This window comes from Nannobrachium achirus (genome assembly GCF_963921795.1).
Source record: "Nannobrachium achirus genome assembly, chromosome: 2".
NCBI lineage: Eukaryota > Metazoa > Chordata > Actinopteri > Myctophiformes > Myctophidae > Nannobrachium > Nannobrachium achirus.
The window spans coordinates 5,693,922-5,766,010 of record NC_137811.1 but is presented as its reverse complement, the minus strand read 5'-3'; the positions used below and the strand labels follow the sequence as shown (position 1 = coordinate 5,766,010).

The window sequence follows — 72,089 nt, the reverse complement described above, 5'->3', positions numbered from 1 at the left end:
GATTTATCGATGGAGGGAAGGAATATACTTATGGTTTGTTCAATAATCTGTCGTGACCCCTGGTAGGATTTAGCTTTTAATTGGCTGAAAAAACAAGGGGGTTTGATAGGTAGGTGGGCGGAGGCCTCATTCTCAGGCCTGCCTAGATTTTTGTAAGGGGAAGTGCTTGCTTTTTTTAAACCACGCATTGCCCGTGCATCAGCCTTCCAATTTCTTATCAAATCCAAGTCATTACGGCCCAATTACCTCCAAAATATCACAAAAACCCTATCCAATCAGGGTTGAGGCTCCTGAAAGGCGTAGAGAAGAAATGGTCAGCAAATTCTTCATCAGCTCGCTCCGCTGAAGAAGGGGGTATAAGTTTCGTCACCATCGCACTTACGGTTCTCTTAATTGGCTAGGGTTAGGGGTAGGCTTTATCGCTTTACTACTCAAAGACGTTAGACCTTGGTACTGAGATATGTTATAGAGCTCATTGAGACGAACACTTTGATATGTGTTTCATTTGTGAGCAACACTGCTGCGCGATCATCTCCAATTTGCCTGTCTAGGGGTTGTACACTAACGAAACACACATCCAGGAACTCTGCTCGCTAAGCCGATCAAGAATCTGTCCTCCGTTTTGCTCTACGGCCCTTAGAACCCCAAATAATCTGTTGTGACCCCTGGTAGGGTTTAGCTTTTAATTGGCTGAAAAAACAAGGGGGTTTGATAGGTAGGTGGGCGGAGGCCTCATTCTCAGGCCTGCCTAGATTTTTGTCAGGGGAAGTGCTTGCTTTTTTAAAACCACGCATTGCCCGTGCAAGCCACCGGCTCGAGGCTGATACCGACGGATTCGGCTCGGCCTTGCGAGTCAGAAAGTTTCCACGCCCTGCGAGAAGAACCCCCTTTTGGGAGTATATCAGCCTTCCAATTTCTTATCAAATCCAAGTCATTACGGCCCAATTACCTCCAAAATATAACAAAAACCATATCCTAACAGGGTTGAGGCTCCTGAAAGGCGTAGAGAAAAAATGGTCGGCAAATTCTTCATCAGCTCGCTCTGCTGAAGAAGGGGGTATAAGTTTCGTCACCATCGCACTTACGGTTCTCTTAATTGGCTAGGGTTAGGGGTAGGCTTTATCGCTTTACTACTCAAAGACGATAAGACGTTAGACCTTGGTTCTGAGATATGTTATAGAGCTCATTGAGACGAACACTTTGATATGTGTTTCATTTGTGAGCAACACTGCTGCGCGATCATCTCCAATTTGCCTGTGGTACATAGACTCTAAGACCTTAAGAGCATCTTTTAGGGCAAACTGCAATTCCAAAATCCTCGTAGGAGGGTCTGAGTGGGCCAAATCTTATATGGGGGTGTTCGGCTAGTCCAGACGGACGCGTTGATGTGTGTTTCATTTATGATAGACACTCCTGAGTGGAAATAGCTGCACTTATTGTTAGAAATTAGGGTTATGATTCTAGGGGTCGTACAGTAACGGAACACACATCCAGGAACTCTGCTCGCTAAGCCGATCAAGAATCTGTCCTCCGTTTTGCTCTACGGCCCTTAGAACCCCAAATAATCTGTTGTGACCCCTGGTAGGGTTTAGCTTTTAATTGGCTGAAAAAACAAGGGGGTTTGATAGGTAGGTGGGCGGAGGCCTCATTCTCAGGCCTGCCTAGATTTTTGTCAGGGGAAGTGCTTGCTTTTTTAAAACCACGCATTGCCCGTGCAAGCCACCGGCTCGAGGCTGATACCGACGGATTCGGCTCGGCCTTGCGAGTCAGAAAGTTTCCGCGCCCTGCGAGAAGAACCCCCTTTTGGGAGTATATCAGCCTTCCAATTTCTTATCAAATCCAAGTCATTACGGCCCAATTACTAGAGTTCTCAAATTCGGCCCGAACCCGACCCTACCCGACCCGACCCGACGTTATCGGGCCGAGCCAGGCCCAAAAATTATAATAATTAGTCGGGCCGGGCCGGGCTCCGGGCTCCGTCACTCAAGCAACAGAGAACAGGCGCATATCACTGTCTGCCTGTCTTCAGCGCAGCACTGAAACCTGCCTAAGTTCCTAACCAATGGACCAAGGATAATCGGTGACGCATACAGAAGTATAGTCTATCAGTCTCATAGAGCAGTCTGGTTGTTGTGATGACGTCACAATCGAAACCTTTGGATATACGGAAGTCTGTCACAGGCAGCGAGTCAGCGTTAGCTCTGTGTGATCGAGCGGCTACGATGAAAGTTTGGAGCTGCATGTTAAATTAAAAGGCAGCAGGCAGTTTTACAAGTTTGTAATAAATTATAAATCCAAGAAAAGTACATTCAAAGCGGAACCAACCTGGATATTATTGACAAGGACTTAAGAGGATTGTATTAACAACAACATCAACATGACCAACCTAAAGCACCATACGTTGACATCCTCTTACCTTAGAGACGATCATCTCGGCTGGTAAGATATTATTAATTCCATTATGCTTTCTGGTTAATCAAGTGTCCTTTGCTGCTGCTGTGTGCATTTATATTAAAGGGTTTACAGCCGCAGCGCGCCGCTTATTACGTGCCTAAGTTGTATATGTTTAAGCATGGTGATCAGGTGGTGTCGCGCACTAAACAACAGATCTGCAAGCCCAGAATGCAAGCCAGATGAACACGTTTTGGGTTTATAGATCTGCCGAGCCTGCGTTTGATGCGTGACCATTGAAAGGACGAAACATAAATCACGCAGGCAGCGACAACGGCAGGGAGAGGGAGGATGAGAGCTGTATGATTGAGATTGACTGTTGACAACAACAGGGATTTAACGTTAGCACATTTTGTGCAGAACCTTGCATGTTTCATGAACAATTTAACATGTGAAGTTGCCATTTCGCCAACTATTATATGTCCGTTCTCTCACTGTTGTAATTTGAGGCACTGGCGCTGCCAGCTGCCTACTGGCGACGTTTTTTCTCTCTCTCTCTCTCTCGGGCTTTCGGGTTTTCGGGCCGAAAATGATGATAATTGTTAGGGTCGGGCCGGGCTTCGGGTCGGCCCACTCGGGCCCAGTTAGGGCCGGGCCTTAATTTTCAGGCCCGTTGAGAACTCTACCAATTACCTAAAAAATATAACAAAAACCATATCCTAACAGGGTTGAGGCTCCTGAAAGGCGTAGAGAAAAAATGGTCTGCAAATTCTTCATCAGCTCGCTCCGCTGAAGAAGGGGGTAAAAGTTTCGTCACCATCGCACTTACGGTTCTCTTAATTGGCTAGGGTTAGGGGTAGGCTTTATCGCTTTACTACTCAAAGACGATAAGACGTTAGACCTTGGTTCTGAGATATGTTATAGAGCTCATTGAGACGAACACTTTGATATGTGTTTCATTTGTGAGCGACACTGCTGCGTGATCATCTCCAATTTGCCTGTGGTACATAGACTCTAAGACCTTAAGAGCATCTTTTAGGGCAAACTGCAATTCCAAAATCCTCGTAGGAGGGTCTGAGTGGGCCAAATCTTATATGGGGGTGTTCGGCTAGTCCAGACGGACGCGTTGATGTGTGTTTCATTTATGATAGACACTCCTGAGTGGAAATAGCTGCACTTATTGTTAGAAATTAGGGTTATGATTCTAGGGGTCGTACAGTAACGAAACACACATCCAGGAACTCTGCTCGCTAAGCCGATCAAGAATCTGTCCTCCGTTTTGCTCTACGGCCCTTAGAACCCCAAATAATCTGTTGTGACCCCTGGTAGGGTTTAGCTTTTAATTGGCTGAAAAAACAAGGGGGTTTGATAGGTAGGTGGGCGGAGGCCTCATTCTCAGGCCTGCCTAGATTTTTTGTCAGGGGAAGTGCTTGCTTTTTTAAAACCACGCATTGCCCGTGATACCGACGGATTCGGCTCGGCCTTGCGGATCAAAAAGTATCCGCCCCCTGCGAAAAGAACCCCCTTTTTGGAATACATCGGCCTTCCAATTTCTTATCAAATCCAAATTATTACCTTAACCCAATGGCCTATCAAAATATTACTTCCGGGGGAGGGAACTAATCAAGCTGGAGCAGATGTCAGTCGTTGAGGCTAATGACACTCTCATAAGATTGGACTCAGCATGCCTTTCAGACAGTATCAAACTTCGAAAGCCAAGACCAGCCATCCAGACCAGCAAAACTAAGAGGTTTGTTTTTTTTTTGTTTAATATTGTTGAAGTTCTGCATCAATCATCTTCTTTTGAAAATGTCGTACCAAGAGTGTTGATTTTCAATCTGAAATCTTTCTCTTTATGATAACTTTGCAGAATGGAACAAACAAACACACAAGAGGAGCCCCCGACACCCTCTGAACAAAATTCACCAGTTGAAGAGGTAAGTACATCCTAAAAAGTGATTGGAAGTGTTTGGAAACAAATACTTTTAGAGCGACTTAAATAATTCATGATGGAATCGCAGTTAAATCACGTTTTTGTCAAGTGATTAACTTAAGTTAGGTGGTTGATAATTCATTGGATGAGAAATGAATGGAATTTATAAGGTGTTGGGTCTCCAAATCTCATATCAAATCCAGAGTTAGGTTTACCCAAGTAATATTTAGAACATCGTGATGAGCTGGTCAAGCATATAAGAATGTCTTTCACTTATTAGCTGCTTTTTTTGCCATAGCCAAACTGTAATCCTGAAATCCTGAAAACATTTCTCTTCCGGTGGGCCTTTTCATGTTGAACTGGTTTTGATGCTTTGTGCTTGATTTCTTGTATATAGAGACATGATGACCAAGAAGGAGATACTGGGGAGGAGGAGGCAGATGAGATGTCCTCATCTCAGTATGTGGTTCCACCTACTTCCCCGGAACCTAATCCACCAGTTGAAGATGTAAGTAGATCCTAAAAAGATGTTTGGAAACAAGATATTTTTAGAGCGACTTAAATAATTCATGATGGAATCGCAGTTAAATCACGTTTTTGTCAAGTGATTAACTTAAGTTAGGTGGTTGATAATTCATTGGATGAGAAATGAATGGAATTTATAAGGTGTTGGGTCTCCAAATCTCATCAAATCCAGAGTTAGGTTTACCCAATTAATATTTAGATAATTGTGATGAGCTGGTCAAGCATATAAGAATGTCTTTCACTTATTATTTAGTTGCAGGGAGCTGCTTTTTTGCCAGAGCCAAACTGTAATCCTGAAATCCTGAAAACATTTCTCTTCCGGTGGGCCTTTTCATGTTGAACTGGTCTTGTGCTTGATTTCTTGTATATAGAGACATGATGACCAAGGAGATAATGAGGAGGAAGATGAGATGTCCTCATCTCAGTATGTGGTTCCACCTACTTCCCCGGAACCTAATCCACCAATTGAAGATGTAAGTAGATCCTAAAAAGATGTTTGGAAACAAGATATTTTTAGAGCAACTTAAATAATTCATGATGGAACTGCCACCTATTGGACTTGAGACTGCCGCAAGTTGTGGAGTCCTTTAAAATAGGCCTGAAAACATTTCTGTTTTGGAACAGCTTTTCATCGAGGAGGCACTAGAGATGTCCTCATCATCGGACAACGATGAAGAATTTGAACTGGAGGTCAGAGGCCGGAGGAGGTATGAGATACTGCACAGGTACCTCCGGCTTCTGGAGTCTCTAAGAAGATACCGACGCCGTCACAGACGAGCCCAGGGAGGATCCGAAGCAGCCTCCGGTGGTTCTGGAGCAGCATAAATAAAATAAATGTTTTTGTTTCCCTTTACACTGAGATCTGAGTCATCATTGTGGGATTTTACGATGGAGGAGGGGAGTATACTTACGGTTATTTTAAAGTTGTATTAGGGTTAGGGACAATTAATACACATTGGGGGTTGGTCATCGGTGGGTAATGGGTTGGGGGTTTAGTTAGGGTTAAGGGACAATAAATATGCAATGTGGGGGATGGGATTATCAAAAATTTGGTGTTCATTTGTGGGTTACAGGGATCTTTTGTAGGTATCTGGGCCCTAATAAAATTCATTTTGATAAGTAATTGAAAAGGAGATATCTCCTCGAAACGGGGTCTTTTTCGCAGAGGCCGGAGAGTTCCTGAACCGCAATGCCGAGCCGATTCCGTTGGTATCAGCCTTGAGTCTGTGGCGTGCAAGGCCGCTGAGTGGATTCAAAAAAGAAATCACTGCCCCTAAACTAGGCTACTGCTGTCTAAAGGCTCAGAAGTCTGGAAAAGACGGTCTGGAGGGTCTCTCCTTCGAACTGCATGTCCCCTCTGCCTCAGCGAACACGGTTGTTGAGGCTGGGGCGCAGGGAATGATCCTAATTTGAATGGTTTTAGAAAAGGTGTAGACCCAATAACTAAAAAACGACCCTAACAAAGGTTCACATGCGACAGGCTCAAGTCGCATAGGCAGGACTCTGTGCTTCGTGCTCGGATCACAGTAAAGACAAGGGACCTGTGTATTCCTGGTCCGAAGAACAGACCTCACAGACCTTCCAAGGCCATACTAAGGCCCAGTGAAATTCATGTATTGACAAGCCGAATTCTTATCAAAAGCAATTCAAGTCCCTGTCTCCATTTGATAACGTGACCTTTTACTGAATATCAGTCACATAAAGGGGGGCGGCAGATGTCCAATCACTATCAGTTCTTTTTCAGGATGGCCTGCTGAACACCTAGACGTGTCCATTATTATGATAACATCTACGGTTCACGAGAGGTCACTCAATATACTTCATATCACGGAAATCTAGCCAGGCTGAGAATGAGGCCTCCGCCCAACTTATTATCAAACCCCCTTGTTTTTTCACCCGATTAACATTGACACTCTAACCTACATTTATAGGGCCATGATCCTAGCATTTATGGTTCACGAGAGGTCATTAGATATGGTTGGCATAACCAGATCTCTATCAAACCCCTAGTTTAATTTCACCAAATAACATGTTAAACCCTAACCCAGGGTTCAAAGCAGATTTGTTGGGGTTCTAGGGGCTCTAGGGCAAAACAGTAAAATGATTCTTGTTCGGCTCGGCGGGAGGGTGGCTCAACAGTCTACTGGTCAAGACGTCCGCCTAGAGAACCGTTGGTCACGGGTTCAAGTCCGGCTCGGAGCAGGAGTAACATTCTCACCGTAAGGTTCCCCTACCTGTTTAAGTGGACTACTGAGTAATATTTTGTATTCATCAGTGATATAAGATTTGGAGGAGGGGGAGGAGAAGCGAGGAGGGGAATGGTAATGTTAGGGTCCTTTATGCTAATTTGGCCTTTTACTAATGGTCTTTGATAAGTTATTGGTTTAATTGGCATTAATGGCATCTCCTCAGCCACAGACAAAGGTCTCCACAGTATATCTTGGTCAGATCCCCCTCAATGATTTTTCTATCGGGGGAGGGGAATTGTAAGGTTAGGGGTTTTTCATTGTAATTGGAACTTTTACTAATGGTGTTTGATAGGTTATTGGTTTAATTGGCATTAATGGCATCTAACCACCTGGTGTTGATCAAGCCGGAGCAGGTGTTGGTTATTCCAGCTAATGACAAACTCATATATTTGGCCTCAGTAGAGTGACTCTGCCAGACACTAAAATACACTACAGGAGACAGCATGGCTGTAAGTAATACACATACTCTGTTCTGGAATAAAAGTTATGCTATGAATATTCTATATTCACAGTTTTTGCAACTCTTAAAATCTGAAATTGATGGCAGTCAATTGTGATATTTAAAGCCGTGGCTATTATAGCATATCACCCCTATCTCACGTCTTTAGACAATCTGCCAAATACTTAACCAGTTTTTATAGAATCATTTGTTGAAAACTCCTCTCTTTCTCTCTATCTTATTCCACTTTTCTAACAATTTAAAGGAGAGAGATAGAGTCCGTTGCCCACTGTGCGGAAACACTTTACCTATAAACACCCACCTCAGGTTCGCGCACAGAGTGAGCAACCACCAGGAACGAATCCTATTGAAGACCTTGGCTGTTGAAAGGTGAAGTTAAATCACATTTTTGTCAAGTGATTAACTTAAGTTAGGTGGTTGATAATTAATTGGATGAGAAATGAATGGATTTGATAAGGTGTTGGGTCTCCAAATCTCATATCAAATCCAGAGTTAGGTTTACCCAATTAATATTTAGAAAATTGTGATGAGCTGGTCAAGCATATAAGAATGTCTTTGCTTATTATTTAGTTGCAGGGAGCTGCTTTTTTGCCCAGAGCCAAACTGTAAAGAACGGAATGAACCAATGGACAACAAACACCTGGTGCGCGACCATGGCATCCTGTTGAATGTACGTTATTGAGAGAAACAAATAGAGCTATTTCTAGACATTTGTGTATTTTGCAATTTTTAGTCAACTGACACAAGAGACATTTTGTTTTTTTGGGGGAAATACATTAAGTTTAACATTTGGCGATATGACTTTAAAATTGATCAGGCTTTTTATTTATTTTCAACAGAGCACTGCCCACAGATCAGTTGTAAGAAGGGCAAAAAGGCTCAAATGCCTCATAAACCTGGCCACACTGAGGGCCAGCAACCCGTCAACAGCCATGGTCAGCAACCTGGACATTGTAGAAGGCAAGTAAAATTATTTTTTCAATTCTAAGAACTCATGTTTGACAGCAGGGACGACAAGATCACTAATATTTGTTGTTTGCAATCCGTTCCAGGTGTTGTTCCACGCCTTTTTCAAAGTCCTCAGGTAGCCGATCGGCAGCTGACCACCCCTTCGGGTTCCCAGGCCCAGCGCCCCTCAAGCCCGTCAAGCCCCTCGGGCAGCTCAAGCCCAGCGCCTGTTGAGGCTGACCAGCAGCCCCCTCCCCAGCAGCCCACTCCTCCGGATGCCCAGGCCCAGCGCCCCTCCAGCCCCTCCAGCCACTCAGGCTCCCCTATCCCAGTACCTCTTGAATTCGAATAAAGTTTTTTTTTCACAAAATTAAATCTGAATAGTCATTCTAGGATGTATAATGGGAATGTTCTTAAGCTTCTTGATAGGTTTTGGGTAGGGGTCTAGCTCAGGGTTCAGGAATAATGTTAATGTTAGGTTCCTTTATGCTAAAGTGGTGTCCATTTGTCTCTAGACTTTTCAGCAACCTCAAGAGCCTTCGGTTAGGGTTTTAGGGATCTGGGCCGTAATAAAATACATTTTGATATGTAATTGAAACGGAGATAATTAAAGCTTTTTTTATGTGGAGAAAGCTATTTTTTGATCAACATGTGATATATAATGGTATTTAAGTTAAATCTGATCTTTGTAACCCTAAGCCCGGGTAGCTCAGTCGGTAGAGCTCTCGCCTTTGCAAGGTCATGGGTTTGATTCCGGGCACCGCCAACTCAGCGTATGAGTAGCACGGCTTGGCAAGTTGTGCGGCAAGTACTGGGAGCTGATGGTAGGTGTGGCGCTCAGCCTCAGCAGTCCATCTCCCAGGGGTCTAGCGCATTGTAACGGGGACAGACTCCCGCGTGTTACCGGCTGATACCGACAATAAGCCACTCCCGACCTACTTTTAAGTTAAATCTAACTATAACACAGATTAATTATATCGGATATCCATATCGGCCAAAATGTAATTAATAATCAAGTCCATGTTAAATCACCCAATATTCCCTCAAGGGGCCCTAACCTTATATCCAATATCATATCAACAAGTTAGGTTAGGCCCATCATTCATCAAATACCGTTCCTAACTCCACCCACATCCAATCAATTGCACCTGCTTGCAGGTTATAAAAGGGAGGAGAAGAAGTCCATTTTCCTTTTCCACTCACTGTCACAGAGAGAACCAGAGAGACACTGAGAGACACAGAGAGAACACCAACAACTAGAAGTAAATCTGATCAACATGTCTGTGAGACTAAATCTGATCAACATGTCTGTGAGTTACTATCATATCATTTTGTTGGATATTGTTTAACCCTAACCCTTTTTTTACTTTGTTACAAGTAGAATTGATTTATAATGAACATGTGTGTACATTTTGGGAGCAGAGACTTATTCTATCGTAAATGGTTGAAAAAAAAAAACGTATTGAGCCAATCCAACGTATTGGTTCTCCTAAATCTTAATGTCACTAAAAACTAAAGCTAGACCTTGAAAAACAAACTGTTAACTTATACTTCTCTGCCTTAAGCCCAATTCCAACACTTTGCTAGTTTAGGACGGCTCAGGGTAGAAGAGGGGTTTAAGCTAGTCAAAGGGACATTGCCCTCAATAACCTCATACATTTCTACTGGATTGGTATTTAAGCTAGTCAAAGGGACAGTGCCCTCAATAACCTCATACATTTCTACTGGATTGGTATTTAAGCTAGTCAAAGGGACAGTGCCCTCAATAACCTCATACATTTCTACTGGATTGGTATTTAAGCTAGTCAAAGGGACAGTGCCCTCAATAACCTCATACATTTCTACTGGATTGGTATTTAAGCTAGTCAAAGGGACAGTGCCCTCAATAACCTCATACATTTCTACTGGATTGGTATTTAAGCTAGTCAAAGGGACAGTGCCCTCAATAACCTCATACATTTCTGACTAAAAGGCCTGTCCATAGTATCTCCCAAATGTTGAGTGAGTTGGTCTTTCCAACATGCAAATGTCCTTACCCGAATTCGGTGTAATGCTTTTCAGAAGTCGTGAGTTCAGTTTCTGTCAAAGTATGGACTTTGACTGTACTTGACTTGTGTTCAATAAAACAATAAATATTGTAACAACCACTTGAATCCTACCATCCCTATACTATACATTAGCCAAAATGGCTGATCCACAAGGCTCACATGTATATCACTGCTCATAACCACTAAACATATCATGGATCTTTCCAGGTGCTACGGGACGACAAATGCCCCTCATGTTTCAACCGTCTCCGGATCGGCAAGTCGGCAGTGGAATGCAGAAACTGCAAGGAGCGGCGATGCCTACAGTGCGTGTGACTCTGGAAGTTTTCTATTAAAAAAGTTTTAACCAGTAAAATTTGTTATTAAAGTTGCAGCCAAACATTTTGAGTTGTTTCATTTCCTGAGGAAGGTTTAGCTGATGCATTTGTGTGCGAGTGCATATCCAGCACCGGATTTGACCACAAGCTCTATACTTGACCTGAGTACTTTGTCTGCACTCTGATTTCTTTCTACACCAGGGTTTCTCAAAGTGGGTGCTGCCAGAATACTTGGATACTATTTGGACTGTGTCACCAATTTTTGGTGCCTGCCGCCCCTCCTTCAGAATGTGGTTCAAGTGGGTTAGACATAAAGTATGAAGTTATTCTCAACCTGTCCAAATGAATATTCTGAATTCTATCTTGGGTTTACATATTTCTGTAATGCAATAACATAAATCAATGTAATTCAGGGGTAATGTGGATGTGTTATTTACAAATAAATGCAATTTGAGTTATAAAGGAAAAACTACATTTTTGGACAGAAATCTTGGATTTCGGGGGCCGCCCTCTTGGAATTTTGCGTGGCCAGCGCTATTTTTGAAACGAGTGAGATTCGAAGAGTTTATGTACCAAGTTTCATGCTTGCATCACAAAGTGAACGATTCCCTCATTAATCTGCTTAGCTAGTTCTGATCATGGAGATTTGAAGAGCCCTGATGATTCATGTAAGTAGAAATGTAATTTTCCTAGAGGCTCGGCCAGTATATATATGTGTGTGTGTGTGTGCGTGCGTGCGTGCGTACGTGCGTGCGCCAAATCCCGAAAGACAGTTCAAGATGGAGCACATGGTGGCTGGACTCAATGCCAGAGGAGATCCTCATCTGCATACCATCGACGACAACGGCTGTAATAGCAAAGCCTACTTCGCAATAGGTCAGTCCAATGTCTCTCTTAAAGGTGATACACCATGCATTTAAAAAGTATTTATGTCATATTGTTTATGTCCCAAAAACGTTTTTCAAAAGGTTTGAGGCTAAATTACCACTCCTGAATAGAGAGCCTCTCTCATTTTTGAATGGCTCTCAGAGCATTTCAGCTGCAGTACCACCTTTGGCCTGAACTGCGCCTTTTTGAAAAAAAAATGTTTTTTGAAAAAAGATTTTTTTTTTTTTTTTTTTTTTTTTTATGATGACGTCACAATCGGCAATGACGTCACAATCGGCAGCAAATCTGGATAGCCTGTTTTGAGAACCCGTGGGATACTTTTAACCTTCGCCTTCTCAAAACCAGAGAAAGACACAACGGTCAGAAATGGGACTTTGTGAGGATAGAAGGTGCTAGTGGGACCCCAAAAAAAGGTTTTAAAATAGGAAAAGTGAAATTTCATGGTGTATCACCTTTAACTCTCCTACTGCCAGATTATTTATTTATTTATTGGGTCTGGTGCCATCAAAAAGCGGCTTACCTTTGCGACGTTATAGTAGATAGTTAGACTTTTTTTTTTTTTTTTTTTTTTTTTTTTGATTGTGCAATAGTGCACTTTGGTCTGCCAGGCAGCAGAGGGCGGTGTCATGCGAGAATGAATGTGAATTTGCCTGTTATGTGTTGCCGTACATTCAGACCAGTCACTGGCCACAGAGGCTACAGTCAGACAGTCGGCTCTTCGGCTCGTTGAGATCTCGTACTCGCGCCTGGTGTAATTCCATATCCTATCATCCTCGGCTGTTCCTGTGAGCCCCGAGCTGCATTATGGGAGAGTCAACATGGCGCTGGTCAGAAGGACGTGTAGTTCTTTTGACTAGCGCGATTTGCAGAAGGACAGATCAAAGAATACCCTACAGTACTCAACATGAGAACAATAATCATGGGCGTTTCAATGGGGTGCCAACATTTGCATTTCTATGGGAGAAAGGTGTGAAAATCGATCGTCCAGGTAGCAGGAATGTGCATGAGTGTGATGACTCGGATGAGGGAGAACTGTATAAATGGGTGCTATTAATAGCCCTCACACACAAGTTTATATCAATGCCCATAAACATGCATGTGCAATAACAATATCATGAATTCCACAGTAGGCCTATCCAGCAAATATAAACATTAGTGCACAACCTGAAACTATAGACCATGTCTCCTATTTCAATGTATTACTATTATTTATTTTTTCCCCTGCTTTTTTATTTGTCCCCTTTTGTTACTGACAATTCACTATGCAAAGTAGGCTACTGTGTTCGTTTCGTCTCTTTCAATGTTATATGAGATACATAAAGTGGTTCATGTGTAAATTAGCCTAAAAGCTTACAATGGTGTCCTTTTAGTTGGCCTTGTACCAGTGATTTGTACTGTCATGAACTGTACTGCTTTCTATGCAACCTTCTAATAAATTCTTCAACAAAAGCTTACAATGATATCCTTTTAGTTGGCCTTGTACCAGTGATTTGTACTGTCATGAACTGTACTGTTTCCTATGCAACCTTCTAATACATTCTTCAATCAATCAATCAAACCAAATATGAACCCCAGCTATGCATATTCTGGGGGGGAATAAGCAAAAATAGCCAATCTACAAGCTCACAACGTGTCGCTCTGCGTTGCGTTGTGAGCTTGTAGATTGGCTATTTTTTGTAAAGATTTATATAAACAAAGCAGGCAAAGACATGTGGGTGATTATGTGTAACTGGAGACAGAGTTAATAAAAATATATATTTGTATATCATTCTGCTGTTCTTCCTAATATGCTCACATAAGCTATTTGGTGTGGTAAATTGGTCTGGCAATTCAACAACAATAAGGATGTTTACATTTATTGAAACACTCATGCATGTGTCTGGCCGTTTGTTTTGAGTTATATTCCATACATTCCCTCTGTATTTGGAGAGCTGGGTGACCGAAAGAAAACTACAAGGTAAAAACCAGCCTCACAGGACGTTCTGTCCCATTGGATAGTGTGTATCACTGCCGGGTGATAGTAGAGCAGTGCTGAACCATGAACCCCCGGCGCGTGGCCGGAAACGACCGACGGGAAACGCCGTTCGGGCGTCCCCGGTGGAGCGCGATACGTCATGTCCTTTTTTCTCCTTAACATGGGGCTGGATGGGGGTTAGGAGCCGAAGAGCCGACTGTGTGACCGTACCCAGAGCCTCCGGGCCAGAGGAAATCAACAAGGAAGTGAATTGGTCTCCGTTGATGTTAACGCATAATGGATTTTTTACACCATCACCGCGGAAAATGTGTTTACAGTACACGGCGCCGCGACCCCTCATCAGCTTACAGTCATCAGACGAGGTAAACGAACGAACGCGAACGAGCGCCGTATTGGCGCGGAGGTCTCTTGAGAATTGGGGCGAACAGGAACGTCCAAAGCAGTATAAGAGTTAAAGCCCCTTGTTGTTGAACCGGCTCTTTTATCCGAGGACATCTATCCTCTGTCAGCCCTCCTCCCTTCCTGAATCCCCTCCCTCCACCTCTCTCTCCCCCCCCCCTGTGCGTGTGTGCGTGTGCGCGTGTGCGTGTGTGCGTGTGTGCGTGTGTGTGTAGCACTGCTGGCACAGGATGGACAGAAAGGTTACAGGCTCAAAGGTCCCGAAAGACGGTTCAAAATGGAGCACATGGTGGCTGGACTCAATGCCGAACGACAATGGCTGTAATAGCAAAGCCTGCTTTGCAATAGGTCAGTCCAATGTCTCTCCTAAAGCCCATTTTAGTTGAACCTGCTCTTTTCTCTTTTGTCAGCCCTCCTTCCTTCCTGAATCCCCTCCCTCCACCTCTCTCTCCCCCCCTGCCAAAATGTACCCATGGTCATTGTTCCTAGTTATTATGTGTCTTCTGGACTGCCCCATGCGAAGGCCCAAACAATCGGGGGCGCCTTTCAGGAGTACATATGTATACACGGAAAAGATTCTTGGAGGGTGTTTCTGTTTGACCACGAGGGGGAAGAAGCGTGGACAATGGCCTGGACTCCCGCGCATGATTTTGGATGGCCCTCACATAGCGGAACAAGCTGCCTATCGGCGAAATGCTCTCTGCCAAAACCTTGGCTGACCTTTTTCCTAAACGGAGATATGGTTATTTTGGTTCCAGTCCCTACAGGAGATGTCTTTTCTTTCCCCCATTGGGGTTCCATGCCACTGTTGCAATGAAATCTCTCTCAAATTGTTATCAGGTTAGGGTTAGGGGTCTCTACAACTCTTCAACGCAGATTTAGAAAAAAAACTAAATGAGAATGGATCATATCACTCCAGTTCTTTACACCGTCTGCCAAATAATTGATTTCCATCAAAACATGCTGGTGGTTGTTTTATGAAGCATTGAATGGTTTAAATCCATGTATGATCTTGTGCTACATCATGAAGCAGCCAGAGCTCTCAGGTCATCTGGGACAGGTCTGCTTTCTGTTCCCAGAGTCACAACTAAACATGGAGAAGCAATGTTTTATGGAACAAACTCCCACTAAACTGCAGCTCTGCTACAACTCTCTCAGAAGATGATGATCTTTCTGTTTGCTGCTGCCTTTTAATGAGTTTATTCACGCAGTTATTGTTGTTATAATTTCTTCTACTGTAATTGTACTCTCTTATTGTTTTGGTTTCATTTTAACCTAGTTAAATTGTATTCAAATGTACATTGTAATTTATTTTGCATTCTTAATTTTCTCAATTTTCTGTGTTTGTGTGATGTCTCCATGCTTAATGTAATATATATTTTATAAAGCAGATTCAACTGCCTTGTTGTTGTTGAAATGTGTCATTTAAATGAACCTGCCTCACCCACAATTAGTTAGTAGTTACTTTGCCAATTTAGATTACTAGAAGCTCGGCCGCCAACTCGGGAACAATGTAAATAGGGGATGAATGCCCCGCCCTTTAATGCAAACCCCATTATACCTGTTGTCATAGGATCTGTTTTGACCATCTGTTTGTGTGTGTCCATTTATGCCCATATATGGGGATATCTATCTTTCTACGTCCATTTCATGTCCATATATGGAGATCTCTGTAGGACCCGTTTTGACCATCTGTTTGCCTGTGTCCATTTATGCCCATATATGGAGTTATCTGTCTGTGTCCATTTTATGCCCATATATGGAGATCTCTGTAGGACCTGTATTGACCATCTGTTTGCCTGTATCCATTTATGCTCATATATGGAGATATCTGTATCTGTCTGTCTGCATCCATTTCATGCCCATATATGGAGATCTCTGTATCTGTTTGTCTGTGTCCCTTTATGCCCATTATGGAGATCTCTGTATCTGTCTGTGCCTCCGACTGTGTTGCAGACACAGTGCTGGTTCCCCCTTTAATGCAAACCCCATTATACCTGTTGTCATAGGACCCGTTTTGACCATCTGTTTGCCTGTGTCCATTTATGCCCATATATGGAGATATCTGTATCTGTCGTTTTGCGTCCATTTTATGCCCATATATGGAGATCTTTGACCATCTGTTTGCCTGTGTCCATTTATGCTCATATATGGAGATATCCGTATCTGTCCGTCTGCATCCATTTTATGCCCATAAATGGAGATCTATGCAGACACAGTGCCGGTTCCGGAAAACCCTGATGTCAGACATCAGAATCCGAACCTTTCGTGCTGGTTCCAGAAAATCGTGTATCGGATCGGGTCGAGGCCGGGCACTGCACTACCTGCTGCGGTGGGGAACGCGCGTGCCGAATTTGAAATAGGGAATGAATGCCCCACCCTTTAATGCAAACCCCATTATACCTGTTGTCATAAGAGCCGTTTTGACCATATGTTTGCCTGTGTCCTTTTATGCCCATATAGGAACATCAGAATACGTAACCATGGCATTTTTTGTTGACTCATGTGGCGTACGTGATCTCAGAGCCTTTTATGATGTGATGTCACAATGAGTCAGCGCTTGCGTCGATTTCCTCCGTAACAGCCTGATGTCAACAATCAGCCCCGCATAAGGAGATTCCGAACGTTTCGCGCCGGTTCGGGAAAACCGCACGTCGTGTCGGGTCGAGGCCCGACACTGCACTCCGCGGCGGGGAACGCGCGTGCCGAATCTGAAGCCGGTGGGATGAACGGTTCTCGAGATACGCGGATTACAGACAGACAGACACGCAGACACGCAGAGACTTCTCGCATTTATAGATAGATAGAATCTTTTGTATGTTCCTAATTGGCATCAACATTTGTATTCCATTTTGTGCAATAAATGGTTAAATCTAAAATACAACGACAAACATAAGGTATGTCAAACTGATTGCGACCGTAGGACAAGACCCGAGCATCCAAGCGGATCCGAACCGCAGGCGGAGATTCTGATGATGATGACGTTAGTACCGATATACTAGCCTGACTTAGCCGTACTATATGATCTACTATATCAATATGCAAACGCATATATCGTACCGTTTTGGCTTTGTATCATATCGGTATCATTTTACAATGCATTTGTCATCGCCCTCCGTTTCCTCCCATCCTCCTTCCTCGAACTTGTCTACCACTTCCTCCAAGGCCTCCTCCCCGGCTTTGCCCTCGGCCTCCTCCTCCTAAAAATACAAGGTTGTGATTTCACTGCTCACCCAGGTAGTTAATCAGTCAAAGATCATTGGAAACAAACAATTGCAACTTCAGGATATATACAACCGCACCATAACCAAAAAGGCAATTCAGATTTATGACGACTCTACACACCCTGTTCGCCCCTCATTTGAGCTGTTACCATCGGGCAGGAGGCTTAAGAAGGGTTACACAACATAATTTATGCCAACTGCAGTGGAGATTTTATAAATAAGAAAATGATTGAATAGTTCCAACCCCCACAGCCCTTGATCACTGTTGCACTGTTGTTATGTTATGGGATGCATTTTATATAGTTTTAATGCATTGTGTATTTTATGTATGTATGTTTTATTGTTGTATACTGACTGACTGACTGACTGACTGACTGACTGCCTGACTGCCTATGTGCCAAAGACAAATTTACATTTTATGCAAAATTTGATCGGCAACAAAGTTTTCTTATATTATCTTATCTGTTTAAACCTAAAATGATTCTGATTATTATTTTTATCAAAGGTGTCACATTTTGGATTGAAACCACAATGTTGTATCTTCTACTAAACTATTGTAGCATTTACTACTGAACTACTGTAGATACTATAGTAGATGTTTAAATAGAGGATCCTGGCTATGGCCAATTTGTAATAAAGTTTTTTGCATGTGTTTTGAAGTAGGCCTACATTCAATTATAAAATAGTTTCATGTTTAACACATTTGTTGCTATGAAACAAATCTCTTTGAAGTTCCACGCTGCCAAGTCTCCTAGACTTCCATGCAATTCATAGTGCACGCATCATGCACACCCATGCTTTGATCATGCACCGCATGTATGCACGCTGTTCACAGCTTTAAAAAAAAAATCTATCTATATGCTTGTAGATCGGCTATTTTTTTTGAACCGTGTTACACGAAGTTGCAATTGTTTGTTTCCAATGATCTTTGTCCACCAGACTCCACACCAAGCCTGCTGGGCTTGCTGCAGCAGCAGAGCCAAGTCCTGCTGAAACTAACACACAACACTTGGAATTCAAGCTGTAGGATACAATGATGACACTGAGAAACCACACTCAACCCACTAGGTAGGAGTAGGAAAGAGCAGTGGACCCAAAGACTACTTTCAACAGACTGACAAAGAAGCCCTGCACATGGGGGAGTAGCCTATAAATAGACAATAATTAACTAGACACAGGTGAACTAAACTGACAATCAACACAGGGATAGGCTACCACTCAAAGGACACAGGTGCAAAACATTGGCTAATCACAGGACTGGTGAGACAAGACAGGTAACAGCAGCAACAGAGGAAACCAGTACACTGAAATATTACAAAATAAAGGTATTCCAGTGCAACACAAAACCTAACGAAGAAACAAGGAATACAGCATTACTATAATATCAACAGAACACAACTGAAAAGTAAAACTCTAACTAAAACTAGGAAACAAGGAACAAATGAAAACAGAACAGTAGGCCTACAGAAAAGAGAGTGTGACAATAAGTAAATACTCAGGAATACAAAAGTAGGCCTACAAAAAAGGGGGAAAATAAAGAGTCTGAGAATATTTAAACTAGTAGGAATTTATTTCACAAGTGTTGTAACCACTTGTAGGAGAGTCAAGTCAAGTACAGCATATTTGTAAAATATGTGTCATAGTCGCAACTCAATGTGCTTTGGATATAGCCTACTCAAGAAGGTTATCTTAAATCTTATGATACGTAAAAAATGTCATAAACACTATGACTTTTACATGCATACCTGTAGGCCTATGCCTTTATAATGCATACACAATAACACATAGGCCTACTGCAAGTAGCCTATAGCAGAGAATCCCCCCCACACGTGCAATACAGCATGTATAAGTTGAGAGACAGACAGACAGGCCGAGTTAAAGGTAGGGTAAGTGATTTTTGTTTTGAGTTAAAGGGATATTTCACTTAAAAAAAACGAAAGAAAGAAAAAAGGTCATTTTATTGTCTAATCAGGCTTTTATGAACACACTGGACATATTTTAATTTGCTTGATTAATATTTAGATATTTGATGTAAATGTTACCAGGCCCTCCAGGCCCAGGACTTCTGGAGTTTGAAGTTACAATGGGTGTGTGTGGGGACACACCCATTGTAACTTCAAACTCCATTTTAACCATGATAGATTCATTAAAAACACACATTATTGTTTTCTGGTGACTCATACTACCCTCCTAATACGTGAGCAGCCGTGTTTTTTCAATAGCGTTTTTCATTTATTTTTAATATTCTTTTATTGTATTAAAAACCCATTGCCAGCCAACTTAAAATATGAATGTGCGCTAATAATGCCAGGAAAGTTTGTTTAGACTTACTGTTTTTTCTTTTGTTGATTTCATTTTATTTTTCTTTACATATCTACTGCATAGTACTGTGTTCTATTCGTCTGTCATTCAATGTTATATGAGATACTTTAATGGTTTCCTGTGGAAATAATCAGTCAAAGATCATTGGAAACAAACAATTGCAACTTCAGGATATATACAACCGCACCATAACCAAAAAGGCAATTCAGATTTATGACGACTCTACACACCCTGTTCGCCCCTCATTTGAGCCGTTACCATCGGGCAGGAGGCTTAAGAAGGGTTACACAACATCATTTATGCCAACTGCAGTGGAGATTTTATGATTGAATAGTTCCAACCCCCACAGCCCTTGATCACTGTTGCACTGTTATGTTATGGGATGCATTTTATATAGTTTTAATGCATTGTGTATTTTATGTATGTATGTTTTATTGTTGTATACTGACTGACTGACTGACTGACTGACTGCCTGACTGCCTGACTGCCTATGTGCCAAAGACAAATTTACATTGTATGCAAAATTTGATCGACAACAAAGTTTTCTTATCTTATCTTATCTGTTTAAACCTAAAATGATTCTGATTATTATTTTTATCAAAGGTGTCACATTTTGGATTGAAACCACAATGTTGTATCTTCTACTAAACTATTGTAGCATTTACTACTGAACTACTGTAGATACTATAGTAGATGTTTAAATAGAGGATCCTGGCTATGGCCAATTTGTAATAAAGTTTTTTGCATGTGTTTTGAAGGGGAAGCGCTCACTATCCCGACTATCCGCTGTTCCGACATGGTCGGCAGGTTAGTTACTTAGCGTCGGCAGGTTAGTTACTTAGCGTAAGGCAGGTTAGTTACTTAGCGTAAGGCAGGTTAGTTACTTAGCGTCGGCAGGTTAGTTACTGAGGTAAGGTTTACTGAGGTTAGGTTTAGGGTTGGGGGTAGAGTTAGGGTTATAGTTTTAGTGTCGGAATACCGGACCGTCGGAACTCTGATGCGGACCCGTTTTGAAGTAGGCCTACATTCAATTATAAAATAGGTTTCATGTTTAACACATTTGTTGCTATGAAACAAATCTCTTTGAAGTTCCACGCTGCCAAGTCTCCTAGACTTCCATGCAATTCATAGTGCACGCATCATGCACACCCATGCTTTGATCATGCACCGCATGTATGCACGCTGTTCACAGCTTAAAAAAAAAAAATCTATCTATATGCTTGTAGATCGGCTATTTTTTTTTAACCGTGTTACACGGAGTTGCAATTGTTTGTTTCCAATGATCTTTGTCCACCAGACTCCACACCAAGCCTGCTGGGCTTGCTGCAGCAGCAGAGCCAAGTCCTGCTGAAACTAACACACCACACTTGGAATTCAAGCTGTAGGATACAATGATGACACTGAGAAACCACACTCAACCCACTAGGTAGGAGTAGGAAAGAGCAGTGGACCCAAAGACTACTTTCAACAGACTGACAAAGAAGCCCTGCACATGGTGGAGTAGCCTATAAATAGACAATAATTAACTAGACACAGGTGAACTAAACTGACAATCAACACAGGGATAGGCTACCACTCAAAGGACACAGGTGCAAAACATTGGCTAATCACAGGACTGGTGAGACAAGACAGGTAACAGCAGCAACAGAGGAAACCAGTACACTGAAATATTACAAAATAAAGGTATTCCAGTGCAACACAAAACCTAACGAAGAAACAAGGAATACAGCATTACTATAATATCAACAGAACACAACTGAAAAGTAAAACTCTAACTAAAACTAGGAAACAAGGAACAAATGAAAACAGAACAGTAGGCCTACAGAAAAGAGAGTGTGACAATAAGTAAATACTCAGGAATACAAAAGTAGGCCTACAAAAAAGGGGGAAAATAAAGAGTCTGAGAATATTTAAACTAGTAGGAATTTATTTCACAAGTGTTGTAACCACTTGTAGGAGAGTCAAGTCAAGTACAGCATATTTGTAAAATATGTGTCATAGTCGCAACTCAATGTGCTTTGGATATAGCCTACTCAAGAAGGTTATCTTAAATCTTATGATACGTAAAAAATGTCATAAACACTATGACTTTTACATGCATACCTGTAGGCCTATGCCTTTATAATGCATACACACTAACACATAGGCCTACTGCAAGTAGCCTATAGCAGAGAATCCCCCCCACACGTGCAATACAGCATGTATAAGTTGAGAGACAGACTGACAGACAGACAGACAGGCCGAGTTAAAGGTAGGGTAAGTGATTTTTGTTTTGAATTAAAGGGATATTTCACTTAAAAAAAACGAAAGAAAGAAAAAAGGTCATTTTATTGTCTAATCAGGCTTTTATGAACACACTGGACATATTTTAATTTGCTTGATTAATATTTAGATATTTGATGTAAATGTTACCAGGCCCTCCAGGCCCAGGACTTCTGGAGTTTGAAGTTACAATGGGTGTGTGTGGGGACACACCCATTGTAACTTCAAACTCCATTTTAACCATGATAGATTCATTAAAAACACACATTATTGTTTTCTGGTGACTCATACTACCCTCCTAATACGTGAGCAGCCGTGTTTTTTCGATAGCGTTTTTCATTTATTTTTAATATTCTTTTATTGTATTAAAAACCCATTGCCAGCCAACTTAAAATATGAATGTGCGCTAATAATGCCAGGAAAGTTTGTTTAGACTTACTGTTTTTTCTTTTGTTCATTTCATTTTATTTTTCTTTACATATCTACTGCATAGTACTGTGTTCTATTCGTCTGTCATTCAATGTTATATGAGATACTTTAATGGTTTCCTGTGGAAATAAGCTTAGTCTTTTCTAGGATCTCTTTTTAGTAGACCTTGTACCAGTGAACTTCCCAATGTATGAATGAATGAACCATTGTAAAGCGCTTTGAGCACTTGGAAAAGCGCTATAAAAATGCAATTCATAAAAATGCAATTCATTATGAACTGTACCGTCATGAAACTGTACCTTTTCCTATGCAAACTGACAATAAAGTCTTCAATCAATCAATCAAAGCTTTGGCATGAGGGAGGAAAAACAAAAACATGATCTTAGATTACTGGTTCTCAACATGCGTTCCAGGGACTAGCAGGGGTCCAGATGGACCCATACGGGACGGGTCTGGAACTCTAGACCAACAAGGTCAGCAAACCCGTGGCTCTAGAGCCGCATGCGGCTCTTTAGCGCCACCCTAGTGGCACCCTGGAGCTTTTTAAAAAAATGTATGAAAAAAATGTTTGAACGATTTTTTTTATCGTCACTGTCGGGCAGAAACCTTGTATCTCCAAGTTTCATTTTTTTTTCCGCAAAGTAAAGCCCTGCTTCATCAAGACTGACGCACAAAAGTAGTGAAAACAGCAGATCTACAAGCACACAACGCCTACTGCGTTGTGTGCTTGTAGATCGGCTGTTTTCACTAGTTTAGTTCATTTTTTAAATGATAAATACAACGAAGTTTTGGACATACAAGGTTTCCACCTGACAACGACGATATATAAGGCTTTTATAATTGTTTGCGGCTCCAGACAGATTTGTTTTGGGTTTTGTTGGTCCAATATGGCTCTTTCAACATTTTGGGTTGCCGACCCCTGCTCTAGACTGTACAAATGGAACCAAATGGGTTCCATTTGTACACGCACAGACACACAGTAGACTGGGGTCCATTTCAGTTACTGGAGTAAGAGAGGAAATGACCATTTTGTCTACCCAGGACGGAGATGCGAGAGACTAGGAAAGTCTTTTGTACCGGCTGCTCTCAAGCTGTACAACGAGACACACAACGGTCGATTGACAAGGACTACCTTCCTAACGTAGGAAGACGGTAGCCTGAGCTACAACGGATACTACTTATTAACATTGAGCTAGATCCAAAACTCTTCTTATTAGGCCTGTACCCGATCGGCCATAGGATAAAAAACAACGAGATAAAATTTCTGGATCTTGGGTTCCTACAAGCCAAAAGGGTTATCGCCCTTTCATGGAAAAAGACAGGGAAACCTAGCATCGCTCAGTGGTTTAAGGAACTGTCTTTGTGCCTTCCATTAGAAAGAATCACATACACTCTCAAAAACAAACAAGAGCTGTTTGAGAAAATATGGGGGAACTTTATTCAGTATATAAAGGGCAATGACCTTTCTCACTTGATGGAGGAATCGGAAGTGGGGTAATTGCACTCTCTGCAGGCACTTGTTCGGCCTTGTGGCTTGGGACTCTGTGGGTGTTAATGGTATATGTGCTCATTTTTGTTTGTTTTTATTTTTGTAAGTTGGTGTTTTTTTAGTTTTTGTTTCTCGTTTGTAGTGTCATTCAAGTTATTTTATTGCAGTTTGTATTTTCATTTTCATTGTCATGTATTTGTATTTGTTGTGTGTCTCTAAAAAAAACTAAAAGAAAATAAACATATTGTTAAAAAAAAAAAAGGAAGACGGTAGCCTTTTTTTTCTTTTCTGGAACTATATCTGCACTGACTTTGACCTCTAAGGACCTTCCAGGGAGGGTGCTCTTGTGCGTCTTGCGGCATCACCCTTTCTTGTTTTGTTTTCTTTTGTATTTCTGCTTGTGTTTGACATAGCATTGACTGTTATGGTCACTTTGATCTGGGCACTGTATTATATTGATAGTCTTGCTTTAGGACACTTTATGTATATTATTCGTTCCCTTTCCTGTTGTACCTTGCTCTTACTGTACTTACTGTACTCTTTTCTCTGTTCTTGTTTTTTTCTTTTTCATACTTCTCTGTAACTTTGTAAATAATCTTATACTGCTGTGCTGCCTCTGGGCAACTGATTTCCCCCCTTGGGATAACAAAGGTACCTATCTATCTATTTGGTTCCATTTGTACACTGTCAGAGTTAAGGGGAGACCTTGAAATGTGAAGGTTTGAGAAACACTGATCTTCTTAGTACAGGGTTCCCACACATTTTTTACCAATTAATTTCCAAAACTTTTCCAGAATATTTAACCCAATTTCCAGGACTATATAACAATAATTCAGCTCAATAACAGGTCACTTACTCCTATGTGCAATGCCCAAAGACAGGTAGTGTATGCCAGTGGTTCTCAACCTTTTCAGGCTGTGACCCCGGAAATAATCATATTTGAAGAGAGTTGAGGAATTTTGTATACCACGGTTTTATTGTGAAAATAGCTGATCTACATGTAGATCTGCTATTTTCACAATTTCTGCCTCTAATATTTGACAATTTGGCCAATGTTTAATTTGTCATTTCAGAGGTATTAACAAAATCAATAACCAAAGACAATGCATAGCTATTTTTTCCAGGACCTTCCAGGACCCCTTGGTGAATTCCAAAACTTTTCCAGTAACTGGAATTCTTTTTTTTCCTAATTTCAAAACATCTCCAGTAATTTCATGACCGTGGGAACCCTTGTTCTCAGTAGATGCCCAGCTTGTCCCAGAAGTCGCAGATGTGGTCCCGGGTGCCCGCCTGGGCGTGCGAGCGCACCGTGAGGTTCATCGCCAGCCAGCTGCTGGTGTCGGAGTAGCGCGGCCAGGCGGGCGCGCGCTGCTGCCGGCAGAAGGCCGTCTGCTGGAGCCGCGACGAGGGGTCGCCGGCGTGGGCGAAGGCGCCCCAGAAGCACAGCATGCGGTTGGACAGCAGCCTCTCGGGCGGCGACAGCGTGAAGTTGGCCACGGCGGCGCTGGCGAACAGGAAGGGCAGCTCGGCGCCGTGGCAGGCGTGCCGGTAGCAGAAGGTGAGGCCCGACCAGACGCGGGGGTCCGACGCCACGTGGTCGAACACGTACATCCACACGGCGCTGCCCGCCGCCGTGCCCGCGCGGGCCGCCTTGCGGGACGGACACAGGAAGACGTAGTCTGTGACGATCTGGGGAAGAAGAGCACAGGAGATGGCAGAGGACTCAAATCAGGGTTCCCACGCATTTTTACCAATTAATTTCCAAAACCTTTCCAAAACCTTTCCAAAACCTTTCCGGAATATTTAACCCAATTTCCAGGACTATAACAATAATTCAGCTCAATAACAGGTCGCTTACTCCTATGTGCAATGCCTAAAGACAGGTAGTGTATGCCAGTGGTTCTCAACCTTTTCAGGCCGTGACCTCCGAAATAATCATATTTTAACTGGGGACCCCCACCCTGACGAGCACTAAGAGTTTCGGGCCCTATTATGATCCAGGTCTTATGCCCTATGCCTTAACTTCTTTGCCTTTTTTTACTATTTTGTTTTTGTTTTTTAAATATTTCAAATAGCTGATCTGCAAGTTCACAACGTGCAGATGTAGATCAGCATTTGAAGTATTTAAAAATGTTTTTCAAAATAGTGAAAAAAAGTTAAAGAAGTTAAGGCATAAGGCATAAGACCTGGATCATAATAGGGCCCAGGAGTTTTGTATAACACGGTTCTATTGTGAAAATAGCAGATCTACATGCTCACAAACGCAAGGCGTTGTGAGCATGTAGATCGGCTATTTTCACAATTTCTGCCTCTAATATTTGACAATTTGGCCAATGCTTAATTTGTCATTTCAGAGGTGTATTGACAAAATCAATAACCAAAGACAATGCATAGCTATTTTTTTTTCAGGACCTTCCAGGACCCTTGGTGAATTCCAAAACTTTTCCAGTAAATGGAAAAATATTTTTCTAATTTCAAAATATTTCCAGGAATTTCATGACCGTGGGAACCCTGACTCTCCTTCCAGGTCCATGTCTCACCTGAGCCAGCATGTCCCTACGAAGGGGCGTCACAAGGGGTAGGAAAGTGGGACTGAGTTACCAGGGCCCAAGGTGGAGGGGCCCTAGTAACTTTAGCTATTGAAAAATAGCAGATATACAAGCTCACAGCGCGGCACCGAGTGCCGCGCTGCGATCTTGTAGATCTGCTATTTTTTTAAAGGCGTGAAAATGTGTGCAAATCTTTGAATATATGTATTTTTTTTAAGCGGACATTTGTAACTCAAATTGTGCTTCCGGGGAGGTCCCTGGAACTAAATATTTTGAGATGGGGGTCCGTGGCCAAATTCATATCATTTTGGGGGTCCTTCACATGAAAAAGTTTGAGCATCACTGACATGGAAACATGCACACATTTTCTCAAAAATAGCAGATCTACAAGCTTGCAGCGCGGCACTCGGTGCCAAGCTGTGAGCTTGGATATCTGCTATTTTTCAATAGTTAACATTCATGGGGGGCCCGCAGTGAATCCTTGTATCCAGGGCCCAGAATTTGGTGTGACGCCCCTGTCCCTACGGTCAGCGTCCATGTCTCACCTGAGCCAGCATGTCCCTACGGTCAGCCTCCAGGTACATGGGCAGGTACTTGTGCAGGACGCGGAGGGCGTGTTGTTTGAAGATGGCCGTGGTGTACACCGTGCACTCCACCGCCGACACGGGTTTGGTGAAGACGCCGTACACGAAGATCACCCCTTCTTCCGAGGTCGTGCCTGAAAGCGATGAGAACGTCTGCCTCACTCCAGAGAACCAAGAGGATTTCTGCACTAAATATCTTGGGAACGATCCAAGTTTCAAGGCTTAGGGCCTAGAATTATTGAATGATTAACTATTGAAAAATAGCAGATATACAAGCTCACACCGCGCTGCGAGCTTGTAGATCTGCTATTTTTGAAAAAGTTGTGAAAATGTGTGCAAATCTTTGGACATATGTATTTTTAAAGCAAACGTTTGTATCTCAAATTTTGCTTCTGGGTGGTCCCTGGAACTAAATACTTTGAGATGGGGGTCCGTGGCCAAATAAATATAATTTTGGGGGTCCGTCACACGAAAAAGTTTGAGCACCACTGACATAGTAGTCCCTCAAGAACAGACTAACTGAGCTCCAGTTAAGTGAAAAGGACCTTTTCTTTGACGATGGCTGGCCAGATTGCTGACATAGAAACATAGGTTTTTCAAAAACTCTTAGAAGGATTCAAAAGACACTTATAGAATCGGGTCAAAATTCAAATTTTCACGTTTTTTCAAAAATAGCAGATCTACAAGCTTGCAGCGTGGCACTCGGTGCCGCTGTGAGCTTGTATATCTGCTATTTTTCAATAGTTAAAGCATAAAATAATGATACACCATAATGTGTACCCGTTCTAAATGGGTTAACCAGTTGAACGCTAGTGTCCCAATGCCGGGGCAGACGTTCATAGAAAGAAAATGGCGGATATAAAAGCTCACAACGTGTTGCAACAAAACTAGTTTGTAAATCGGCTATTTTCGGTGAAGATATTTGGTGTCGAGCAGTGTTTCTGAAGCCTTTTCATGTCAAGGTCCCCCAAATTGACAATTATTAGCCTGCGGACCCCCAAAGATACACCAGGCTCTAGCAGTGATTCTCAACCATCAAGGACCCCCAGTTTGACATGGATTAGGGCTACGGACCCCATTTAATGGAATCTCTATCTCTGGGATCCCAATTTATGTTGTAAAATCAATGTTAATTTAACTCTGAGAGTGTATAAATGGGTCCATTTGGTTCCATTTGTACACTCTCTGGGTTACAGACCCACAAGTGTCCATTTGGTTCCAACTATCGTTTAGCTGGGGAGTGGTGACCCCCTGGAAAGCCCTCAAGGACCCCTGGTCCTTTGAAAACCACTGGTGTAGAACAGGGGTTCCCAAACCTTTTTGTCTCAGGGCACCCTATAAATATTGTTTTAATCCGAGGCACCTTATAGTTTTCACTCCCAGCACCCAGCATATTTATAGAATATCATTGTTGTCGGGTGGAAACCTTGTATGTCCAAAACCTTTCTTTTTGCATTTATCATCTATAAAATGTACAAAACTAGTGAAAACAGCAGATCTACAAGCACACAAGGTTGTGTGCTTGTAGATCGGCTGTTTTCACTAGTTTTGTGCGACAGAGGTTTCTGCCTGACAGTGACGATATTTTAGTGATTATGTTGTGAGGAAAAAGTTGAGATAACAGCCATTTTGGTTAGAACTGACTGAAAATAACTTTGTACTTCAAGTTTAAAATGATACTAAATATTTCTTCAAGTGTCCAAATGAATTCCAAATGTTATCAAAAGATCTCGCGGCAGCCCTGGACTGGCGTCGCGGTCACCCACTTTGAAAAGCACTGGTGTAGAGTGTGTATATGTGTGTGTCAACCCCCTAGAACTCCCTCAAGGACCCCTGGGGGTCCCCGGACCCCACAGTGTGTATATGTGTGTGTCATACCAAGGAGTACAGCTTTCTCCTTCTGCCAGTGACCCTTCTGGAAGGCAGTAACAGCCTGTTCTTTGATCAGCTCTCCATCGATGTACGGCCCCCACGTCTCAAAGATCTCCAGGAACCTGAATGGGTTAATGATCTTAGAACCTGAGAGACAGAGAGGGGAGAGGGGGGAGGGGGGAGGTGCATGGGAGACAAACCTTTTGAATCAGTTTATTACTTATACCAGTGTCTTCAACGTTTTCAGGCCAAGGACCCCTTAGTTGAGAGAGAGAGAGAGAGATGAAGCAGGGACCCCCACAACCTATTCATAGATTCCATAAAGTTTCATTGTTTGACAGCAACCAGTGTATTTTCAAATATCTCAAGTGTTTTCAGATATTTAACCACTTGAACCGTCAATACTTAATACATTTGACCTTTCACTCTGTACTTAGTCTGCTCTTTGCCAAAAATAGCCGCTGCGAGGCGTTGTGAGCTTGTAGATCTGCTATTTTTGGCTAAAGTTCTCAGAATAAGGACACTAGGGTTCAAGTGGATTCAAGCAAAGATTTTGAGGACCCCCTGTAGTAACTCTGAGGACCCCCTAGGGGTCCCGGACCCCCTGTTGAAGACCACTGACTTATACAGAAACGTAACCACATGAACCCTCACGTCCATATTCACAGAAAATAGCCGATCTACAAGTGCGCAATAGCAAGTGTGTTGTGGGCTTGTAGATTGGATATTTTCAGTAATGAGATTGGGGGTAGAGGGGGAAAAAAGGAGTGGACCTAGAATAATCCTGGGGGGACTCCGGTCAACTATGTACTGTCAGATAAGAATAACGAATATATTGAAAATAATCAATTTCAAAAACTTTGATTTGATTAAAGTTTCTATTTGAGAACATTTAACTTACATATAAGGAAACACATACCGTAAACACAAATAAACATACCTTTCATAGATCAAAAAAATAACACAACCCGAATTGTATTTGCCACTTCAGATCTATTTGCAACGCATTGTGAGCTTGTAGATCAGCTATATTTGACATCAGTAGGGAAGGCTCCTTTAAATAGGGCTTGCTTTCTCTACCAATGCTTGGTTTCCGAAGCTTCGGAATCATCTGCTGCTTGCTGCCTCCTCCACCCCAGCCTCCACCTTTGCACGATCAGTCTGGCTAAGCTCAAATACTTGTGATTGTCTGATTAAGTTACATGTCAACGTGGTTAAGCTCAAATACTGTGATTTTGACTAAGTTACACGTCAATGTATTGCTATTATTCTGCTATTGTATCTCTATGGGGGGTATTGCTTGCGTTCCCTGATTTTGCGTAGCATGCTCAGAAAAGCTTGCACAAAATTTCAGGGAGCATCTCCTATCGCGGAGCCCTTTAACACAACGGAAGCCAAGGTTTCTAACATTTCTAGCTGTTGCTGGTGCCGCCGTTTACTTACGCTTTATTTTGAAAAGCCTCGGATGCTTCGTGCGTGTGCATGTGAGTGTCCGCTGACGATTGGGGAAGATAATCCATTTGTTTACAAACGCTCGCGAAACTAAAATCCAAACCGGGGCCGACCATCGCGGTAAAGTGTCGCCGTGAAAACAATCAGATCTCTGCTTCCCTGGCGTTCTTTGCACCTTATTCAGAGATAAAGCCCTTTTTATGTTTCAGCATAGAATGGAAGTCTATGCAGCCTAGATGCTCCATTTTGTTTCTGTGCGAGCCACGTTATGACATATGCACCAGAGTCTTTCACAGGGAACACAACATGCGCGCAGCTGCACGCTGCACAGTTAACCCCTTGTCTCATTTCTCAACGAGACAACTTAGTTTTGGCACAGCGACCTCCAGTGGCCGTATCTCGTTACTGAACGAGTTTGGCTCCATGGGTGTTAAACACCAAGATTAACTGTATTCCAATTATGCAATAAATGGTTAAATGACTTGACGTGAATGTTCCTGACTAAACAGTGAGTTTTATGTTTCTATTAGAAGGTGGTGTCCTACTAGTTTTATGTTTCTATTAGAAGGGTGGTGTCCTAATAGTTTTATGTTTCTATTAGAAGGTGGTGTCCTACTAGTTTTATGTTTCTATTGGAAGGGTGGTGTCCTACTAGTTTTATGTTTCTATTAGAAGGGTGGTGTCCTACTAGTTTTATGTTTCTATTAGAAGGTGGTGTCCTACTAGTTTTATGTTTCTATTAGAAGGGTGGTGTCCTACTAGTTTTATGTTTCTATTAGAAGGGTGGTGTCCTACTAGTTTTATATTTCTATTAGAAGGTGGTGTCCTACTAGTTTTATGTTTCTATTAGAAGGGTGGTGTCCTACTAGTTTTATGTTTCTATTAGAAGGTGGTGTCCTACTAGTTTTATGTTTCTATTAGAAGGGTGGTGTCCTACTAGTTTTTTGTTTCTATTAGAAGGGTGGTGTCCTACTAGTTTTATGTTTCTATTAGAAGGGTGGTGTCCTACTAGTTTTATGTTTCTATTAGAAGGGTGGTGTCCTGTAGTTTTATGTTTCTATTAGAAGGTGGTGTCCTACTAGTTTTATGTTTCTATTAGAAGGTGGTGTCCTACTAGTTTTATGTTTCTATTAGAAGGTGGTGTCCTACTAGTTTTATGTTTCTATTAGAAGGTGGTGTCCTACTAGTTTTATGTTTCTATTAGAAGGTGGTGTCCTACTAGTTTTATGTTTCTATTAGAAGGTGGTGTCCTACTAGTTTTATGTTTCTATTAGAAGGTGGTGTCCTACTAGTTTTATGTTTCTATTAGAAGGGTGGTGTCCTACTAGTTTTATGTTTCTATTAGAAGGTGGTGTCCTGCTAGTTTTATGTTTCTATTAGAAGGTGGTGTCCTACTAGTTTTATGTTTCTATTAGAAGGGTGGTGTCCTACTAGTTTTATGTTTCTATTAGAAGGGTGGTGTCCTATAGTTTTATGTTTCTATTAGAAGGTGGTGTCCTACTAGTTTTGTTTCTATTAGAAGGTGGTGTCCTGCTAGTTTTATGTTTCTATTAGAAGGTGGTGTCCTACTAGTTTTATGTTTCTATTAGAAGGTGGTGTCCTGCTAGTTTTATGTTTCTATTAGAAGGTGGTGTCCTACTAGTTTTATGTTTCTATTAGAAGGTGGTGTCCTACTAGTTTTATGTTTCTATTAGAAGGGTGGTGTCCTACTAGTTTTATGTTTCTATTAGAAGGTGGTGTCCTACTAGTTTTATGTTTCTATTAGAAGGTGGTGTCCTACTAGTTTTATGTTTCTATTAGAAGGTGGTGTCCTACTAGTTTTATGTTTCTATTAGAAGGTGGTGTCCTACTAGTTTTATGTTTCTATTAGAAGGGTTTTGTCCTACTAGTTTTATGTTTCTATTAGAAGGGTGGTGTCCTACTAGTTTTATGTTTCTATTAGAAGGTGGTGTCCTACTAGTTTTATGTTTCTATTAGAAGGGTGGTGTCCTACTAGTTTTATGTTTCTATTAGAATGTGGTGTCCTACTAGTTTTATGTTTCTATTAGAAGGGTGGTGTCCTACTAGTTTTATGTTTCTATTAGAAGGTGGTGTCCTACTAGTTTTATGTTTCTATTAGAAGGTGGTGTCCTACTAGTTTTATGTTTCTATTAGAAGGGTTTTGTCCTACTAGTTTTATGTTTCTATTAGAAGGTGGTGTCCTACTAGTTTTATGTTTCTATTAGAAGGGTGGTGTCCTAATAGTTTTATGTTTCTATTAGAAGGTGGTGTCCTACTAGTTTTATGTTTCTATTGGAAGGGTGGTGTCCTACTAGTTTTATGTTTCTATTAGAAGGGTGGTGTCCTACTAGTTTTATGTTTCTATTAGAAGGTGGTGTCCTACTAGTTTTATGTTTCTATTAGAAGGGTGGTGTCCTACTAGTTTTATGTTTCTATTAGAAGGGTGGTGTCCTACTAGTTTTATATTTCTATTAGAAGGTGGTGTCCTACTAGTTTTATGTTTCTATTAGAAGGGTGGTGTCCTACTAGTTTTATGTTTCTATTAGAAGGTGGTGTCCTACTAGTTTTATGTTTCTATTAGAAGGGTGGTGTCCTACTAGTTTTTTGTTTCTATTAGAAGGGTGGTGTCCTACTAGTTTTATGTTTCTATTAGAAGGGTGGTGTCCTACTAGTTTTATGTTTCTATTAGAAGGGTGGTGTCCTGTAGTTTTATGTTTCTATTAGAAGGTGGTGTCCTACTAGTTTTATGTTTCTATTAGAAGGTGGTGTCCTACTAGTTTTATGTTTCTATTAGAAGGTGGTGTCCTACTAGTTTTATGTTTCTATTAGAAGGTGGTGTCCTACTAGTTTTATGTTTCTATTAGAAGGTGGTGTCCTACTAGTTTTATGTTTCTATTAGAAGGTGGTGTCCTACTAGTTTTATGTTTCTATTAGAAGGTGGTGTCCTACTAGTTTTATGTTTCTATTAGAAGGGTGGTGTCCTACTAGTTTTATGTTTCTATTAGAAGGTGGTGTCCTGCTAGTTTTATGTTTCTATTAGAAGGTGGTGTCCTACTAGTTTTATGTTTCTATTAGAAGGGTGGTGTCCTACTAGTTTTATGTTTCTATTAGAAGGGTGGTGTCCTATAGTTTTATGTTTCTATTAGAAGGTGGTGTCCTACTAGTTTTGTTTCTATTAGAAGGTGGTGTCCTGCTAGTTTTATGTTTCTATTAGAAGGTGGTGTCCTACTAGTTTTATGTTTCTATTAGAAGGTGGTGTCCTGCTAGTTTTATGTTTCTATTAGAAGGTGGTGTCCTACTAGTTTTATGTTTCTATTAGAAGGTGGTGTCCTACTAGTTTTATGTTTCTATTAGAAGGGTGGTGTCCTACTAGTTTTATGTTTCTATTAGAAGGTGGTGTCCTACTAGTTTTATGTTTCTATTAGAAGGTGGTGTCCTACTAGTTTTATGTTTCTATTAGAAGGTGGTGTCCTACTAGTTTTATGTTTCTATTAGAAGGTGGTGTCCTACTAGTTTTATGTTTCTATTAGAAGGGTTTTGTCCTACTAGTTTTATGTTTCTATTAGAAGGGTGGTGTCCTACTAGTTTTATGTTTCTATTAGAAGGTGGTGTCCTACTAGTTTTATGTTTCTATTAGAAGGGTGGTGTCCTACTAGTTTTATGTTTCTATTAGAATGTGGTGTCCTACTAGTTTTATGTTTCTATTAGAAGGGTGGTGTCCTACTAGTTTTATGTTTCTATTAGAAGGTGGTGTCCTACTAGTTTTATGTTTCTATTAGAAGGTGGTGTCCTACTAGTTTTATGTTTCTATTAGAAGGGTGGTGTCCTACTAGTTTTATGTTTCTATTAGAAGGTGGTGTCCTACTAGTTTTATGTTTCTATTAGAAGGGTGGTGTCCTACTAGTTTTATGTTTCTATTAGAAGGGTTTTGTCCTACTAGTTTTATGTTTCTATTAGAAAGGTGGTGTCCTACTAGTTTTATGTTTCTATTAGAAGGGTTTTGTCCTACTAGTTTTATGTTTCTATTAGAAGGGTGGTGTCCTAATAGTTTTATGTTTCTATTAGAAGGGTGGTGTCCTATAGTTTTATGTTTCTATTAGAAGGGTGGTGTCCTGCTAGTTTTATGTTTCTATTAGAAGGTGGTGTCCTACTAGTTTTATGTTTCTATTAGAAGGTGGTGTCCTACTAGTTTTATGTTTCTATTAGAAGGGTGGTGTCCTACTAGTTTTATGTTTCTATTAGAAGGTGGTGTCCTACTAGTTTTATGTTTCTATTAGAAGGGTGGTGTCCTACTAGTTTTATGTTTCTATTAGAAGGTGGTTTCCTACTAGTTTTATGTTTCTATTAGAAGGGTGGTGTCCTACTAGTTTTATGTTTCTATTAGAAGGTGGTGTCCTACTAGTTTTATGTTTCTATTAGAAGGGTGGTGTCCTACTAGTTTTATGTTTCTATTAGAAGGTGGTGTCCTACTAGTTTTATGTTTCTATTACAAGGTGGTGTCCTACTAGTTTTATGTTTCTATTAGAAGGTGGTGTCCTACTAGTTTTATGTTTCTATTAGAAGGTGGTGTCCTACTAGTTTTATGTTTCTATTAGAAGGTGGTGTCCTACTAGTTTTATGTTTCTATTAGAAGGGTGGTGTCCTACTAGTTTTATGTTTCTATTAGAAGGGTGGTGTCCTACTAGTTTTATGTTTCTATTAGAAGGTGGTGTCCTACTAGTTTTATGTTTCTATTAGAAGGGTGGTGTCCTACTAGTTTTATGTTTCTATTAGAAGGTGGTGTCCTACTAGTTTTATGTTTCTATTAGAAGGGTGGTGTCCTACTAGTTTTATGTTTCTATTAGAAGGTGGTGTCCTACTAGTTTTATGTTTCTATTAGAAGGTGGTGTCCTACTAGTTTTATGTTTCTATTAGAAGGGTGGTGTCCTACTAGTTTTATGTTTCTATTAGAAGGGTGGTGTCCTACTAGTTTTATGTTTCTATTAGAAGGGTGGTGTCCTATAGTTTTATGTTTCTATTAGAAGGTGGTGTCCTACTAGTTTTGTTTCTATTAGAAGGTGGTGTCCTGCTAGTTTTATGTTTCTATTAGAAGGTGGTGTCCTACTAGTTTTATGTTTCTATTAGAAGGTGGTGTCCTGCTAGTTTTATGTTTCTATTAGAAGGTGGTGTCCTACTAGTTTTATGTTTCTATTAGAAGGTGGTGTCCTACTCGTTTTATGTTTCTATTAGAAGGGTGGTGTCCTACTAGTTTTATGTTTCTATTAGAAGGTGGTGTCCTACTAGTTTTATGTTTCTATTAGAAGGTGGTGTCCTACTAGTTTTATGTTTCTATTAGAAGGTGGTGTCCTACTAGTTTTATGTTTCTATTAGAAGGTGGTGTCCTACTAGTTTTATGTTTCTATTAGAAGGGTTTTGTCCTACTAGTTTTATGTTTCTATTAGAAGGGTGGTGTCCTACTAGTTTTATGTTTCTATTAGAAGGTGGTGTCCTACTAGTTTTATGTTTCTATTAGAAGGGTGGTGTCCTACTAGTTTTATGTTTCTATTAGAATGTGGTGTCCTACTAGTTTTATGTTTCTATTAGAAGGGTGGTGTCCTACTAGTTTTATGTTTCTATTAGAAGGGTTTTGTCCTACTAGTTTTATGTTTCTATTAGAAGGGTGGTGTCCTACTAGTTTTATGTTTCTATTAGAAGGTGGTGTCCTACTAGTTTTATGTTTCTATTAGAAGGGTGGTGTCCTACTAGTTTTATGTTTCTATTAGAAGGGTTTTGTCCTACTAGTTTTATGTTTCTATTAGAAAGGTGGTGTCCTACTAGTTTTATGTTTCTATTAGAAGGGTTTTGTCCTACTAGTTTTATGTTTCTATTAGAAGGGTGGTGTCCTAATAGTTTTATGTTTCTATTAGAAGGGTGGTGTCCTATAGTTTTATGTTTCTATTAGAAGGGTGGTGTCCTGCTAGTTTTATGTTTCTATTAGAAGGTGGTGTCCTACTAGTTTTATGTTTCTATTAGAAGGTGGTGTCCTACTAGTTTTATATTTCTATTAGAAGGGTGGTGTCCTACTAGTTTTATGTTTCTATTAGAAGGTGGTGTCCTACTAGTTTTATGTTTCTATTAGAAGGGTGGTGTCCTACTAGTTTTATGTTTCTATTAGAAGGTGGTGTCCTACTAGTTTTATGTTTCTATTAGAAGGGTGGTGTCCTACTAGTTTTATGTTTCTATTAGAAGGTGGTGTCCTACTAGTTTTATGTTTCTATTAGAAGGGTGGTGTCCTACTAGTTTTATGTTTCTATTAGAAGGTGGTGTCCTACTAGTTTTATGTTTCTATTACAAGGTGGTGTCCTACTAGTTTTATGTTTCTATTAGAAGGTGGTGTCCTACTAGTTTTATGTTTCTATTAGAAGGTGGTGTCCTACTAGTTTTATGTTTCTATTAGAAGGTGGTGTCCTACTAGTTTTATGTTTCTATTAGAAGGGTGGTGTCCTACTAGTTTTATGTTTCTATTAGAAGGGTGGTGTCCTACTAGTTTTATGTTTCTATTAGAAGGTGGTGTCCTACTAGTTTTATGTTTCTATTAGAAGGGTGGTGTCCTACTAGTTTTATGTTTCTATTAGAAGGTGGTGTCCTACTAGTTTTATGTTTCTATTAGAAGGGTGGTGTCCTACTAGTTTTATGTTTCTATTAGAAGGTGGTGTCCTACTAGTTTTATGTTTCTATTAGAAGGTGGTGTCCTACTAGTTTTATGTTTCTATTAGAAGGGTGGTGTCCTACTAGTTTTATGTTTCTATTAGAAGGGTGGTGTCCTACTAGTTTTATGTTTCTATTAGAAGGGTGGTGTCCTACTAGTTTTATGTTTCTATTAGAAGGGTGGTGTCCTACTAGTTTTATGTTTCTATTAGAAGGGTGGTGTCCTACTAGTTTTATGTTTCTATTAGAAGGGTGGTGTCCTACTAGTTTTATGTTTCTATTAGAAGGTGGTGTCCTACTAGTTTTATGTTTCTATTAGAAGGGTGGTGTCCTACTAGTTTTATGTTTCTATTAGAAGGGTGGTGTCCTACTAGTTTTATGTTTCTATTAGAAGGTGGTGTCCTACTAGTTTTATGTTTCTATTAGAAGGTGGTGTCCTACTAGTTTTATGTTTCTATTAGAAGGTGGTGTCCTACTAGTTTTATGTTTCTATTAGAAGGGTGGTGTCCTACTAGTTTTATGTTTCTATTAGAAGGTGGTGTCCTAGTAGTTTTATGTTTCTATTAGAAGGGTGGTGTCCTACTAGTTTTATGTTTCTATTAGAAGGTGGTGTCCTACTAGTTTTATGTTTCTATTAGAAGGTGGTGTCCTACTAGTTTTATGTTTCTATTAGAAGGGTGGTGTCCTACTAGTTTTATGTTTCTATTAGAAGGTGGTGTCCTACTAGTTTTATGTTTCTATTAGAAGGGTGGTGTCCTACTAGTTTTATGTTTCTATTAGAAGGTGGTGTCCTACTAGTTTTATGTTTCTATTAGAAGGTGGTGTCCTACTAGTTTTATGTTTCTATTAGAAGGGTGGTGTCCTACTAGTTTTATGTTTCTATTAGAAGGGTGGTGTCCTACTAGTTTTATGTTTCTATTAGAAGGGTGGTGTCCTACTAGTTTTATGTTTCTATTAGAAGGGTGGTGTCCTACTAGTTTTATGTTTCTATTAGAAGGTGGTGTCCTACTAGTTTTATGTTTCTATTAGAAGGGTGGTGTCCTACTAGTTTTATGTTTCTATTAGAAGGGTGGTGTCCTATAGTTTTATGTTTCTATTAGAAGGTGGTGTCCTACTAGTTTTATGTGTCTATTAGAAGGGTGGTGTCCTACTAGTTTTATGTTTCTATTAGAAGGTGGTGTCCTACTAGTTTTATGTTTCTATTAGAAGGGTGGTGTCCTACTAGTTTTAGGTTTCTATTAGAAGGTGGTGTCCTGCTAGTTTTATGTTTCTATTAGAAGGTGGTGTCCTACTAGTTTTATGTTTCTATTAGAAGGGTGGTGTCCTACTAGTACTATGTTTCTATTAGAAGGTGGTGTCCTATAGTTTTATGTTTCTATTAGAAGGGTGGTGTCCTACTAGTTTTATGTTTCTATTAGAAGGGTGGTGTCCTACTAGTTTTATGTTTCTATTAGAAGGGTGGTGTCCTACTAGTTTTATATTTCTATTAGAAGGGTGGTGTCCTACTAGTTTTATGTTTCTATTAGAAGGTGGTGTCCTACTAGTTTTATGTTTCTATTAGAAGGTGGTGTCCTACTAGTTTTATGTTTCTATTAGAAGGGTGGTGTCCTACTAGTTTTATGTTTCTATTAGAAGTGTGGTGTCCTACTAGTTTTATGTTTCTATTAGAAGGTGGTGTCCTACTAGTTTTATGTTTCTATTAGAAGGTGGTGTCCTACTAGTTTTATGTTTCTATTAGAAGGTGGTGTCCTACTAGTTTTATGTTTCTATTAGAAGGTGGTGTTCTACTAGTTTTATGTTTCTATTAGAAGGGTGGTGTCCTACTAGTTTTATGTTTCTATTAGAAGGGTGGTGTCCTACTGGTTTTATGTTTCTATTAGAAGGTGGTGTTCTACTAGTTTTATGTTTCTATTAGAAGGGTGGTGTCCTACTAGTTTTATGTTTCTATTAGAAGGGTGGTGTCCTACTAGTTTTATGTTTCTATTAGAAGGTGGTGTCCTACTAGTTTTATGTTTCTATTAGAAGGTGGTGTCCTACTAGTTTTATGTTTCTATTAGAAGGGTGGTGTCCTACTAGTTTTATGTTTCTATTAGAAGGTGGTGTCCTACTAGTTTTATGTTTCTATTAGAAGGTGGTGTTCTACTAGTTTTATGTTTCTATTAGAAGGTGGTGTTCTACTAGTTTTATGTTTCTATTAGAAGGGCAAACTACTTCTTAAAGGTCAAGGATGTTCACGATCACAACACCAGAGGCAGCTCCACTAATCATCATCAACGTAGATTTAACACTAAACAAGGCGCTAACTCGTTCTCCTGCTATACCATCAACATGTGGAACACCCTTCCACAAGCCTTAAAGGAGAGCAAATCCCTAGCCTCCTTCAAAATTGGTATGAAAAGTCACCTTCAGACAGCTACTACCCGTGACTTGTAAATAGACTAAGCCCCCATGCCCCCCCCCCCCCTTTTTTCTTTTTTTTTCTGCCTTTGTATTTGATGTTATGCTTTTGAAACTGATATTATCCTAGATAAAGTATGTTCTATCCGTCTGTCTTTCAATGTTACATGAGATACTTAAAGTGTGGTTCCTGTGGAAATAAGCCTCGGCTTTCTAGGATCTCCTTTTAGTTGACCTTGTACCAGTGATTTGTACTGTCATGAAACTGTACTTTTTTCTATTGCAAACTTCTAATACATTCTTCAATCAATCAATCAATCAATCAATCAATCAATCAATCAATCAAGGGTTTTGTCCTACTTGACTTGATCTGGGCAGCGAGGACAGCCTGGGGACTCAGGGACAGGAGACACACGATGTCAGTCACGGTGCAGTTGGCCTGTTTGGCAAAACCCTTCCCAAGCTTCAGGGCATCGTGCCTGGAAACACAACACACACCAACATATCTCTGGTCAGCCTTGATTAATCTCTAGGCACAGGGGTCTTCAACGGGTTCAGGCCAAGGACCCCTTAGCTGAGAGGGAGATAAAGCAGGGACCCCTTAGCTGAGAGAGAGATAAAGCAGGGACCCCTTAGCTGAGAGGGAGATAAAGCAGGGACCCCTTAGCTGAGAGGGAGATAAAGCAGGGACCCCCCACCACATATCGTATAATATTGTGTTGCAGATTTTGACAGCATATGTTGGATTCATGTTAATATGTTTTTTCAGACGTTTAACCACTTAAATCGTAAATACTTAGTAAATTTGACCTTTCACTCTGTCTTGGTCTGATCTTTTTTTACCTCTACACAAAAACCTATTTGCTAAAGACAGCCGATCTACAAGCTCTCAACGCCTCGTTGTAGATCGGCTATTTTTGGCTAAAGTTCTCAGAATAGGTTTGCGAGGGTTCAAGTTGTTCATTTAAAAGAATGATCCTATCACACAAAGATTTGGAGGACCCCCTGTAGTAACTCTGAGGACCCCCTAGGGTTCCCAGACCCCCTGTTGAAGACCCCTGCTCTAGGCCAACTATATAAAGAACAATGTAGCATGGCTTGCATCAAGACATTATGTGGATTTCTCAAACATTTCGAGGTTAATCTTTTCAGGAATCAAAAAAGGAGTTAATTTCCCCCACATAATTGAAAGCATGGTTTTGAATGGGTTCAGGCTAATACTATAATGAACCCATACTGTCCCTAAGTACCAGTTACAATTAAGTTAAGCCTAAGAAGAGAGATCTCAGTTTTTTCAGATTTAATCGCTTCAGTGCCAAGGTTTTTAGTGTTTTTGGAGGACGATAGCGCGCGTGCACACTGCCGTGTGTTCTCCCATTCGTTGCAGTGATTTCTACAGCCTTACTGTGTGTGAGCGACCAGTGGTTTCGCTTCCTTGTTAAATGTACTCTGTGCGAGGAGGAGAGCACAACATTCATGCGGACACTGGGCGGGGCCGTTTGACGCTTTCCAAACCTAGAAGAATGAGGAAAGCGCATTTCTTCTTCTGAAGTTAGATGGGATCGGATGGGGAATCAATGTTTTGTTTCTGGGTTATTTAGGCCCCGTACATACTGCAACGCTCTATAGAGAAAACGGCGAGGTCCCGGGACCTCGCCGTTACGTTTTCCTTTTTATAAAGCGTTCATATGAAGCCAGATTAGGGCTTGAAATGATGTAGTGTCCATGTAGTTTCGCTAGGTGGCGGTGACGTACGGATAGATGAGTATACTTCCTTGTTTACCATTCACCATGGTAACGTGGCACCGCGAGCTGCGGTAGGCTGTATGGAAGCGTATGCGAGCCATGACATCACATGTGTTGTCCTTTCTTGCGTTTCTGTTGTTCACACGGTGACGCGAGGGGAGAGAGGAGTCAGCTTTTCCACCCAACTCTGCGTTTCAAGATCTTTCCGTTTTTAACCTCCGAAAATGCCGTTGTCGTCTGAACGGAAGGCATCTCTGACTTTTCCTTTTGCAGAATTCTCGTTGCAAAAACGCAGTGTGAACGGCGCCTTAGTCTCCTAGCAAGCAACTATTAGCAACCGACGCCCGATCAAACATTAGACAACGGCGGTGTTAATACGTTGATTTAAAACAAAAAGGCTAAGACGGAGATCTCCTTCTTAGGCAAGGCTTAGTTACCAAGATCACAAACTCCAGGCAGAGAAAGTTTTAGGGGTCTTCGGCTTGGCCCAACCCAGTGTTGTTTTTGACAGCAATTTTTGATTTAGTTTTAGTCATAGTCTTTTGAATAAAATCTCATTTCGTTTTAGTCATAATTTAGTCACCTGAAAAGTTTTAGTTTTAGTCTAATTTTAGTCGACTAAATATCATGAGATTTTAGTTGACTAAATCTACAGTTGATTTAGTCAACTAAAATGTATTTTGGCAGGCCTTGATGGCATCGTAATGACTGATTTTACACTTGGTTGCATGCTGAAAATAGCCGATCTACAAGCTCACAACGCGTCGCAGCGCGACGCGTTGTGAGCTTGTAGATCTGCTATTTTCAGCAAGCAACAACTGAGAGCAACCAAACATAAAATGACTCTCTTCTCCACTAGTCCCTCCCTAACGTTTTAGTCTAGTTTTTATTTTGTTGACGAAATTGTCAATATATTTAGTCTTAGTTTTAGTCATCACAGCTTAGTTTTTATTTAGTTTTTATTTAGTTTTCGTCAGTGAAAAAAACGCAGTCGACACACATTTCTCGTCATAGTTTTAGTCGACGAAATCAACACTGGCCCAACCTTGAGATTGAGAAACCCCAGGCCAGTTGATATCAAGTGAGTTCCTCACCTGGTCTTGAGAGGGATGGAGAAGGGAAGGCTCTGGAAGATGGCTTGTTTGAACAGAGGTTTGCTGCTCTGGATCATTAAATGGAGGCTCACAGACTGGGCCCCGGCACTCTCCCCAAAGATCGTTACCTGAGACAGAAAACACCAGGGGCAATTGATTCAGTATTTATTTTTTCAAGCTTACATTCCATTCAATCTAACCTCGCATATCAGCGACGGAATTAAGATATAAGCACGTCTGATAGCAATAATTAATAGTATATGAAGTGCTAATCATAGTCTGGTTACATAGGCTGGTTACAGTTTCCTGTGTGTATTGCCTTAGGCGGGGGGGGGGGGGGGGGGCGGGGGGGGGGGGGGGGGGGGGGGGAGTGGGCCCAAGGTGGAGGGGCCTTAATTATTTTATACTTTAGCTATTGAAAAATAGCAGATATACAAGCTCACAGCGTGGCACACTGCAAGCTTGTAGATCTGCTATTTTTGAAAAGTCGTGAAAATCTGTGCAAATCTTTCACTATATGTATTTTTTAAGCAAACATTTGTAACTCACATTTTGCTTCTGGGGTGGTCCCTGGAACTAAATATTTTGAGATGGGGGTCCGTGGCCAAATACCTTTCATTTTGGGGGTCCTTCACGTGAAAATGTTTGAGCACCACTGACAAAAAGTGGTCATTCAAAATGCTACTAATGCTACTAATGCTACTAATGCCACTCCTAGTCCTACAACCTTGTTCTGTCAATTATTCAATTAATTAGATCAAGTGAGTCACTTCATCTGATGTCATGGTATGTAACAGGTTTATGTCTGGCATTAATATGCATAACTGCTGCTTTGCCAGGAGGCCAGTTTGGTTCTTCGGTCCTGCATTCTGAACTATTATAAACATCATAACTCATGACTCATTGGTAATAAAGTAGACCAGGGGTCTTCAACAGGGGGTCCGGGACCCCTAGGGGGTCCTCAGAGTTACTACAGGGGGTCCTCTAAATCTTTGAGTGATAGAAACCTTTTTTCTCCTTTTTTATATCAACCACTTGAACCCTAACGTCCATATTCTGAGAACTTGAGGCAAAAATAGCAGATCTAAAAGCTCACAACGCCTCGCGCGAGGCTATTTTTGGCAAAGAGGTTTGGTGTAGAGGGGAAAAAGAGCAGACTAAGTACAGAGTGAAAGGTCAAGTTTATTATATAGTTTATATAACCGTAAGTATTGACGGTTCAAGTGGTTAAATATCTGAAAATGTACAATCCAAAATGCAAAATACACTGATGATAGTGCTGTCAAACAATGAAACTATACAGTATATAATCTCTGAAAAGGTAGTGGGGGTCCCTGCTTCATCTCTGTCTCAACTAAGGGGTCCTTGGCCTGAAAACTTTGAAGGCCCCTGAAGTAGACAGTAAGCAAACCATTTTCACAAGGCCTCATAGAGATTTCTGACATTGGATAATTAACAGCAACACTGCAGGAATGCTGCCAGTAATTACAGTACTTATATTGCTGTAGTAAGTGGGACTTGGAGAGTCAGAGAGAGAGAGAGAGAGAGAGAGAGAGAGAGAGAGAGAGAGAGAGAGAGAGAGAGAGAGAGAGAGAGAGAGAGTGTGTGTGTGTGTGTGTGTGTGTGTGTGTGTGTGTGTGTGTGTGTGTGTGTGTGTGTGTGTGTATGTGTGTGTGTGTGTGCGTGCGTGTGTGTGTGTGTGTGTGTGTGTGTGTGTGTGCTCTCGTTTTTGTGACATACTGAGGACCAGAGGTCCTCACAAGCATAGTAGAATTGGAAAAAATAGACAAAGTGAGGACATTTGCCGGTCCTCACAAAGTTTGGGTTAGGGTTTAGGTTTAGGGATAGAGGTTAGGGTAAGGCCACAGGAAATTAATAGAAGTCTATGTAATGTCCTCAGTATGTCACAACAACGAGATTGTGTGTGTGTGTGTGTGTGCGTGCGTGCGTGCGTGCGTGCGTGCGTGCGTGCGTGCGTGCGTGCGTGCGTACCTTGCTGGGGTCACCTCCAAACATGGCAACGTTCCGTTGGACCCACAGAAGAGCTGCTTGCTGGTCCAATATCCCATAATTCCCTGCAGCCGAGGTTTTGGGATCCTTTCCCGAGACGAGGAACCCGAATGCACCTTTAAATCGTTTAAATAGGTTTACATGATCAGTGATGTCATTACGTGCGCATCCCGCATCAAAAACTCATTCAAGTCGCCCAGGGACTCATTCATGTCATGGTCCTGGGGTCCCGGGGATGTGCCTCCATTGGAGTCCATGTTAAAATAATTTACTTCTTCTACTTAAGTTGCTATATTAGTTTAGATAGTTTAATTCGTTTTTTAATGTATTGTGTAAGATAAACACTGTAAAGATTTATTATCAGTTAAACCTGGAACAGCTAAAAACTATTTTCACTAGTGGTTCTCAAAGTGGGGTCCTGGGTCCTTGAGGGAGTTCCAGGGGGTCCCCAGATAAATGATAGTTAGGAACCAAATAGAACTTTATGGGTCTGTAATTCGGTGAACAAATGGAACCAAATGGACCTGTTCCATTTGTACTCTAGTATTTTAACATTTAATATAAATTGGGGTCCCAGTGATGTAAATATAATTAAGTTCAAACATTAGAAATAGGCAAACATTTTGAAAATAGCCGATCTACAAGCTCACAGCGCTCGAAGACATTGTATTGAGGACTCATAAAACTTTTCTGGGACCCATTTGAATGACCACCTGTGGATCCCGGGACCCATTACATTGAAAACCTAGTAACATCACTGCATGATGGGTGAAGCATGAGGGGAAGTTTGTCATTTTTTTACATGAAATTATTGTTCATTTATCCTTTGTCCTTGTCTTGTCTTGTCTTGTCTTGTCTTGTCTTGTCTTGTCTTGTCTTGTCTTGTCTTGTGGGAGAGGCTGAATAACTTGCATGTGGCAATTTAATTGCATGACATTGAGAACATGCATGCTCAGGTATTTGTCACAGTACAATGATCACATTCTGGCACATACATGAGCGTGCGCACGCATGCACACACACACACACACACACACACACACACACACACGCACACACACACACGCGCCTACCTTTGTATTACTATACTTGTAAGGACATGAGGACATGGGGGAAAAAAACAAATTTACCAGCTTGTACTTCTATTTCTGGAAGTCGAACTCCTTTTACCAGCTTGCAAATCTGGTCAGTAGACAGCTGATGACTCAAATTGCAGTAGATTTTATGATGTCAGAATTATGAGATATTATAATATATACTAACTATCATACCATTTATATTATTATAATATAAATGCTAAGACGGAAATTCAGTCCCCAGTGGATTCCACAAGGCCACTAAACTGCTCCACAAGGCGTCCACATCCATAAGGTGCAAGCTGCTATAAAAGGACTGTCATTTATTTCTTAACAATAAAAACAACAACTCATCTTGTGAGGAAGGACCAGGAAAATGTTCCTCATAAAATGTGTTGTTCTGAAGTACAAGTAAATCCAGTACACCAGGGGTTTTCAAAGTGGGTGACGGGGCACCCTGGGGTGCCACGACGGCAGTCCAGGGCTGCGGCGAGATCATTTGATAATATTTGGAATTTATTTGGACACTTGAAGAAATATTTAGTATCATTTTAAATTTGAAGTACAAAGTTATTTTCAGTCAGTTCTAACCAAAATGGCTGTTATCTCAACGTTTTCCTCGCAACATAATCACTAAAATATCGTCACTGTCAGGCAGGAACCTCTGTCGCACAAAACTAGTGAAAACAGCCGATCTACAAGCATTGTAGATCTGCTGTTTTCACTAGTTTAGTACATTTTATAGATGATAAATACAAAATGAACGGTTTGGTTTCCACCCGACAACGACGATATGCTATACATTTAAGGTGCTGGGAGTGAAAATTATTATGTAGGGGTGCCTCGGATTAAAAAAATATTCATGGGGTGACCTGAGACACAAAAGTGTGGAAACACCTGCTGTACACGCACGCGCGCACACACGCACGCACGCACGCACGCACGCACGCCCGCACGCACGCACGCACGCACGCACGCACGCACGCACGCACGCACACACACACACTCAATATGATGATATGATTATATGAACATCGTTGATGTCTTCCACGAGAACCCTGTTAGGGCCCTCACACCCAGGCCCCTCCCCCTCCCTCACACCCAGGCCCCTCCCCCTCCTCCTGCTGCTGCCCCTATAATCACTAGAGATGGGATTTATGGTTCTTTGAAGTGAGCCGGATCTGTGGGATCCGTTCCTTTCAAAGAGCCGTTCAAAAGACTGGCTCATTTGAGTTACTAGTTACTTTGTAGATTTTGATTATAATTACAAATAACTTCAACCCTATATACATTTATTTCGGACATATATAGGCACAAACCTGCCATTTTTTTTACATTTTACTAATTGGAAAACCTGTGAAACAGGACATTCTGCACAATGAATACTTTCCACTATTGGTACTTTGTACTTTAAGTACATTTTGTTAAGTACATTTTGATACCAATACTTTTGTACTTTTACTCAAGTATTCCAAACTTCTACTTGTGGCAGAGTATTTCTACATTGATTGCAGTATTGATATTTTTTTTTAAACTTCAGTAAAGAATTTGAGTACTTTTCCCCACCACTGTTCATTTAAAGAGCCGTTCAAAAGACTCGATTTGTTCGCGAACATCCCATCTCTAATAATCAGCAGCCTGCTGGCGAAGAAGACACACACAGTGGAGACATTGTTTCCCACCCAGACGGTACTCCATGCTGACGATCACAGTGTGGGTGAAGTTGCTGATGAAGCGTCCGTCGTACAGCGGCTTGGAGGCGGAGCCCACGATGAAGTCTCCGCCGTGGATCCACACCATCACGGGCAGCGGTCTGAGCAGCGGCGCGCTGAAGTTGACGTCCAGGGGGACGAAGATGTTCAGATACAGACAGTCCTCGCTCACCTTATGTGGAACCACCAGAGAGCACAGTTTACACTCAGGGGGGCCGAGGTCCCGTAGACAGGGGCGTCACACCAAATTCTGGGCCCTGGGTACAAGGATTCACTGCGCCCCCCCCCCCCCCCCCCCCCCCCCATGAATGTTAACTATTGAAAAATAGCAGATATACAAGCTCACAGAGCTTGTAGATCTGCTATTTTTGAAAAATTGTGAAAAATGTGTGCAAGGACCCCCAAGATGATATGTATTTGGCCCACGGACCCCGATCTGAAAATATTTAGTTCCAGGGACCCCCCCCCCCGAAGCAAAATTTGAGTTACAAACGTTCGCTTAAAAAATACATTATATTCAAAGATTTTCACACATTTTCTAACTTTTCAAAAATAGCAGATCTACAAGCTCGCAGCGCGGCACTCGGTGCCGCGCTGTGAGCTTGTATATCTGCTATTTTTCAATTGATTAAGTTATTATAGGACCCCTCCACCTTGGGCCCTGTTAACTCAGTCCCACTTTCCTACCCCTTGTGACGCCCCTGCCCGTGGATACTGTAAATTAAGACCCGAGGTCCCATTCGACAAATGTTCACAAATAAATAGCAGATCTACAAGCTCGTGATCAAATACAGGATACCACCTATAGGCTTGTATGATAAGATTTTAGACATGATACTACTGATCATTTGTCACTGACATACATAGGCCTACAGTAAGCATTCATCATAACAATTTACGAGTGGTGGTCGTTTTATGTGTTTTGTGTCCAGCTGTATCATAACATAACCTAGTAATGTTTATTTATGGAGCACCTTTTTAAAACAGAACTAAGTGCATTACACAAAACGGCATCATTTGATGAAATGGAATGAGCAAACAGGGAAAAGCAGAAATAAAGAACACAATGCTTTAAAAATACTAATAAAACGAAGGTTCACATTCATGTGTCCTGCCTTACCTTCTGCGGGCACTCCTCCGAGATGGGCCCACTGCAGCCCTGCATGCAGGCTGCCCGGGGGAAGGTGGCATCGTACACCGCGGGCCACGCGCTGAGCGGTCTGGGGGGCTTCCAGCGGTAAGCTCCAACAGGGGGGTCCGCATACGGTATCCCATAGAATATATAGGACTTATCAGCAAGCAGCCCCCTTATGGCTCCGTCCTTGGTTACCACTATTGGACCCACACCACGGATCCAATTGGGACCTGACTTCTCCCTGTCAGTTGGAAAGTTGACCTCCAGGTTGTCGGAGAACTTCTGGTCATAGTCGTCATTTGTCATCATCTCTCCTAAAGCCAGGGCAGAACGCGTAGAACGGAGAGCGCATAGCACCATCAGGAGCAAACACACCCAACTCTCCATGTTTAGATACTTGCAGCAGGCCAGGGGGGGGGGGGGACCAAAGCTTTGGGCGAGATTTCGTGCAAGTTCAGGGCGAGCGCGAGTCTCGGCGAGCGATCTGCTAACCCAGCCTAAACACGTAGAGTATCAGTCAGAATGTCCCGGGTATATTTTATACAGTCTATGGTCCCGGGGGAGTCGGAGTCTGCTTAGCCATTCTTCTTTAACTTAAAATGTGGTCCCAGACAGTCGAGAGAGAGAGAGAGAGAGAGAGAGAGAGAGAGAGAGAGAGAGAGAGGAAATCTGCCGTCTCTCTGAGCCTGCATCCAGTTGTCTCCTCAGCCTGGGACGGGACGGTGCTTGTGACACCAATTTAGCCAATTGGACAAAGACAAAGACGTTCAGTGTCAGCGGATTAGAGATGGGATTTATGGCTCTTTGAAGTGAGCCGGATCTCTGGATTCGTTCCTTTCAAAGAGCCGTTCAAAAGACTGGCTCATTTGAGTTACTGGTTACTTTGTAGATTTTGATTATAATTACAAATAAGCAAAGAGCCGTTCAAAAGACTGGCTCATTTGAGTTACTATAGTTACTTTGTAGATTTTGATTATAATTACAAATAACTTCAACCCTATATACATTTATTTCGGACATATATAGGTACATACCTGCCATTTGAAAATAGCCGATCTACAAGTTCACAATGCGTCGCAACGCGACGCATTGTGAACTTGTAGATCGGCTATTTTCAAATGTTTTTTTTTACATTTTATTCATTGGAAAACCTGTGAAACAGGACATTCTGCACAATGAATTCTTTCTACTATTGGTACTTTGTACTTTAAGTAAATACTTTTGTACTTTTACTCAAGTATATTAAAGTTATACCATGTAACCTTTTTTATAAAACAAATCTTAAAATTGTCCTAACTGTTAAATCGCTAAAGTTTTAGAACCCCCACTCCGTTATTTTCAGCTTCTAAAGCCTTCTCTTTATATGTTTTCTATGATCCCTACCGGGGACCGGTTTTCGTGGAAAAATTGCGTCATCACACTACCGGCCAATCACAGCGAGGGTTATACACTGCCGGCCAATCACAGCGCATCTTGAAGTGGGGTCGCTATGGCGGCCATATTTGTAGTCGCCCGTGTGTCTCTTTACTCAAAAGGTAATCTCGCCTACCAGGCAGGGTGAAGTAGTCCGTTTCTCCGGAATGCCTGAACGCACAGGAACCAGGGACCCCTCTAAAGATAGCTCTCGGCGTTGTGGAGGCAGACGCGGGGGTGTGAAGGTACGAAAAACGGCCGAAAGACGCGGACGCGACCGCGGTTTGCTATAGGGCTACTGACCACAAGTTGAGCATCTTACACAGTATAGCTTTAATATTCCAAACTTCTACTTGTGGCAGAGTATTTCTACATTGATTTGATTGCAGTAGGCCTATTGATATTTTTTTTTTTACTTCAGTAAAGAATTTGAGTACTTTTCCCCACCACTGTTCATTTACAAAAGGAACGGCTCCCTACTGCGAACCGAATCCCATCGTTCATTTCAAAGAGCCGTTCAAAAGACTCGATTCGTTCACGAACGTCCCACCTCTAGTATGCAGCCCACCATGCAAATATGGGATTTACTTTATCCCTTTTTAGCCACATGGACCATCCTGTGGCGGGAGTCTTTCTTCGAAAGCTCCTTTTTTTCACATAATTATAATTATGTGGAATTATCGCCGCAACCACAGAGAGGTTGCCAAGGCTGGATGCTCACAGAGGGGTGTTTTGTTTTGTTTTTGTTCTAGTTTTTTGAATTGTATGTCAAGAGGCTTTGAATATGAGGAAATTGAATCTAAAGGGAAACATGGGAAAACTTAAATGAATTACTTTGAATACAAATGGTTTGAATAGTTTAATAAAAAGAAAGCGAGTAATCCAAAAACTTATAAGAGGAGGAGAAATTATTTTTCTACAAGAAACACATTTGAGTAAGGTGGAACATGCAAAATTGGAGAAATTAGCTTCGTCCCAAGTTTTCTCCTCCTCCTTTACATCAGCTAGACGAGGGGTGGCAGTCCTAATTAAAAATAACCTTATGTTCAAAAGTGAAACATTTATCAGAGACAAGGAAGGAAGGTATGTTCTTGTTATTGGGGAAATAGAAAACCAATATATAACCCTCATTAATGTATAACCCACCAGCTCAAGGAGCAGACCTTGTTCAACTTTATAGACCATCGCGCTTGTGCGCAATGATTTAAACCTGTTGAAAAGGCAGGATGACCCTGGATAGGTTAAGTATAATACTCGTGTTGTAGTCCTAATGTAATAATGACGAAAGTATGTCTTTTTGGATTTATTGTATTACAGAAACAATTCAAATCTCCCTAACATTCACACATATCTTAGTTTAGGCAACAGAGAGGATTACGCGACCGTTCGTGGTTCCATTACTCCTGTTGATTCAACTTAAGCTAAGGTCATTCTACACTGGCCTTTCTCTACACATTAAAGGTATTAAAACTAGTACATTACAAAAGGAAAGGCCCCAGGGAAAAAGCACAAATAGCACGATACAAATGCAATTAGTTTCAAATACATATAAGCATGGATTATAACAATACACGTTTCACAGGCAGGATAATTACCAATAGCATATCCAAGGGTCTCCAATTTAGATGGTTTCAGACCTCATGAGAGAGGTAGGTTCTGCTTAAGGATGTCTTCTTTGCTGTGTCTCCGGTGAATCTGAAGTTCCCTTCCTGTTTGCTAGTAAGATACAAGATGTGTGGCCTCTGCCGGCCAATCAGGTTGTGAGTTTACTCTCTGTCTTTCCTACAGTGTAATCTGAGCTCTGGATTTGGAGGGCCTATACCCCCTGTAGTGGGGCCCTTTGTCTAGGTTACCTCTGGGTTGTGAGTGAATGGTTGGGGTTTCGACACACACTGTGAGAGGCCACTAGACACTTATTTTTGTACTAGTTGGGTACAAACATACGGGAATAAAGAAACATAGATGCATTTTAAGAATATTACAGCGGATTTAGAATGATACATACATTTGGTTACTTAATAATAATAATGCATACATGCAGTAAATATGAAATGACAGTTTCTCAATGGATTCTCTTTCCTCTCTCTCATGCTGAGAGCATGACACCCTTGTTTGTTTGTGTGGGGGTTTTACGACGTTATCTGGCCCCTCTCTCCTCTGCAGTTAGGTCACACATTCCATGCGACAGGGTCATTTTATGGCTTGATTCCTTGTTAACTTCTATAGATTACAGACTGAGTTATTTCAGGATACATTTCTATATAATTTGACTTCCATAATTTTAATACACTCATGACAGTACGAAAATAACTTGACACCCCTCACCTCAGTCTAATACATTCATTTTGTTAGGCTGAAAATAAAATACTCTGTTCCTAATTGTTATTTCTATTCCAGTAGTTATGATTTTCTTTAGAATTTTTTACTTTTGTTTGGTTGACCTGTAGATTTGCACTAGTTTAAATGTTCATTCCGTTAAATTCTTCAAGTTTACATTTATTAATTTTCCATCTTATTAAACAAATTCCTCAATTGAATCTTTAATACTCTAATGGTAGCAGGGGATGGTTCGTTTCATTGACCTCTGTGACAGAGACATTAGGCAGGAAGTGTTATTTTTTACACCCCACCCCTCACCTTAGTTTATATAACTTTTAGCTTTTCTTAGTTTGGTTAAGCTTGACTCTACTGATGATTGTTCACAAATAATTTCGTATTACAAATTTCTTAAAGCAATTCCCTTGGTGGGTTTTAGTCAATTTCTCAAATTTCCTGTGGAAAATAGCAGATCTACAAATTGTCGTATTGATTATTTTCAAGCTAATACTTCAAAGGTTAAATTCCGTTCCAATTACAATAAAAACCTTACATTTCATTTTTTGCATTTCTCTCCGTTCTTCCTGGACAACTCATGGTAAAACAATTACTTTACATTGAATACTGTTTACACAGAAATGATTCCGAATGTCCTTCGTTTGCCAATATTTATTGGCTACCCGTCATAGATTCCTCTCCCTTTCTTTTGTGGGAAAGCAAACTATTTTTCTTTCCACTTGATTCTGGCCCTTGCGGCCTTTGTGTGTGTGTGCAGTCTCGCAAAACTCATCTTTACCGTACGCGTGACAGTGGTGAACGACGGTTCGGTGAGCGCGCATACGTCTTCAAAGTAGTCCATAATGTACTTCTGGTCTTCAAGTGACAAGTCTTCCCAGAACAAAATCTCACTGTCAATCGGCTTCACTGTGGTTGCCACTGGATGGCGTGAGAGCATGCCAGTGACGGTTTTGACAGCTGTGGTGTGTGTGGCTGTGAGGGAACCCCCTTTAGCCTTAGTGTGACAGCTAGTGACAGCTGTTGTGAGTGGTGCGGTGTGGCAGCGAGTGACAACTGCCACTGAGCAGGGGCTCAATGCATTTGGTGTGGTGTGTGTTGCAATGAGTGAGCCATCTTCGGTCTTAGTGTGGGAGACCGCTACGGCTGATTTTGCCCGCCCCACAGCGGGGTTGACAGTTGACGTGCCGACGGCGTCCCTGATGACGGCAGGCTGAATGGCGACGAGCTCTGTGGCGTCGTACGATGTGGTCGTTGTGACGGGGTTGTGGGACGTGGCGACCTCGTCCACTCCCTTTGCTGGTGCGTAGCTTTTGCTTAGGATGGCCTCCCCTTGGGCGGCGGCGTTCTCCGACAGGGTGTCGGTAGTGGCGAGCTCTCTGGCGTAGTCTGGCGTAGTCGATGTGGCGGCGGTGGCGTCTCTGCCCCCTCCTGTTGCCGGCATGTCATTCGTGCGAGGCCCTGGGTCGGTGTCTTTTCCCGACGTGAAGGGCGGCTTGCTTCCATCTAGGTACTGCTTAGCTGACTTGGTTAGGGACGGCTGGCTTGCTTCTGCAGCGGTCTCTCTGACAGCGCCTTCAGTGGCGGCTGTGTGTTGGTCTGCCGGTGCTGGACTTCCCCCAATGGCACCTCGATCTCCCTCTGGAGTGCGGTCAGGACCACAGATGTGTGGCTCCGTGACCTTGAACATGGACGTTGCGGTCGCCCCCTCTGGTTCTGGTGCGGCGACTATGACACGGGACGCCGTCCCGGCCATCTCTCGATGATCTCCTTGCGTGCGGTTGTGGTTCCGCTCTGGTACTGCTCTGCAGGCTGGGGTAACCTGTTTTTCTGCCTGTTTCAGGTATTCTGCATGTCTCGCCATAAACAATCTCCTGCTTTCTATCCTAGCCTCTAGTTTGCTCAGTTCCTTTTTAATTTCCTCCATACATAATTTGTGTTTTTCCTCTCTGGCCAAAATTTCACTTTTAAGTTCCCCTATGTTAATACAATGGTCCCAGGAGTCAGCTTTTTCTAAAGCAATTACATAATTTCCTTCGGACTCGGTGAGTTTTGAGCAATGACGCCGCCTCTGTGTGAGCCGCGGGGCCGCAGCCCCCAGGAAGATCAAGCCCGAAAAATTAACACGCACAGCTTTGTTTGTGGGGAAAACAAAACATCAGCCCGGCAGCCCCCCACCCCCACATTCCTATGGGTGGGGGGCTGAGGGAGCAATAGAAACCAACGTTGAAACTGGAGGCGGAGCGCTCCCAGCCTATTTGCATGTCTGCCTAATCATTCTTTTGTTTAAACCGGCCAGGTAAATTCCAGTGGGGGGGGCTGGTGTGGGAGGCGGAGAATTAGTGCCTATAGTTCCTTTGTTTTAACCTGGCAGGTAGAGAATAAAGGCCAGCATACAGTAGCTATGCCTTCACTTATTGCAGTGTACAGCAAGATGCCAGTCATGCAACCAGCCAAGAAGAGACGCCTCCTGACCCAGAAGACCCTGAACTTCGGTACGCCAGCCAAGGTGAAAAGGGAGAGAAAAACCGAGACATTTTGGGAGAGCTCACACGGCTGCTGAAACAAGTCCTTACTATCCCTGTAACGTCATGCAGCTCAGAGAGGTCATTTTCAGGTCTGCGGAGACTGAAAACCTATCTGCGATCCACAATGGGACAAGGAAGACTAAACCACCTTACTCTGCTGAACTGTCACACGGAGGCGGCACTGAAACTTGACATGGATGTCATAGCCAACGACTTCATATCCCGTGCACCTATAAGGAGTAGCACCTTCCTCAAGAAGTAAATACATTGTTTTGGTTTTGTTTTGCTGCTTGTAGCCTACTTGTATGCGGTGTTCACTTTATAGGCCTAATAGGCTGTTGCAATAGCGTGGCCATGGTTTTAATACTATTTTGTCTTTCTTTGCATTTTATTTTTTATTACTACTACTTACTATTTTTTATGACTACTGCACGATGCACGAATTCAAGGGCGAGACGGCACAGTGTCTTCTCTAATCAATACAATGCCATGGCATGTCATTAGCTAGTTTTTTGTTTGATACTTTGATACTATGGTGCTTAACTGTTGAAACATGCTGAACTTTCATTGTAAAAATGTACCCAGTGTACTATTGACAAACTGTAAATAAAGTATCCATTTGAGAAAAAAAAACGCCCTTTTTTTGCGACGGGGGGGGGCTAGCGACGGGGGGGGGGGCTAGCGGGGGGGGGGGGGGACTAGCGGGGGGGGGGGGGGGAAGCGCTCGATGCTTCGGCACCCAGCGGCAGGGACAAAACTCGGCGCCTATGGTTTTGAGTAAGAATCATTCAAGACTTTTTCTATAGTTTTTAGTTCATTGATTTCAAACGTCCCATAGCGGGACTGGTACTTTGTTTCAGCTTCCCACCAAACAAATTTGTCGTCCTGAAAGACATCTCTTAACTCCCACAAGTTGGCCTTCTGTGGGCCGTTTTTGATCAATGGGCTCATTGCATCTAGCATGCTATCAATTTCTTCCATATAGGATTGCTGAATTTCCTGATCGTCCTGGGTATTATTTTTCGCACTTTTGATATCATATTCAAATATATAATATTCTTTTGGGTTAACCTCTTCCATAGCTTTTATGTACTTCTCGTTCGTCTCTTTGAGCTTGGAAAACGAATTTTGAATCGCTTCTTTTGCAGTCTTCAATTCAATTACGGACATGCCTCGCGAAGCGAGCCTGCAGTCACTTTTTAAGTCACCAAAATTCTCTCTGGAATCAGACCATTCCATCCAGTGATAAAAGGTGGCACTTTTTAGTCTCTTAACCTCTTCCATGGCTGTTTGTTTTATCTGCTTCCTTTAGAGATAAGGTTTTGCTGTGGGTCTGTGTTTCACTTTACTGGGTGGCTGCCCCCTCCTTTTTAGTGGACAACGGGTGCAATAAACTTACCCTCCCCCTACTATTGTGGGCTCTTTGGGAGTAAATTAAGAACAAAGGCTACTACTGTAGCCGTGGCCTGCTTGCATGGATTCCCCATGTGCTTTTCTTGACTAACATGGCTTTTATGCCTCCAACTTTAGTTAAATAACCATAAGTTATTTCCCGAGATTCCCTCTCTCAACTTCTATGGCTTAAACAACACTGTTCTGACCTCCAATGGTCTTCTGTTAGCTCTTAGGCGTAACTCTTATTTTTAGATACAACACTGATTTGATCTCCAAAGGTCTGGTTACAGACTGCATTAATGATTCCCTTTCTAGATTGGCAGCACTGCTGCGGCATACGTTTCAAAACTGTTCGATCTTAATACTGTACTTATCTATTTGATTTAAACCTTAAAGCAGCAACGCTGCGGCAATTGTTTTAATACTCTGCCTTGTTTTAATACTGTTCAACTTTATAGACCATCGCGCTTGTGCGCAATGATTTAAACCTGTTGAAAAGGCAGGATGACCCTGGATAGGTTAAGTATAATACTCGTGTTGTAGTCCTAATGTAATAATGACGAAAGTATGTCTTTTTGGATTTATTGTATTACAGAAACAATTCAAATCTCCCTAACATTCACACATATCTTAGTTTAGGCAACAGAGAGGATTACGCGACCGTTCGTGGTTCCATTACTCCTGTTGATTCAACTTAAGCTAAGGTCATTCTACACTGGACTTTCTCTACACATTAAAGGTATTAAAACTAGTACATTACAAAAGGAAAGGCCCCAGGGAAAAAGCACAAATAGCACGATACAAATGCAATTAGTTTCAAATACATATAAGCATGGATTATAACAATACACGTTTCACAGGCAGGATAATTACCAATAGCATATCCAAGGGTCTTTAGATGGTTTCAGACCTCATGAGAGAGGTAGGTTCTGCTTAAGGATGTCTTCTTTGCTGTGTCTCCGGTGAATCTGAAGTTCCCTTCCTGTTTGCTAGTAAGATACAAGATGTGTGGCCTCTGCCGGCCAATCAGGTTGTGAGTTTACTCTCTGTCTTTCCTACAGTGTAATCTGAGCTCTGGATTTGGAGGGCCTATACCCCCTGTAGTGGGGCCCTTTGTCTAGGTTACCTCTGGGTTGTGAGTGAATGGTTGGGGTTTCGACACACTGTGATAGGCCACTAGACACTTCTTTTTGTACTAGTTGGGTACAAACATACGGGAATAAAGAAACATAGATGCATTTTAAGAATATTACAGCGGATTTAGAATGATACATACATTTGGTTACTTAATAATAATAATGCATACATGCAGTAAATATGAAATGACAGTTTCTCAATGGATTCTCTTTCCTCTCTCTCATGCTGAGAGCATGACACCCTTGTTTGTTTGTGTGGGGGTTTTACAACGTTATCTGGCCCCTCTCTCCTCTGCAGTTAGGTCACACATTCCATGCGACAGGGTCATTTTATGGCTTGATTCCTTGTTAACTTCTATAGATTACAGACTGAGTTATTTCAGGATACATTTCTATATAATTTGACTTCCATAATTTTAATACACTCATGACAGTACGAAAATAACTTGACAGACCTTATGGAAAAAATTCTAACATTAATAATGACAGAGGGGAAGGGTATGATCATTATGGGAGGAGATCTGAATTTAATTATGAACCAGAAGGACACTCAGAGTAAAATAAAACATAAGGCAGAACAAGCAGCAAGGTTAACTCATTTGCCGCGATCCCCGTAGCGCCCGTAAATATTCCGCTGTACGGCCCTGCCATGCCCGTAGAGCCCGCAAATGTGCTTTTAAATTATGTAATGCTAAATTACACTCTTCCCCAGCCCCTGACAAATTTTGAGCGTTCTATCTTAAAGGGAAACAAAAATATCACACATCAAAGTTAGTGTGTTTGAAAACAAGAGTGTAATAAACACTCTTGTTCTTATACACTCAATAAAAGTGTATAATTCTCCCCATAATCCACAGTGAAGGAACGGTGGTGGCATTCCGCACGCACCGCTGCAGCCTGGCTGGCACCAGGCACCACAATGCGTTTTTTTTTCTTTTCCTCCCGCATCCTCACTCCAACATGCTGCAGCCATGCCATTCACACACCCCCCCATTCCTACACCATCTATGGAATTGGAAGTGAATGTCTCTGAATGGCAGCATGTCAGAATGGAGAAGCCCCCCCAAGCGGAGGCTATAGCAGTAGCCTACTAGCTACAACAGTGCGGCTCGATCTAACTACTAGAGAGTAGAGACCATTATGAATAAATCAAACACAATCCCGTGACATTTTCACTTGAAAAGCCCTGAACTGGGCCAATACAATACAGAGCTGTATTGTAGCAGAACTGTCTCAACAACAAAATAGGAGCGACAAAGTATGTCAACAGCAAGCAGGGATGTCACAAGGGGGGGAAAAGAACGTGGGTCTGAGTTACTAGGGCCCAAGGTGGAAGGGCCTTTGATATTTTATACTTTTGCGATTGAAAAATAGCAGATCTACAAGCGCACAGCGCGGCACCAAGTGCCGCGCTGCAAGCTTGTAGATCTGCTATTTTTTAAATCCCCATATGAAGAACATTCATGGGGGGCCCACAGTGAATCCTTGTACCCAGGGCCCAGAACCGACACCCTTGCTTTAAATCAAAACCAACACAGTCACAACTATAAATCTACGTACCGCGGCTTCCTTCAGACTTGGAATATCCACCGATTTCGGGGTCCCGGGGTGGCAAAAGAGGCCTGTTTTCCGACTCCCGAGGCCAACCTCTGTGGATAGGGGTGTAACGATACATTATAATAGCGATTCGATACATATCACGATACATGGTTGACGATACGATACATGGACAATATTGGTTCATTCATGGCAATACGATACGATTCGATTTAATTATTTAAAATCGATATAGTAACTATTTAGCAAAGAAATTAAATCTGTGTGAAAGGTGTGGATAGTGCAGGTTTTTAAGGGAAACATGTATTATTATGGATATAAATAAGTAAACACAGTGATTATCTGCCAAATACATGGACATTGTATATTGACAAACCTGCACCTTGACATGAACCCAGAGATTACACACATTTATCGATAGACCAGTGTAGCTATATGGAAAGGAAAAGTAATTAAACCACTCCTTTTAATTTGTTCTTCTTAAAAATGCCAAATACAATGGACAAGTAGGTAGTATCGATACAATCGATTCTTTACACTGCCGATTCGATACGATACAAAATAAAACAATACGATTCGATTTTAGCTGTTTTCATTTCGATCTACTTAGATTTTTTAAGTTAAAAACGATATTTCGATACAGTTACTATATCGTTACACCCCTATCTGTGGAGTGAGTCCTTATCCCTCCGGTCGAGATGATGATGGACGAGCGCTCTTGTCCCCCCATCTTGCAGCAATCGCGTCGGTAAAAATACATCCTTGTGTCGTCGTGTGTCCATATAATCCCAAGGATATGTCGCGTCCTTTGTATAACGAGCTGTCTGTAACATACATGGATCCCAGGCCAGTAACAGTGAGGCCGAATATGAGGAAGAAGCGCAACGATCGTTCCATTTGCTGTAGATTTCTTTTTTTACTTTCATCCTCCTAACTTTGTGCTGAGTGCTGTTTCGGTAGCAGCCAGGGCAAGTACCCGTGGAAAACTGTACGCTGTGGTGGAATCCTGGCTAATCAGCAGTGATCCGTTCTGAAGCCCGCCTACTGTATCCGGTTTTGTACAAACTCACATACATGTAAGAAACGTTTCCGTATCCGATATAGACCCAGACCGGATCAGCAACGGCTTTGATTGATTGATTGATTGGCCTATGGCGATGGAGGTTTATTGGCATGAGAGCACGAAACACATAGGGAACACCTGTTTACGTAGTTCTCGCCAAGCAAGTGTCACAATAAAATAAAAACAGTTGAAAATGGGTAACATAATATACAGTTAGAGGGGGTACCATTCCCCCCTGCTTTTACTGCTATATAGGCATTATATATATGCTTATATATAAGCATATATATATATATATATATATATATATATATATATATAAATACTGTGTGTGTGTATATATATATATATATATATATTATATATATATATATATATATATATATATATATATATATATATATAAGCTATATATAATGCCTATATAGCGTTTATGTACGTGTGTGTATAGCCTACAGTATAGTGTGTGTGTGTGTGTGTGTGTGTGTGTGTGTGTGTGTGTGTGTGTGTGTCTGTGTCTGTGTGTGTGTGTGTGTGTGTGTGTGCGTGCGTGCGAGGAGGTATTGCAGACCATCGTGGGCCAGTCGGAGTCCAATATAAAAAGCGTATTTCTCTTTGTGTGAAGTAAGACGCCCTAAGGGCAAGAGGTGGCCTATTACAGCACTATTACACAATTCCAGTTATACACAATTACACTTATTACACTAGTACACTCATCTGCTAAGTGCCTGAAGCCATAAATACATATATCAAGTGCATTATGTGCTTGAAAAAAGACCATTCACAAAAACCTAAATAACTCCCTTTCATTAGATTTTTAAGCTCGGAAAATCAAAAAACAAGGGTTTTGAAATGGCTCTAACTATAGAATGGTACATTGTAAATACAAAATTATATTTTTTTTGGTGAAACTAGAGCTTGTCCTCTTTCATTTCCATTACTGTATGACATTGTCGTGCAAATACAGAATTTAGGAAAAATGTAAATATAAAAAAAATATATCATTGTACAAAATGGCAGAAAAGCCATACAGTACAATGTTAAAATGGCAGCAAATGAGTTAATGAGAAAAGCTCAAATTGAGTTGGGATTAGTAGATGTATGGCGTTGCCTTCATCCTCAAGAAAAGGCTTATACTTTCTTTTCTGGTGCACATGATGTTTACTCAAGACTGGATTATTTTTTTATGTTCAAAAATGATCTCAAAGGTTATACAATGTGAAATATTACCAATCGCAATAACAGACCATGGACCAGTCATAATGGAGTTACATTTGGAAAGGGAACAAGGAGAAACCCTATGGAGGTTAAACAATTCCCTGCTGGATGATCAATGTTTTAAGGCAAAAATAGAACGAAATGTGAAGTCTTATTTTGAGATAAATGACAATGAGGAAGTAACATCTATTATTCTATGGGAAGCTGCTAAAGCAACGATAAGAGGGGAAATAATAGCATATTCGTCCCAAAAAAAGAAGAAAAGAGAAAAAGAAAAAGAAACGTTGAAAAATAAAATAAAAAGATTACAGGGACAGCATGAAATAAATTTGAATAAAGAAACACGGGAACAACTGAAGGCAGCAAAAAAAGCCTTAGACACAATTGAAATACAAGAAATTGAAAAAGATCTCATGATGTGTAGGCAAATCTACTATGACAATAGTCCAAAAGCATTAACATTAGCATAGCTGGAGTGCTAAGGGCTAAGCTAGCCAAAATGGTCACATCGACTGTTCAGTCATTCTTGGATTATATGCATGGATTATTATGCGCACAGATCGCGCACGCGAAACGCACAGGGAGATCGATGCTCGACCAAAACTACCACTCTATCCCAACGGAGATCCAGATAATCACGGTGAGCCAATGACCTGGGGGGGGGGGGGGGGGGGGGGGGGGGGGAAGAAAAAGCAACGGTGCGGTCCAAGAAGGAGTGGTGGCGGGCTCATGTTTATAAACATAATATTATGTCTCAGATCACAATACAATAATAGAAATTTCACGGCTAATCTACCAACAACCATTCTATTTTGGCTTTGGCTGGCAAACTGTTAAAGACGAAAATGATGTACTTAAGAGAGGGAAATCAAATATAGCAGCATGTTTTAGAGACTATTATCAAAATCTCTATACCCCAGAATTATTAGATGTAAGTAAGCAAACAATTAAAGAGTATCTAATACCTTTAAACCTTCCTATAGTAACTGGTAAACAACATAAAGATTTAGTTAAGCCAATAACAGAGGCAGAAATTACAAAGGTTATACAGACAAGCAAAACTGGGAAAAGCCCTGGAAGTGATGGGTTCACTAATGCATTTTATAAGTGTTTTAGACCCTTGGTGCTAGCCATTCTATGTAGAGTTTTCAACGTCATATTACAAACAGGAAAGTGGCCAGAAACCTGGAACTCAGCAATTAGTACTGTTATACCAAAAGAAGGAAAAGACCCGACAAATTGTTCATCCTATAGACCGATATCGCTTTTAAACGTAGATCAAAAGATTTTCACTTCAATTATAGCCAAAAGACTCTCAGAGATACTCCCAGATATAATTAATTTAGATCAAACAGGTTTTGTTAAGGACCGTTTTCTAAGTGATAATATGAGGCGCACTCTTAACATAATAGATGAAACAGTGGTAACGAAACAACAGATGTTGACATTAACTTTAGACGCCGAAAAGGCTTTTCTCTTGGTCTTTCCTATTCGGAGTATGCGAGAAGTTTGGGTTTCATAAAACATTTATTATGTTAATGGAAGGAATGTACAAAGAACCAAAGGCAAGAGTAAGAGTTAATGGGATGCTCTCCAATACTTTTAACTTGAAAAGAGGAATAAAACAAGGAGATCCAATATCACCTCAAATTTTCAATTTGTGTATTGAAGCCTTTAGCAGAACACATCAGGGAAAACAATAAAGGGAGAAGAGCATAAATTGGCAATGTATGCAGATGATATCATAGTGTATCTAACAGATATGTTTAAGTCCTTACCTGGTCTACTAAATGAAATAACAAAATATGGTGTGATGTCAGGCTATAAGTTAAATTTAAATAAAACAGAAGCTATGTTAGTGGGTGGTCACTTGGAAAATGATTTTAAAAAACAGTTTAATATCAAATGGGACCAGAACAAAGTCAGATATCTGGGAGTAACCATACCTAATAATTTAGATGAACTATATCACTGTAACTATGGGCCCCTGGAAAATGCCATAAAACAAGACTTCAGTAGATGGAGAATAATACCCTCATCCCTTCTGGAAAGAATTAAGATTATCAAAATGAATGTTCTGCCACGATTCTTACTTTTGTTTCAAAACCTGCCATTGTATATACCACCTTCATGTTTTCATGTCTGGGAGGGACTGTTGAGAAGGTTTATATGGGACGCAAAGAAGCCAAGAGTTAAACTTAAAACATTGCAACAAAACAAAGACAGAGGTGGGTTGGCATTACCTAATTTAATTTATTACTATTATGCAGCACAGATTAAATCTATCCTGATTTGGACGAACAATAAAATGAATCCTAAATGGAAGCTTATGGAGTCTAAACTGGTTGAGTCACTCGGTACTTTGATTTTCACAGCTTTTAATAAAGCACAGATTAAAACACTCAACCACTCCATACACAACACTTTCAAAATTTGGAAAACAATATCTAAAATAAGTAAAATCAAAGAACAAGAAATGACTCTTATGAGAGAAATGTCACGGGACTCGGATTTCACTCCAAACACTATGGATCAAGTATTTAAGATATGGGAAGGGAAAGGTCTCACAAGATTCTATCAAATGTACAAGGAAGACGAGGTGGTCTCTTTTGAATTAAGCAATATTACACGAGAGGGTGTGGGATAACTGAATTATTTGTACGACAGTGATGCGGTCAGGAACGAGCCGTAGGCGAGTTCTGCCGAGCATCACTGGAGTAACATAACATGTTACTGTTACTGTTACTGTTACATGTTACTGTTATGAGTAACATAACATGTTAACATTTCTGAAGAAAGTTTATGATGTGCATGTTTTGACACAATAAAGTATTTAAAAAAAAACTTTTGTGTTTTCAAATTTTGTTTTAAAATGTGTTGCAGGCAAAGTTTTTCATTTACTTTATAGATAGCTCCATAAACAGATTAGGGTTGTATAGTTTGTTCAGACATACTTTGTATTAGCATGTTGGATTCATGTTAATTTTCAAACAATATTTAGCCACTTAAAACCTGCACCAAATTTCTTTTCCTGAAAATAGCTGATCTTCAGGCTCACACATCATCACAGTGGACACTTGTGAACTTCGGATGATGTCTTGAAGTTGTAAATTACTAAATATGTTTATTTTTTTGTCTGTTATTACAACAGTATGGAAGAGGAAGAGTGGGAGAGACTTGGAGGAGGAAGAAGTGGGTTTTTGGGATGGTTGGGGTGCAGCCAAACAGGAGGGCCAAACCTGTGCTTAGACTAGTGGACAAGCGGGGTCGAAGAGACCTCATACCTCTGATACTTCACCATGTGAAGGAAGGGTTTACAATTATGAGCGACGAATGGAGGCCCTACCGCACGCTGAGTGACTTTGGCTACAACCACCAGACGGTGAACCACCAACCACCAACCACAACCAATCCGAGCTGCCATCGCAGATGCCATGGATGTCCTGGAAGAGCAGGAGCATATGCATGAGCCCTATGGGGATGTGGCTGTGGGAAACGGGAGGGCCATAAGTGCCATGGTGGCCCCCTTTGCCCAGGACGTGGAGGCTTTTTTTGCGGAGGGATGGGCACCCTCCAGCCGTCCACCCCGTCTATGTGCCGCTCGAGGAGAGTGCCCAACACCTCGAGGTCGACCTGGACATAGACAGGGTGGTGGTGGAGCTGCTCAGGCCCTCCGCCCTCAGAGCAAGCCTCCACTACCTGTTCCTGCCAGATAGGGTACAGGGGGGCCACCCAGTCAAGTGGCACAGGCTGAAAAAGCACATAAAACGTGAAGAGCTTCACCCGTCTGTAATGGAGGAGTGGACCCATGTCATGGGGTCCACTCTTGCGTATGTAGATGGCGGGTGGCAACTACACTGGGCCCTGGTCCCCAGCTCCAACGCAGAACCCAGTGGCCTCCTCTTCTCCTCTGACGCAGCACATCTGCAAACAAGCAGGGTGCAGGAGGGCTTGGCCGCGGCCATGCAGAGGCTTCTGCAGAGGCTGCCGTCGGAGGAGAAGAGGAGGCCATCTGTGCTAAAGAACTGCCTCAACGACCTGAGTAAGTTCAACGTTGTGGCTGAGGACCAGGGCTTCGTCCTGCGGCTTCTGGACGAAGCCGTCCGCCAGGTCCCCAAACCCCAGGGCTGTAAGGTCATCACGTACCTTACAAAACTGGGGTTCAAGTCACCGGCCCCTGTCAACCTCCTGGACGTGGTGCACGGCACTGATCTTGTTGAGTCGGTGTCTGTGCACCCGGCAGCGAACGTGAGGGACAGACAGGGGTCGGTGGACTTGTTGTGGTCCAGGTATGGCCTACATCGGATAATTGGCCGCAGCGGAAAGCTTTACACGGCCTACAGCCTTCATGAAGCCGCCAATTATCAGGGCCTGTTGGACCACCACATCCCCGACCACGACCAAAGCCTGACCGAGGTGTTTAGGTGTGTTGCTGGTGTGGCACGGTTGAACTTTGTTCAACTGTATTGTGACAGGCCACACCAGCACCAATCGCCGTTTTATAAACACCCGGTGACGGCCGTGGTCATGGGGATGGGGTTGGTCCAACAATGGGCCCAGGCACGGAAGATGCTTCGCCGTGCCCTGGCCTACCTGGACCACTTCGGGGACCTGGCGGGCAAGATGGGGGTACAGCTGACGGCGAGGGTGGAGGGGGTGCTCAGGTTTGAGCGGGGGAGCATCCCTGAAACCCTCGCCGCCCAGGACCTCCTTGACGTCCAGAAGCTGCAGAACCTCCTACAGGAGTTTCCCATGCTCCTGCCCATCAAGGGCCCCCTGGGGGAGGGCTTTTCACAGCTAGTGGGAGCTGTGTCCAGTCACATGGTGGGGCAGCTGAGGCACCTGTTGCAGACCAGGTACCAACGCGGGGGGTTTGATGCCAGCTGGCAGTCATACCAGCTGGAAATCACCCTGGAAGAGCTCTTCCATGGGCAGCCCAGATGCCTGCATGACTCGCAGCGACGCCTGAATGACTTGCAGTACACCGCGGCACTGGGCTGCTCGAGCACCCATTGGCAGAGCTCGACCAGGGCGAGTGGCTTCCTTTGCCTTGCTCCCTGGTCTGCAGCAGCAGCCGGCGACGACGGCATGCCCCCCATGGAGACATGGACCGGCTCCCAGGGCAACAAGGACTTGGTCAGAAGAATATGGCGTCTGATGGACTACGTCCATGCCATTGACCAAGTCCTTGGAGGCGTGCTGCTGAAAGTCCTCCTCCAGGATATCATGAACGAAGACGAGCCGGACATTGGTCGCCTGGCGGACGTGGCGAACGAGCCCCCCCTGCACACGATCAAACTGACCTAGACCTACCAACAACTGGTCAAGGAGGTGATGGATCACGCCTCAAAACACTTCCGTGTGACGCAGGGCAACGTTTTCGGACAGGCCCTGACGATCATACGGAACGAGGGGCGTGATCCATCCTCCTTGTTGCTGGTAGCCCTGGAAAGCCTCGGCATTGTGTGGTTCCCACAAATCCGGTGGTGGAGCAACCGCACGAGGTATGAGGCCTACTGGGTTCAGTTGCATAGGCAGGGGGCGGATCCGCACGTAGACGTGCCACAGGTGTCCACCTGGACCACGAAGATCGTTACAAGGCTACTGAATACTGGGATCCTGTACCCATCCAAGGAGACCCTCTACAGGGAGAGAGGGTTTTCTTGGTTGCCTCAGGTGCTGAAGAGGATCCCAGAGACCATGCTAGATAACGATCGGAAAGGCTACCAGGACAGGGTGCTAGACACGTTGTGCTTCATTTGCTGCGTGGGGATGCTCATGAACAACGAATTTGTTCCATACGACAAAATGGTGCCACTACTGACACGCATGACAATGTCGCAAGACACCATGCGACGATACCGGATTTTGGGAAACTTCACCCAATGCGAACTTCAGGGCAGAAGGGGACCAACGGGCGTCTATCAACTGGCAGACGACATACACTACAGGCTGGCCACAGAACCGGAAAGGAGGCCCAGGGAACAGCCAGAGGAACCGGAACCCATAGAAAACATCGACCTCATGAACCCACGTGAGCCGGTAATTCGGGAACGAGAGGACGACCAGTGGGTGGATCCTAATCTAGATGTTCCAACAGACCGTGACATGCCGTTCATGATGCCAGCCAACTCCAAGAGGAGATGGAGCGAGGAAGAACATGAGTTAATTCCCCTCGAGGAGCCATTTGGGGAGGCCTATAGGCAATATCTGAGGAATTGTTTTGAGGCAAGGATTCCCGCGAGAACACTTGATGGCTTCAAAAAGAGAAGGCGCGTGCGTGCTCCTTGCCAGGGCAAGGGAGTAGTTTTTTGTTTTATTTTATTTTATTTTCACTACATTGTTTTCCCCGGAAACCTGACAGAGTCACCAGAGGCTGGTCCTGTTTTTTTGTCCCCCCCCCCCCCCCCGCCCCACCTATAGTCGCCTGAGGCAGGCCTTTTTGGGGTTTTTTTGGAGTCGCCTGAGACAGGCCTTTTTTGTTTCTTTTTGGAGTCGCCTGAGACAGGCCTTTTTTGTTTCTTTTTGGAGTCGCCTGAGACAGGCCTTTTTTGTTTCTTTTTGGAGTCGCCTGAGACAGGCCTTTTTTGTTTCTTTTTGGAGTCGCCTGAGACAGGCCGCCTTTGTTGTTTTCATCTCCATCCGGTCCCCACACACCCCCCACCATGTAGTGAGGCAGGCTTGTAGCCCACTTATTTTGAAGGGTGAGTGTTTGTGTGTGTGTGTGTGTGTGTGTGTGTGTGTTTGTGTGTTTGTGAACCACCAACCACTCCCGCTGGTTTGTAGATCCACGTACGGGAGCACATACGCAACACATCGAGAGGGCCTGGCGGACAGTCAAGGAACACGTGTGGAGGCAAAGGGGGAACAGGACGGAGCGCTTGCTCACTGACCACCTCTGTCTGGTCGAGTGGACAGAGTGGCTGGGCCTAAACACCAAGATGGCCCCCTTGGCAGGCTCCTCCTCCATGACATTTCGAAGTGTTATAAAGTGTAAATGTTGGATTTATATAGCGCCTTTAGGCGCTTTACCGACATGTGCATTACATTCGCCCATTCACACACACACACACACACACACACACACACACACACACACACACACACACACACACACATGGTGGAGGAAACCCTGCAAGTCAAGTCAATTCAATTCAATCCAAAGGGCTTTATTGGCATGAGAAAACATCTTACATTGCCAAAGCAGAAGTGTACACAATACAATACAATCTGAACAAAATATGTATAGGTGAAAAGAGTGTAACAGTTTTCAAGCATCAAGGTTACGTGCAGGCAGAGCAGGGATATATACGATGTTTTTTAAGGTGGTTGGGTTCCATTTGATATCCTTCTATCACAGCAGCTCACAAATCTTGCTGCTGTGTTTGCACATTGTTTTACTTTGCCCAGCATGTATGGGAGTTTTTCATCATTGGTCATGTTTTCAAACTCTGCTTGGGTGGTTATCATCTGTGCAAAGTCTGTGTCTCCGATGTCTTGGTACAGTGGGCAGGAGGTTAGGAAGTGTAGCCTACAGTAGCTCAGTTTCCACTTCATTTTGTGTGCAGTGTGTGCAAAGTCTGTTTCTCCATTTGTTTTCCAGGTTTAAGTTATACATTTCCCCTTGTGTTTTGTTTTGTTTATTTGTTCATGTGTTTGTTTATAGTTGTTTGCATATTTAATTGTATGTGTTTTGAAGTACATTCAATTATTAAATAGGTTTCATGTTTAAGCTATACATTGCCCCTTATGTTATTGAGTGTTTAATGAACTAATTTTGGCTGGATCCATTCAATCCAGCCATGGATCTTGCACAAAGGTGCACAATGATGTCATAGAATCAGGGGGTAAAACATTTCCAGTTTCAATAAACCAATGTATACTGTAGTTGAATCATGTTAACAATTCAGTTGAGAGGTGAGATGACAACATTCCGCCACTAGAGGTCAACCTTCACCTTTTAATATGAATACTACCAACCAATGCCAATCTAATAAGGGAAAGTATCTATCTACTCTGCATATATTGCTATATTGCATCTAATCTCCTTGTCTACAGTGGTGTTTCTCAACCCGGGGGGTCCCCACATTATGTTGGGGGGTCCCCAGATGATTAGCTTAATGTGCAACATTGTTTTCCTCTCTCAACAATAAACAAACCAACAGAGTTTTAGAGTATAGAGGGTATCTGCACATTTATTTATTTTGGGGGTTGCAGCCTGAAAAGGTTGAGAACCACTGGTCTAGAGTACCCTGTAATTCTTTCTCAAAAGTGCTGTAGTTGAATACAAAATCAACTGAAGTGAACGTGGAATTACACTTTTTTGAAAGTAGCCTACTAGTACTTGTAAGTGACTGACACGTTAACACACAATTATAATAAACATTCAACTTTTGCCGTTTTTTTTTAGTTAGTGTGCCTGTGTGCAAGGGATGCTTGCAGTGGGGGACTCAGTCTGTGACCCAGGCAAGCGCAGACAGTGAAGCGACAATGGGTTTTATTCACCGGGAATTGTGAGAACACGAGCAGTGATTGTGGGGAGTTCAATAAAGAAGAAAACAAATGAACAATCATGAACCAGGATGGAGGCCTGGGCCTGGGATCAATGTTCAAGAGCAAGGTGGTGAAGTGGTCCACCAGACTCGATCTGCACCAATCCACCGCTGGGATTGCTGCAGCAGCAGAGTCAAGTCCTGCAACTAACACTCAACTACTTGGAATTCAAGCTGTAGGATACAATGATGACACTGGGAAACCACGCTCAACCCACTAGGAATTTAAGAGCAGTGGACCGAAAGACTACTTTCAACGGACTGACAAAGAAGCCCTGCACATGGGGGAGTAGCCTATAAATAGACAAGAATTAACTAGACACAGGTGAACTAAACTGACAATCAACACAGGGATAGGCTACCACTCAAAGGACACAGGTGCAAAACATTGGCTAATCACAGGACTGGTGAGACAAGACAGGTAACAGCAGCAACAGAAGAAACCAGGACACTGAAATATTACTACAAAATAAAGGTGTTAAAGTGCAACACAAAACGAAGAAACAAGGAATACAGCATTACTTTAATATCAACAGAACACAACTGAAAAGTAAAACTCTAACTAAAACTAGGAAACAAGGAACACATGAAAACAGAACAGTAGGCCTACAGAAAAGAATATGACAATAAGTAAATACTTAGGAATTCAAAAGTAGGCCTACCTACAAAAGTCTGTGAATACTTAAACTAGTAGAACAGTTGTGCCCTCTCACAGGAATTTATTTTTAATTTTAAGAGTTGTTACAACCTGTAGGAGAGTCAAGTACAGCATATTTGTAAAATATGTCATACTTTGTAAACTCAATGTGCTTCAGATATACTCAAGAAAGTTATCTTAATCTTATGATATGTGGAATATGTCATAAACGTCGTTTTCAAGCTACGTGTCAGTAGGATTTCAAACCCCGGAAACCTAACCCCCGACCGCCAGTTTGTTTGTAAACACGGTTTAGTTTGTCAACACGAACGTTTATTCTGTGTTACTTATTCTGCTTGTTCGATGGTGTCAAACGTCAGAAGCGGAGCAAGTCTGAGCCAAAGCCCAGCGGGGGAGCAGGAGACCACCCCTGCCCCTACTCGTACTAGGCGCTACTTCATAAGGTCAAGGTCAACAACACTCCAAGAGGCTGAACTCAGAGACCTGATCCGCCTGATGTGTGAGACCTTTTGGAGAGACACATCGCGCTTTGCTTTTATATTTGCCCTTTTGGGGTTGGTCAGCTTATTTAAAACAGACGCCCACCGGGATGGGTGCATCAAAGCACTAAAGCACAACGATGGATTCACTCACCTTGCCTCCAGACTGCAACAGCTGCCACCGCCTGTCCCAGATAGTGACGGAACTACAAGGAAGAATCTCCACACTCCATCAAATTAGAGATGATGAGACACTCTTCGATTTCTTATGTCCGGATATTGTCACTTCAGCCCCAGCAATAGACTCGTCGTCCGTCCAGGATCAATCCATATTCCCTGCCGTCTCATCCCAAGCAGTGGGTGACCTGGATGACACTGTTCCCATGGTGGTCCGCACTGGTCCTGTCGTCGTCCCAGCCATGTCGACCCGCGACCTGGACCTCACAGTCCCAGCAATCCCACCCGAATCCAAGTCCATACCCCGGCCACGTCCTCAGTCATGGTCCACTCCTGTCCCCTCACTCCCCTGGTCAGTGGTGGGGCGTAAAGGTAGAAACACAGCTCTTTCACGTTCCAATACATCAAATCAGACCCCACTGTTCCCCACCAGCAACGGACACCCCCCCTCTCCATTACCCACTAGCAATACTTTCTCAGTTCTAGATATGAACGAGTTCCCCCCACTGCATCAGCTACACTCGCCGTCACCCCCACTACTCCCGGTTAGTGGGTCCACAAATAGTGTGTCCACCACCAGCCAGAGGAACGCACGCAAAAAACTATTGGAAAAGGCTGTTAAACGCCGCACGGTGGGTCTCTCCGGGCATCAGCCATTAAAAAAGCCCACCCACCCACCTACACTATCCAACACATGGGACCGGGCTGAAACCATCACAGAAGCCCACGCTGCCCACCCCTCCCATAGTACAAACGCCTGCCACCCCCGACCCCTGTTCGCCTACTCCATCCACCCTCCCCCCGCCAACGACAATATTATTTGGAGACTCGATCATTAAACACATCCATTTCAATAAAACAATTAGACGCTGTTTTCCTGGGGCAACAACTGCTGAGCTCCTCGAAAAAGTCCCCGAAGTCCTGGTTTCCCTTCCCCCCTCGGTCACAAATATCATCCTCCATGTGGGCACAAATGACCGTTACTCGGAAATGTCACGACTCAATTTCACGTGTCTCTTTAACATCCTTAGTAGCAGTGGAAAGTCTGTGTATATCTCCGGCCCGTTGGCCACGATGCGTCGCGGGGATGCGCATTCCAGCCGTCTATTGGCTCTGGATCACTGGCTCCAAGTTGCCTGTAACTCCCACAACCTCCGCTATATACACAACTTTTACTTGTTTTGGGAACGCCCGTTATTTTTTGCAAATGATGGCCTCCATCCCAGCAAGCTTGGATGCCAAATGCTTGCAAATAACTTTCGTCGCTCCTTAGCTCCGCAAACGATACTAAATCAAGGACTGTTTGCCATCACAGCTGACCAGTCCGTGTCTGATTACTTTCCCTTTTCAACAACTTCCGGCCACCGTCATTCATCACAAATCCACTACAGCGCCCCCTTATGTCCAGG

At 42.3% G+C, this 72,089-nt stretch overlaps 1 protein-coding gene across 1 annotated transcript; it reads right to left on the bottom strand.

Moving 5' to 3' along the window:
* Positions 1-25,095: 25,095 nt before the first annotated feature.
* On the bottom strand, positions 25,096-53,781 carry LOC308308674 (crystal protein-like; the record flags this gene model as incomplete). Its single annotated transcript, XM_080754120.1, has 9 exons — positions 25,096-25,548; positions 26,954-27,126; positions 28,871-29,011; positions 39,761-39,879; positions 42,241-42,368; positions 44,233-44,366; positions 47,009-47,210; positions 48,159-48,487; positions 52,704-53,781. 9 exons carry the CDS (start codon positions 53,779-53,781, stop codon positions 25,096-25,098), a joined length of 2,757 nt encoding a protein of 918 aa, XP_080610246.1.
* Positions 53,782-72,089: the final 18,308 nt, after the last annotated feature.